The sequence below is a fragment of the Hirundo rustica genome, chromosome 9, assembly GCF_015227805.2.
Source record: "Hirundo rustica isolate bHirRus1 chromosome 9, bHirRus1.pri.v3, whole genome shotgun sequence".
NCBI lineage: Eukaryota > Metazoa > Chordata > Aves > Passeriformes > Hirundinidae > Hirundo > Hirundo rustica.
Genome location: NC_053458.1, coordinates 17,918,676 through 17,990,764, shown reverse-complemented (window position 1 = coordinate 17,990,764; position 72,089 = coordinate 17,918,676). Strand labels below are relative to the sequence as shown.

Here is a 72,089-nt window from a genome sequence, read left to right as displayed (position 1 = left end):
GCTGTCCCATTTATGAGCCTTTTTGCTGATTTTATCAGGCCGACTCCTTTGTAATGAAGTTGTGATATAAAAGCATTTTTCATTTCAAAAATAAATCACACATTATTAATTCTGCATGTTAATTTGATGGTCAGTGTTGATAACTATGCAAATAAATTTTCTAAAAAATAAAAAATGCATTAATCCTTGTTTTCTTCAATTTATTTCTAAATACTTACTGAATCTGACATTTGTAGCTACATACTTACTACCAGTTACTCTTCACTATTGTGTTTATTGATTGAAATGCCATTCATATTTTTGTGCAGCTAAAAGAAATGTCTCAGCCTGTTTATTAAGATGTCGCAAGCAGGAATTTCACTTCATTTAAAAAAGCTCAGAGAATACTTTCCTTGCATTTACTTCATATATACACTGTTTGAAATTCTGAAGAGAATTATTATAGAATGCACTGATTCACCTCTGTAGAGCTTCTGTGAGCATAATGGCTTCTGCAACCCTCTTTGCCAGTAGTTATCCAGTGGTTTACACACTCTACACACGTGCATAAACTGTGATATTAACTTTAAAACACATAAATAAAAGATTAACTGAAGAAAGTTGAAACACGAGGAATTCGGGAAAGTCAGAGAATTGTAGAATGCAGCTCTCAATTCCAAGCAACCCATTAGGATTTCTAACTTGAAACCAATCACAATCTCTTTAATTGCTGTGGCTAAATAGGATTCATTCCCCTCTAGTGATTGAGAGGGAGGATATAAGACTTGTACTGCTACTAGATAACAAAGCAGATTGAAGTTCAGATTGCATGGCTCATACCCACTGATAATATGCAGTCAAGAGATCATTAAAAAAAAAAAAGACGTATTTTAACTGTTATAGCAGAACTTCTCTCAAGAAAAAAAATATCACAGTTAAGACATAATGAAGAATTCTCCTGGAACATCATTAGAGATACAGAGAAAGATGGGTTCAGATATGGTAAGAAAAAGCAAAGGAGCAGAGTGACAAAGATCCCGAAAGCTGAAGACAGAACCTACAACTTGATACTGCAAAAAACCAGAAATATATTAAACCCAGGAAATTATTAGTTCAAACTAATAAGCTTCTGTATTTTTCTACCATGGCAGTATTTCTGTGTACATCAGAATGATCAAAGGAAGGAAGAGGACTGCAGGAGTGGAGGCTGAGGGATGCCCAGTGCCTCATAACCAAGAAGTTGTGAGGCAGCGGGGCTCCAAAGCACTCCCACAGCAGGACCCTCCTGGGCACACACTGACAAAGTGAGCCCCAGAGGGGCACTGAAATCCCCTGGCCAACACCAGGAAACCCTTACTTGAAAAGGAGCACTGATGTATAATGGGATAAATAACACTAAATAAGAACTGTTCAATGCTAATATTGCTTTAACTTCAGAGGATAAAGCAATAGACATAACTGAGTTAGAAATGGATTGTGCTGTTTATTTGTCTATATCCACATCAGCTGTAGTGTACTACTATAGAAGTTTCTTCATAACCTGCTTTCTAACGCTCAAGTTTAACCACAGTGAAGGAGAGAAATGATTGTCAATTCCTGATCCTTTGGAAAGTTATTTAAGTTACCATAAATTCCTTGTGATCCATCAACGATTTATGGGAAGTTTGGAAATGAGAGTTGCACATCTCCTTCCTCCATTTGCTATCTTCTGCCAGCTGTATAAGGACTCAATAAAAGAGTCATCCATCCTCTTTTGTCAACCAATAGTTCTCTAGTCTCAAGCTATAAATGAACAGCGCAATAAATTAAATGTTTGACAGGGAAGATGTATAGCTTCACAATACTCTGATCTATGTTTTTAAGGAGAAAGCATTGAAACCCAGAGTTCCAGTTATGCTATTGATTACTGGAAAAAACGTGTTTAAATAAAGAATAAAAAACATTTCTTTTTCACCCAACCTTGGAAATTATTCTAATTCATAATCAGGAGAACCAATAAGAAAATAGAAGGCAATAACTTAAAATCGGGGCAGCAAATCCAGGTGGTGCTTCACACACAAAGACATTTTTTCATGATTAAAAGGATTGATAGCTGAAACAGAAAAGATACTTCTGGAAAACAGAGCAAAGAATAAAGCTTCCTTTGCCTTGCTATCAAAAGTCACCAAATTAAGTCAGAAAGAGTGGAGAAAAAGAGTTTCCTCCAGAGATGACTTAACCCCCTATCTCTGCCAGAAACCTCTCTTGACACAGGTAGTGTTGAGCTGCTTATCTCTGATGACTAATTTTGAGACTAAGGTAGATGACTGGTTCAGATGAGATGTCTAATTTTTAGGCAGCTAAATTTAGGGGAGATGAATCACACTGAAGAGCTTGCTTAGTTGCTATTAACAATCAATAGCAAGATAAGTTTTATTTGACTGGTGCACTACGAAGGGCAAACTGGCCATTTTACCAACAGCCATGCTACTATCATGCTGTCACATGCTGTACCCAAACCTGCAAGCACTGAGCTGTTTCCATCACTGCAGGATGCCTCTAATCCAGGTTAAGCACAGCTTTCTGTACTTATCATCTGAGATAAATTGCAGCCCAGGGAGGCGCAGATGTGGGCAGTTTGACTGGGTTGTTAGAATGGGCTTCAGACCAGCAAGAAATTTTACGGTTTAGTCATTAAAACCACTAAAGGCATAGAGTCCAACATGCATTTGGAGGAACTTTTGTCCATGGTGGATATATGGACCTGCCCCTGTGAAACTGCTGTACCCAATGCACACAGCGGCTGAGAGAGACGTGTCGACAGCTGGCACTCAGGAATGAGCTACAGTCCCAGGAAATCAGGAAAACCTGTGCACTGCCGTTCTCTGACAGCTTTTAGGGGGATTTCAGCGCTACTGGCAAAAATCCTGCCCTGCATTTCAATGTCTTGAGGAAGACAGGCCCAGAGTGAGGGTAATGTCCTTTCCAGTGAGCATCAGCAAGTCCAAATTAGACCAAGATCACAAGTGCACACAAGATAACTACCCCCAACAGGGCAGCACAGGGATGTCTTTTGTAGATAAAAAAGTCTGTTATTTCCATGTCCATCTTTCCTTGACATATGAACTTTCAGCTTCCAGTGCTGTGTGAAATAACTGCAATTTTCCTTCAAGTACCTATTAACAATGATGAGCTGACAGATGGGAAGCACGTGATCAGCCCACTCAACTTTCCTCATACCTGCCAAAACAATGATGCTACAGAATGAAACCTGCCCTCATCTTTTGATATTTTCTGAGAAGTTGGTGTGAAAACTTTTGGAACATCTGTAAAGTAATAGCAGAATCAGTAGCAAACAATTTGTGTGGTGTCAGCCTGACATTTGTTTCAGATAGTATATAAATAATGGAGATAACAGGAAAGTAGATGTTTTCTGCAATTTAAAGTTTATGCAAAACGTAATTTTGAAGAAACTTTCCCCTACCAACAATTCACTAATCTGTCTGTAGGAGGCAATTTTCAAGTACTTCCCACACACAGACACAAAGATTACAGGGCTATCTCTCTCTATTGCAAACCTTAGGCTCCTTTCTATTGAGCACGTTTTTCTTGTAAAGAGAACTACAAAAGGCTGAGTAATCCTCTGTTTTAAAAACAGCTTTTTAATCAATTTAGTTATCTGACTGGAAGGAGTAACAGAAAAAGAAAACATCTCAGCCTGAGTTACCTTCTCTACCAACCACAATTTTTTCAAAAGTTCTCTCTGAAAACAAGGCTCATACTCCTAACCTGACACTCCAGGAAAACCCTGAACTCCTGCAATCAGCTGGAATTTAGGGGCAGACCTCAGACTGGGTTGCATGGACACAGAAAGGTGTCATGTGAACATTGAAGGTCTTATTTCTTCCTCACACTAAATATGAATTAAAATATCTCAGTTCAAGGGCAATGCAAACCATGCCATCAAGAGGTCATGCCACATTTGCACCGGTGGGATTAGGCCGTGGATACAATTCAGCTGAAGTGGAAATGAGCTCTGAGCAGGGTGTTGTCCTGGGCTAAGCTGCATGTTTCTCTTGCATGTGAAGCAGCCTGGTGAGTGCTCAGATTTCAGATTTAGGGGGAAAGCCCTAAAGCTCACCCCCCTTAAGGTCCACCTGTATCCTTCCTGTTTTCACCTTGTATGACCTAAAGAAATATTGTTTTAGAGTAATTTCAGTCAGAAAACACTGATACACCACCAAGAAAATATATTAATCTTCCAGAGCTGCAGTCTTCTCAATGCCCCAAAAGGGTTTTTCTGGTAATCATTTGGCAACAGGAGACACTCATCTCTGCCTGTTTCTACACTGCCCCACAATTCATGCAGTGTAGTCCTTGTTCTGAGCTCATCAGAGATACAGTAATTTGGCCAAAGGCCCTAACCTCACATAATAAATCCTAGGCCAGATGGACAACATACAGAGCAGGTGCCAATTCTGTGGTGCTTGCATGGCCTCAAATGCATTTGCTGCTCAGTCTTCAGCATCTGGTTCATCTGATGGCCTCAAGACACAAGAGCCTGAAGTTTAGAATGAGGTTTATGCAAAGTCTTCAGACAGTAGCAATTAAAATGCATAAAAAGTGTTCCAGAAAACCTAGTAGCAGTTGCTCCTACATTTGCTATTGGAAATACTGTGGGGTTTTAATCTGGTTATATCTCTAGCTAAACCCTTTCCTGTTATCCTCCTAGGACATGGTGTTCATACCCACATGCTCTTCAGGAGAAGGCAGGACCAGGTGCAAGGTGGCCAGGGATTCATCTGAACAGCATCACTGGGCCTCAGGAGCTTGTTTGGTGGCAAGATGACAAAACAGTTGGTAGGATGTGTGTAACAAGAATGACAACAGTGAGAGCCCTGGAAAAAATACAGAAAACTGGGTGTTTGCTGCAATCCAGAAGTCATTGCAAGCTGCTGGTAGTATCTCTGTCTGCACTAGTGGGGTTAAGAGCCACACAGATGTGCCACATGTGCTGTGTAAAGTTATCATCAGTGTTTCAAGAAGAATTCAGCATTTCTTAAAAGATAAAGTAACCACCATTCACCACCATCTCATGTCCTACAATAGTAACCAAGATATTTTTCCCTGATGCAGAGCCTGGAAACCACAGTAAAAAGAAAAATCACAATTTAGAAATGGACTCCTAAAAGACTGCTCTCTTCAAGAGAGCTCAGTAAACCTCTCTAAATGAGTTTCTGAATAGCTCTAAATTAACTTCTATTCAGGACTAGATTAAGGCAGGCTAGGTTCAAAGATGCCTTATGAGAGAAAACCACCAAATGTTCCTGCAATCATCCCGATAATCCACCTGGGACAGTCAGAATGACTGAAAGTATAGCTCAGGCCCTCCCTCCCTCTCAGGGGCACTGCCCAGGTCTGATCTCTGGTCTGAAGAAGGGAAACCTTCATTACCAAGAAGGGAGATAAGCTCTTGTGGAGACATGGGCGAGGCCGATGGCACTGTGACACTCCCCAGCCTCTCAGTGGTACTTCAAACTGGTGCTGTGACTATGGTAGGCACCATAAATGTGCTGCAGCTTTGGGCTCTGGGGAGGCAGAGGCAGCTCAGTGTCAAACACAGGCTACATTTCTGACATCTGCTTATTTATTGCTTGAGACACAGCAGCACCATATGCCTTTGCACTGGAAGCATATTTAAAAAATATATATTTGCCAGTAATCTGGTAATTCCTGAATAGTTTGTTCAAGATTTCCAGAGCATCAGTGCTATTTTTAAGAACTAGTATCATCTTCATCTGAACTCCCAAATAATTAGATTACATTCACTCCAGAATATTCATTTTATATTGAGCTTCACAATTTTTTTTTGCTGTATCTTGCAGCTCTTATATATGGAGGTGATTGCTACAGTTTGCAATAAAATAGAGAGTTTTGCATACCTTGCCATACCTCTACCCATTATTTGACCCTGTTTTGTCTGTCTTACCCTCCCACAAAATAAACAACCTGCTTCCAATGACTTTTTCCTCCACTGGTGCCAGTTTTGCTGATTCCTGCGCCCCAGGCTGGTATTTCTGACATATTTTCCTAGGCAATCCCAGCCTGATGTGGTATGACTGACAGGGTTACCTGGCTGCTCTTGGCCTTGCCAGACTGTTCCTCAGCAGAGACAGTTTTCAAAGATGAGGCCTGATCCCACTTCCTTGAGTCCTGTAACTTCATTATTCAGAAACAGTGATAAATATATTGAAAAGACATCATAACTGTCAGGTATTTGAAACAAGATTCAGTTTTAAATTGAAATGGTAATTTCAAGTATCTTATCATGTGACTAAGATTTGACTGAAGGAAACTCCACACTGTACATTCTACTTCTGCATAAGAAATGGATACCTCTACTGCACTATTTAAAACACAGAGGACTAACAACTGTGATTAGTGACTAATAGAAAATCTTCAGCCTTAAAAAGGATTAAGGCAATAGCTTCCCCTCACAGAAAACTGCCTTTGCATCCTGACTTGTTACTATTTACACACTGACAGGAAAATTTGGAATTCTAAATATTATAAATGGTCAGAACCTGTAGAAATGCAAACATTTTCATGAATATGTGCTGCAATTCCAGATTATTTTTTTGTCAAGTGCCTTTTACTAAAAGCATTTCCTGTTTTGAGTATGAATCACAGAATATGCTGAGTTGGAAGGGACCCTCAGGATCATCGAGTCCAAGTCCTGGCCCAGCACAGCAGCATCCCCACGAGTCACAGCCTGTGCCTGACAGCATTGTCCAAATGCTTCTTGACCTCTGTCAGGCTGGTGCTGCGACCACTGCCCTGGGGAGCTGTTCCAGTGCCCAAACACCCTCTGGGTGAAAACCTTTTCTGATATCCAACCTAAACCTCCCCTGGCACAGCTTCAAGCCATTCCCTCAGGTCCTGTCTCTGCCACCCCAGAGAAGATATCGGTGTCTGTCCCTTCTCTTCCCCACACAGGGAAGCTCTAACTGCAGAGGTCTCGCCCCCAGTCTCCTCCAGGCTGAACAGACCAAGTGACCTCAGCCATTCCTCATACAGCTTCCCTTGCAGACCCTTCAGCACCCTTGTTACCCGCCTTGGACCCTCTCAACAGCTCAGAGCCAGTTTATGCGGTGGTGCCCAAAGCTGCCCCCAGCACTGGAGGTGAGGCCGCCCCAGGGCAGAGCAGAGCGGGACAATCCCCTCCCTCGCCCGCCCGGCGTTGCTGTCCCCGATGCCCCCCGGGACAGGGTTGGCCCTCCTGGCTGCCGGGGCTGGCTCACGTTCAACTTTCCCTTGACCAGGACCCCAGGTCCCTTTCCGTGGCACTCTCATTCCCCAGTGTGTCTGTATAGCCAGGGTTGGCCCATCCCAGGTGCCAGACCCTGCACTTTTCCCTTGCAGAACTTCCTAGGGTTGGTGATTTCCCAGCCCTCCCTCTGCAGGGCCTCACTGCCTTCAAAGGAGTCAACAGCTCCTCCCGGTTTTGTATCACCTGTGAACAGATCTGTGGTATTCAGTGTCCCTTCCAGTCCTGTGCCCAGGTCATTAATGAAGATGTTGAAGAGCACAGGACTGAGAATGGAGCCCTGAGAAACCCCAAGAACAATGAATAAACCCAAGTTATCTCCCAGCCCCTGACCTGCCTAAAAGTAATGACAATTTTTATACACTCTGGATTTATAGGAACCAATCTTGGACATAAGGAAAGAGTGAATAATTTCTTCCTTTTACATTGAAACCAGCTGTAAATATCTTAAAGCAAAAAAATCACCAAAGGAAAGCATCATGTACTTGGAAACTGTGTTTCTTTCCGGCTTGCACAAAGATCATCTAAGTTTCTGTGAGTTTTCTGCTTTTTCTTGCTCTGAGTTTTTGTTTAATTTTGAACAATTCCTTTTGTGAATCCACACCACTGGTTGATTATTCTTTTCAGATGGTTTCCTTCACTAACATCTTGAGACTTAATTCTTGTTACAGTCCTCTCCCTACCCTAAGGAGCAAATTTCCTATTGACCAATACTCAGCTCAATTCTGATTATAATTGTAAAGGCACTGCACTGAGATTAAACCTCCTACTTCCACATCTCATGCACAGCAATCTGAGAGGGTTATTAAAATAGACTCCCTTCTGATCATCTCTGTAGATGTTTTAATCTTACATTTAGTGTTTTTATATCCAAACCTTGTTCCTTACACACAGGGGGAAGGGAATTAATTGAATTGAGTGGGAGGTTGATTTGGTGGAGTCCATTGGAACTGAGCAAAAGTATCTCTCATCTATTGAAAAGCATTTACCCTGAATTCTAACAAAATAAGCCCATTTTTAAACTGCTCACTTCAAGGGGAAGAGTGGGAATTGTTTGTACTCTGTCTTTCCCCACTAGTGTTTCTATTATTTTTCTTAAAAGCAACACAGGCACCTGGGAAAAGATGATACAGCTGCAATGTATGGAGTGGAGTGTGGTTGGATTTTCTTCCCTGCTAATGTTATTTCTAGTACAGAAATGTGAAAGGCTTTTCAGTGGACTCATGGGATGAAGGAGGCAGTGAGGTAGGCAGCTAACAATACTTCATTTTCTCTCTCTGCCCACTGCATGAAAGCAAATGGCCTAGGCTCACTTGCTGATTTTGTCATGTCTTCTCATTTATATGTGAAGGACAATATATAGCAGTGGTAGGAAAAAGCATCTGCCTAAAGCCTCTACTCAAGATGCTAGCGTACAATGCAAACTGGAGCTTCCCCGCTAGGACTGTGAAACTTTCCATAAACCCCAGCACCTCCCAGAACACAATGTGCTTTAAAGTACAGACTACAGGGTTTGCTTTGGAAGAGACAAGGATCGTGAATTCTAAGCACATGAGGTTTACTCTCATGACTTGTCAGCATGTGTGGAAAGATGTGCTCATCAGGAATGAATCAGGATTTGCATGAATCAAGGAAATGAGGACGCACAGGTGTCTCATACCCTGCACTCACACTGTGCATCTTCAGCAAGAAGGCAGAATATTTGCCATGAAGGTCAGAGACAAGGACCAGCACTAACACTAAACACAGAGATACTCATGTGTCTGACCCCCAAGTCTGCAGCCAAGGCTCAGAAACAGATCTGTTAAATTTCAACATCCTTCTAACTCTTTCAAAAATGTAAATGTGACACAATAGCACAGTACTTTAACATAACATGGACAGCGAGCTCAAAATCTCATCCGCTTTCCTGGGCCATGTTAGGACTAATTAAATACAAGCCTCTAAAGAAAGTCTGGGTGCTTGCAATCTGACTAGAAATCCTGGGAGACAAAACCTTATTTTCTGCTAAGCTTCAGTGGTTGGTTCTGTGTGAACAGCATCAAATGTTGAAGCACAAGAGGCTCCTCGAATCAAAGTTCTCTCTAGCAAGTAACAAGGAGTCACAAGTTCATGAATAACTTCATCAGCAGTTCTGTAACTTCTTGTTCTTCCAAATGTTAAAGTTCCCCTTACTTTTATTCAACCTCCTCACAGTTTTCAATTAATGGCTTTTATTTACCAGATTTTACATTCATTAATCTGATCAATATCAAATTAACCTCACCTTCAAGGTCATTAGAGAACATGCTGAAAAAAACTGTTTTAAGAGAATCCTGAGAGCAGCACGTACATTTTCCCTGCTCAACACTAGCAATCACCCTTTCTCATTACTAGCCCTTCCTTTAGTATAGCAGTAGATTTAGTGATCTAAAAAACCCAAACTAACTAGTAATTCTGCCATAGGTATCCCATAGGTATCTTGTCGAGAAACAGACCCATGCAGATGGGGAAAGGAATGGGTCTGGTTTGACTTTGCACATCAATAAAACTGCAAGCTCTGGCCTGTGTTTAGAAGTGCTGCTACCATCGTTATAACTATCCAGTAAGATTTAAAGTCTGATTTTAACCTATATATACATCCACAGAAATCACATTCTCAAACATTCCCACCCCTCATTTCAGCATTATGACCGTCACCATTACCTGGACATCTTGCTGGTAAATCTTGTGATGTTCTGAACAGACAACAGGTCTTGCTCAAGTCCCCCACTGCAGTCTCTGATGCACTTGTAGCTGAGCTCTCCTGGGCCAGTGCTCCATACACAGGAGTGAAGGATGAAGATTGTCCATCACAAGGCAGGGCTCTCTCTGCTCAGGTTTAGAATCATTAAGTCCTCCCAAGGTCAGCTGTGGCTGGAGAAGACAAGGAACTCCTGAAGCTGCTCCCAAACCCAAAAGCTCCCAGCGTGCTCACACCTGCAGAGGGCCAACAACAGCATTTGGGTGCTGGGTTTGCCACAGCACCATTACACCTCCAGCAAGCAAAGGGAGCCCAAAGCAAAAGCATGGGGATCATTCACAGGGCAAGGGTGGTGCTCAGAGGACAAGGAGGCAGCAGCATCAGGGGAATAAGGTAAAAGGATGCAGTGCTGGATGGAGAACAGATACGGAGAGCAGCTTTCAAAACCAATCAATGTAAACAATGCAAATGCCCAAACTTGGGGTGGATGGTTTGATGACAGGCAGGTGTTAAGACAGAGGAAAAAAACCCCATTACTTTAAGGTTTGGTGTATCTAGGCTGAGATATATGGAAAACGAGACATGACAGAGCAAGGGGGGAAAGAGGTGCAAAATTTTAAAAGAGTAAACCAAGTCTAGCAGACCTTTTACTTTTTTTAATTCAATTTTTAACCCGCTTTGACTTTAAATAACAAAGCTATTAATACACTTCAGAAATTTAGTACAAGAACTAATCCACAGCTACCTTTACAGCATGGAATTAGCTGTTAAGAATGACACTGCTTATCACCTTTACATTGTCATTACATATAAACAGAAATATATCAGTCTATTTCTGAAGAATCTTCCTTATTACAGCTTCTTAAAATATTCCTATAGTACTGAATCAATTTGGTAAAACAGCTTTATTTTTGGCTCACTTTCTATGACATCAAGATCTGTGTTAATATACATGGCAATTATGTTCTAAGTAGAAATGCCACAATATTTTACTGTATTCATTACTACATAAATATGTAGATTTATGTGCATGGCTCATAAGTAGTAAATATTACCATTATCTGTCATCATAAATCAGTAAAACCCTGGCTCATGAAGCACCATTTTTTTGTCTCTCTCCTCTTATACTACAGGGATGGGGCAAAAATTGTAAGTGCTTAGTTGAGAATTCTTAGGGCCTTTACAACATGTCTGACACCTCAAAGTCAAAGAGAAGCTTTGCTTTAAGAAACTTATGGCATAAATGTCAGCCCAATTCCATCATTTAAAAGCAAATGTAATTCTTAGCATGATTAACAAGGAACTAGCACATTGTTTCAAAAGAGTGTGTCTGGAAACAGAATAGGAAAATACAGATAATAACCAGAGACTTCAAAAGAGCTGTGCCTGGTGAATCCTGCTTGGACCTAAAGCAGCAATGCCAGAAACACAACACAAGAGACACGATAGGCAAAAGGTAGGGAGGAAAAGAAGCACAACCCCCCTAAAAACCCCATGCAAAATAAACAGCATCCCAGAGATCATTAATCCATAATCACAAGTATTTTTTTCCTTTTTCACTGAAACATTAAGAAGTTAAATAATGTTTCTTAAGCAAAACATTTCACATAGCCCATGAAGCTGATGTAATCCACTTTTTTGGCAGTGTGTGGCAGACCATTTCATAAGATGTTGTTGCAAAGTCATGTGTTTATTATGTAAATTTATGTCACAACTCTGTGTAATACAGACTATTTTAGTAATTATTAATGTCAAGAAACTAAAGAGATTCATATGGAGTGTTAGGTCAATAAACATCGTGGTGTTATTGGCTCAAGCCCTAGAGTAGCTCAGTATTATTGCCACCTGTAACTAAAATCTGTGACAGGTCAAGCCTTTAGAGCTGGAACAACTGTATCAGCATAAAGTGTTCTAAATATGATATTTTGTTACATTTTAGCTGATATCTGACTTCTGTTGAAGCAGGCATAGTTGTTTCCCCCCCACCTCCCCCCCCAAGAGTATGCTCCGTCTCCTTTCTGTAACCATTCAGTGACCAGGTTCAGTCCACCAAAGGGCAAAAACTAACACCAAAAAGGGGAGAGGGAGAAAACAAGGCAGAAGTTTGACTTTTTTGGTAGGGATGTTGTCAGTTTTAGCAGGTTGAATCATGTGGATGAAGGGCAAGAAGACAGGCATCAGAGCTGGCAGAAGATCCAAGAATGGCAGGAGCAGAACTAATCCCTTGAATAGCAGCAAGCCTTAAGAACAGCCCAACTGTAAAGTGAAAGCACCTTCTGAACGATTCCTGACTACTTTTTGCAGTGCAAGAAGAGCATTTGGAACACCTCCCACCCTCGACAGTCACGTTAACAAAGGGATATGAGAGAGAAATAGGTTACACTATTAGTACCAATATATTTCAAGGTATGTGTTTATTGTGTGTAGCTAAATCTTTCATCGCATCTTTTACAAGGAATCAGGTAGCTATACATTTGACTTTAAAAATCCAGTTGCAATTTTACAAGCATTAAATATCTTAAAACCAAATTTGGACTAAAGCTTTGAAACTTGTAACTGCCCATCTTCCTTACTGTTTGAATTGATTGGAAAAGAAGGCGCTTAAACGCTAACAAGAGTAAGATATTTTGACAATTTACCACTGCTAAAACTGCCAAACACAGAAGAATAAGGAAGTCTATAATAAACCTGATAACTCATAAATCAGCCAGTTTAAAATATCAGCTCTTTATCAGTAGAAGGAGTTGCTAATGTCTCTGAACAATACACTGGTAGCAAACAGACAGAGAAAGGCAATTTGATGTACACATACTTAGTCAACAGGAGGTTTTGTGCTATAGACTAAGGCAGCCCAAAGATCAGAGTGCTATTTGTGACAATTATTAATCTGTAAAAGCGAAGTCTCAGCTACATTCTGTACCTTAAACTATTTCCAGTTTTAAGGGAATCATACCTGGCCTCACACTGACTCACAGCTCATCTGCATAGTGCTGCTTGACAGATTTAAAAAAAACTTAAAACACTGCATCTTAAAAACTTGCAAATTCATTTTTGAAATTGGAAAAGGAAGAAAAAGTCTTATAAAAAGGAGTGCAAGGATATAGGCTGAAACCAAGAGAGAGAGGGTACAACTTCAGGACATGTGCCCTGCAGTAGCCACCTTTCACACGGTATGTGCAGAGGAAGCTTTCGGCTACTTGTCTCATCTCTAGGGAGCTGAAGTTATTATGTAGCAATTCAGTATTTACCGGATTTGTCCTCAGTTTCATTTTCTTTGCATACATCTGGATGAACTTTCTCTTCTCCCTAGGAACATGGTTTTGGCACGGCAGACGTCTGCACAAGAGCATTCACAAGCAGTTGCCTAGTTACCACCTTCTAAGTGCCAGAAGCCTGGACTCGTTTTTTCCAGCACAGAAAACTAATGCCTGTTGTTCCAAGTGGTAATCCTGCAAGTTCACCAACTTCTACACTGACTATTATTAAATTCTACTAACATAAATGTAAGCAACATTTACTACAGAAATACAAAGTAGGGGTCTGAAAAGTGTAACTTTTTAATTACAAAAGCATTATTCAGAACACAATTAAGTTCCAAAATAATGAAGCATGTTAAGAGCTTCTCTCTGAGTGTTACAAGGATGCTGATTACTCAGGATTCAAGCAGGTTGCTAAATCCTAAGTGAAGCTGAAATGAATATAACTTTCAATATCTAATGACTTCTTATGAGGGAACTTTCTCAAACAAGTCTGAAGGATCCCCAGATTTTTCTAGGGCTACTCAGTTTCTTAATCCAAGAGCCTGAAGTGCAGATAGCTCTAATCTCAATCTACAGTACTCACCCCAAAAGTTCTGAAGTCACGGATGCAACCTGCTATTGTTACCTAAGGATCTCAGAAGTGCTAGAGTCCTATAAATAACAGGTGCAGCAGATAATCAGGTTCTGCTTCAAATGTGATGGCTCACTGAGGGCAGTTTAGGGTTTGTCCTACTGTCCAAGTCCACTAAGCACAATGTATCTCCTTTCCAGTAAGTCTGTCTGAAAGCTTACCAAGCTGTTCTAAGCCCAGAAGGCAGGTGAATATCTGCTCCCAGCATAGGAAGATGCTTTGTACCTCTCTTTAGCAATGCAGGAATATGTAATGTATGTTATTTGAAATCACCCTGGAAAAAAGCTGTTTTACAGAATTCCCATCTTTAGAAATTGAGGAAGCTGCTGTGAACTGAAAAAGGATGTGTATGAAAGGGTATATTGTTTCAGCAAAAATCTAAGTATTCAACTGGCTCAAAACCTGGAAAAGCTGGAATTAGAAATGAAATTAAATGTGGAATCCCTTTCCTTAGGGCAACTCATTCAGAAGATCCATGTAAAATTTATAAGATCATAGCTTATACAAACCAACAGTCTACATTCCTGTGAAAAAAGTTCAGATATTACACCTGCGTGCTTTGAAGAGCAATGCACCTTTAAAGATTTCCAGGTATCCTTAAGAAAACTGCAAATGCATGTTAATATCGATCTGTTAGCAAGATCATTTGCGCTCTATAGACTTCAGTTTTGTTGAGCAACTACAGTCACTTGCCAATGCCAATTGGTGGTGATGTGGCAATTCTTCCATTGCCACAACTGACACCACATCCCTTGGTGGACCAAAACTTGCTGCACACATACTCAAACAAGGTATGCCACCTGTATAAAAAAAACCAAACTATTCTGAGGTCACTCACAGCAATGCCGAAGTGCTTGGTGTTACCATTCTCTAATGAAAAGAACAATTGTTTCAGTTGTAACAGGATGGCACTACAAACACCTTTTTATAAGAACTATTTTGAATGAAGAGCCAATAGGAAAAGGTTGTCTAGTATTAACCATATAAATTAATGTAACTATACTTGAAAGAAGATGAAGTTTAGCTCCATCTTCCATCTTAAGAGGAACTTGAAAATGACCACTTCCTAAAAACCAAAGCAGACTTTTAAATTGCTGCAAAAGATTTTAAGGTCAAGATTATTTTTCCCCTGAAGTCTAGGAGTCAGCATGACAAAGCAGTGATACAAACTAAGGAAATTGTGTGACTTCTGCCATCAAAATTTAAACAAGTTAGACACACTTCTCAACAAAACGGTTAAGGTCAACCAAAATTTGCTTAAGAACTGGAAAACGGCAACCTCTAGTTTATTTTCTATAATCAACAGGAAAGTCTCCCTCTCTCTAAAAAGAGAGGAAAAAAGGAAAACTCCCTCATTTTGCAAGATAAATGTTGATCACAAAAAGTTTACTCAAATTATCTAAGTCAATACCTGAAGGTTAACGTTTAAACAGCAAAGCACAGCATGATGAAAGGAGTATTTTGTTGACACAGCACCCGGACTTTCCTCGCTGAGGATTGCCAGTGTCTTTTGCCATTGCCAGTGTTAAAAGTGGAAAGGCCAGTGTCCCATCACATGCAACAAATCACTGGTGCTTGTCAGATGCAGCTGCCAGAAACCTTTCTTGCTTCAGAAAAGAACAGACTAGTCCAGCATGACTTCAGCTGCTCAACTGAGACCTTCAAAGAGTATGATGCTGTCAGAGATAAGCCCTGGGCATTAAGGAACTAGGGGGAATAGGGCTAGCCCAAAGGACACTGGTATACTCTGCCATGGAATACAGTCTGAAATCTTACAGTTTGTCTTTTCCATCAAAAAATGCCAGTCGCTACATGTGTCACTTGATGAATCCTCTAACAAATCTCTTCCTGGATCCCACTAGCTCACTTTATCTAGCTCTTTGGTTAGCCATCAGTGTCAATCATCCTAAACTACCCTGACACATAGCCTAACCCAGGCTAGAGGCTTCAGGCTTTCAGTCTTGCTGGTTTCCAGGGATGATATGTACTCATTCTAGGAAAACCAGCTTCCACAGCAGTCTGCATGGAAGTGCTAAGCTCTGACACCCCGGTACCTGTTGAGTTGAAGTGAAAATACATCACATTTACCCCATAAGCTGGACTACTTTTGTTCAGACTAGATTGTAAAATACGCCTACAGAATTACTCAGCCAACCTTGTCAATAATATTTCACGTCTATTTGTACATGAAACTACTGAAAGCATGCTACTGAAACATCCTCAATGCTTCTCTGCCCAATACCCTGCTCCACCTGCAAAATATCCCTTCGCTTTCACTTCTCATGTCCGGTACCCAGTATCCCCAGGCCCCAACACATTTGCTATCTCAGGCTGCTGCCCATTAAGATGGAGAAAACCACACCCGTCCCTGTTTGAGAACTCCCAGCAAAAGACAAGGCACCAGATCTCCTTCCCTTGCCCACAGGACCGGGATCTAGCAAGCCAACTAATCATGAGGATAGAAACGGAAATGCCTTACTACTGGAGACCTTCATCCCCTCTGCCAGTCAGGACGCCAACCAAAGGGCACAGGAGCGATAAGGAAGAGACAGGGCTTATCTCAGGAACAGCACATTCACACAGAGATAGTGCAATTATACACGCCTCATTTCCTAATGAAACTGAGCTAAAACTCATAAAATATGCAGGACTCTTCAATAATAACGAGTGCTATTTTCAGCTAAGTTTTTTGAGACATTTAAGTCAATCTGATTTTCACATCATTTTTTTCCCTAGGAAGAAAACTTCTTTACTTTTCCTTTGCTGACTGCCTGCAGAACTAATCAAGAAAGAACAGATTTTGAACACTACATGCTGTAAACTTTGAAAGGGAAAAAAACAAGCAATGTAACCCTCCTTCAAATTTAATTTGTTGATCAGAGGAAAATTCACTCACCTCAGAAAACAACAGATAGAGCAAGCTGTAAAATTTTTTTAAGGTGAAGCAGAAACCATCCTCAAGACCAAATACATGCACTGGAGAGGATTTCAAACCTCAAAATACTCAGATTATGTGATACTAAATAAATTCTTAAATTAAAGGAAAAAACCCAAGAAATTCTTTAAAGCTGCATTATTGTGGCCTACACAGCAAGGCAGGATCTTTGTCACTAGCTCTAGCAAGCCAATGCACTAACAGAATAATTAATGATTTATCATTATCTACAGTTACGATTACTGCAGTCTACTGACTTAAAAACTTTACCCATGCCCATTAAGCAGAAAATATCATGCCAAATCCTAAAGTTTCAGAAAAATCATTCTTTCTTCTTATCCTCTGTGGCTGGAATCACACTAGCAGACTGCAGCTGCTCAGCTCCCCATGAAACCAGGAAGGTAAGAAATACTGCAGATGTTGTGTGTGTGTGTATATATATATATACATCCCTTTCAACACACACCAGGACTACAAGACATGAGGTATTCTGCTTAATTATTTAAAAGAAAATTTGTTCACCTCAGTAAAACTAAACTTCAGGTTGTCTCAGCATCTGGAACAGAGCAAGGACTTCAGCCTCATCCTTACCTAATACAATCAAACCTTTTGAGCAGCCTTGCCCGTTATAACACCTTTGATATCAGGAAAATAATTTCTAGAGACAGGACTAGTGGATTTGTATCCCTGTTGGCAGAAAAACCCACAATCCTCTTTTCTACTGTTTTGACAGAAATACATGTTATCTAAGCACAGAATTAAACAAATTATCAGGAGTAAACTAGAGTTTGAAATCACAGTGCCTTAAATCCTGCAGATAGTAGGATCTGATTAATTTTGTCACGCTGTAAGACACTAGAAAACATACGGAAACTTATAATGAATCAAAGAAACTGTTTTAGTAAGATGGCTTATAAAGCTAATTCTGAATGTAAAACTTTAAAAATGGCAAGCTACAAATATTTGCATGAACTGTTATTCCTGCAGGGCAAAGGTGCCATTCCTAACATGTTAAATCACAATATACAGAAATATTTCTAAGTGTATTCACTTAGCTTGAGGTTTCCCCCCAATTTCTAGTTAGAATGCCGTAAGGTTTTGGTTTATTTCATTTACATACTGTATTTGCCACTGGACATTATCTGGATCAAAGAATCATTTTTTGGACTTCTCCAACCAATTTCATTGCTCCACCAGAGAAAAAAATGTAACGGTTCACGAAGAAATAAAAATCAGCAATTGCCCTCTGACAAAATACCAGAATTATTTTAAAAATCTGAAATTGAGTTTGGAGAATCACCATCCCTATGGTAAAAGTTTTACTAGCAATCTGAAAACTCACATTCCATGGAGTGTAAGAAGTTATTCGTGAATCTTATTTTTAGTAAAATTTTAATAAAAGTGATGCTTTTCACATTCTGAAGATCTAAAAATACAGAAACTTATTTACATTTTATAACAACAAAAATGTACAAATTGCTATACAAAATGCAGTACCATGTCATGGAAAACAAGTTTTTGAAAGTTCTAGGAATTAGGACATTACTAAGTCTGAATTTTCTGAAAAGATACCGCTTTAAAGACTAAGTATCCATAATTGAACAGTGATTTTCTTCAGATTAATAAAAAATGCTTTCATGACAATTATGACTGTCATTACTTTTAATTTTGGCTGATACAAATATAACCTCATAATAAAAGCTGCTGGATTTATAACAAGTCAAACCCAATATATACTTTTTCCCTTGAGGTTTTTGCCACAGAAATTTTCAAAATGAGAAAAGTATAGAAACTTCTTTTTAAGGAAATAAGCCTGGCAAGAAGTAAGTCACCCTTTTATAAAACCCTATTATTTGTACACAATCAGACAATGCAGATGTTTACAGTTCTTTCAAAATTACACATATGGCAATCACTGTATGCTATCTGATACATGTTTTAGAGTGGAAATAATTCAGCACAAGCTGAACACACAGAATGGCAAATATCACGTTTCTAGCTGAAACACGCAAGCACATTCTGATACACAAAAGGAAATCTGACACAGTTTTATTTTAGAAAAATATGGGACATCATATTGTACAGATGAAAAACATAACAGATCAGCTCAGTTAGACCCTTAACTACTGCTTAAATAATTGGAAATAGTCACATCTGTGCATTTGTGTGCTTGAGTTGTAAAAAGATGTTGATTCACAAGCTTTGAGTATAGGATGATACCAGCACTTCAGACTGGGTGATCACTGCAATACCTAGAGTATAACTTAAATAATATATTGGGTGTAATTCTGATAAAATACATTTTACTGAATGTATTAAGACTAATGCAAGGCCCTACATTATACCACGACCTTCAAAAGCTGAAGCTATTTACTGATTTCAAAGCCACCCAAAGGAAGACATCAGCTCACAAAGTATTCTGACAGAAATGTATCTACAGTGGTGGTTGTACTGGCAAAGTGACTGAAAATTGCCTTGATTTGAACACCAACAGCTTTTACCAAATGCTCCGGGATCATTCAGTTACTCTTAAATGGCAACTGTGTAAAATCCTGTTTCTAATCAAAAGGGAAAAAAAATCCCACAACAATCAGTTCAAAGTAATATATATGAAGTGCCCAAACTGTTCTAATATTAATTTGAACCTGACTCTGAAAGGTCAAGTATCCTGTTCTCAAATATGTATGGTCCATGGATCTCATCTGAAATCCTTTGTTACTTTCACCCATGAGTGTACTGTATGATTAGTAGAAAATCTTTAGCAGACACAAAAAAAATGAAGGATGAAACTTGCAGCAAGAGAGCATGGCAAACCTGAGAGATCTATTAGTGCATAAATCTGCTTAAAAACTAAAAAGATAGAAAGAGAGAGCTAACAAACTACAATAAAAGTTATGTCTTTAAAGCAGTAAGTTATAACAGGGTGGGAAATGTTTAATTTGCACATATGCCTGAAAAGGGTAACTATCTGAAAATAAAGAGTTGGTATTTTTCACAGCGTCAGATTTACGGTAAAAAGCCATAAATAGTAGTTTTTAATATTACATTTTTCCCACCCTGGCAGAGAATAAACATGAATTTAGAAGCACAGTAGAAGTGAAAAACAAAGAAGAAGAGAGATAGAAAGCAGCAGAGAAAGACAGAAAAGGTGAATACAGAGCTACAGAAGTGTTTATTGAGCATGCTACAGAGGTAAGCAGAGTACACACAAAATGAAATTAAACAACCATCAAACCTCCCAACTTGTTAGAAAATTAATTTTTAATTGTGCCACTTCCAAACTATACTGAATTTTACAATTCTAAAGATGTAAAAACTCAACTAATAGAAAATATACATGACTTTTTTTTTTTTCTACATAGATAACAGAATCTATGAATCTTGAAACTAAGTACATCAATTTCAAAAAGTATTGGTCATTTAAACAGAATCAAGGTAACAGTTCAGACTGTCAGTGAACTGCTTTCAAATTAACTGGATCTGCAGATTCTGAGCCATGTTTATAGTAAAGTCAGATCAATTTCTAAATACAAAATATTTTGAAGAGATTTATTAAAACTGAATATTACAATGCAAGGTAAATTAAGACTAAAGGCACATAAACTTTGGTCCCACCTGGTTGTCAGTTTTAGAAAACTGCCACAAAATTGCCTGCAAGCATTTGCAGCAAACTTTCTTCATCATTGAAAAATACATGCACCATTTCCTGAACTAGCTTGACCAGTCTGTACATGCTCAGAAATCCACAACCATATTCCATATCTTAATTACAAACTAAAGATGGCAATATATATTGAAATGCACGTAAGTCATGTCAACTTCAAAAACATCTACGAAAAATATTCAGCCACAAACAAGACATTACTTAGTGCCGACATTTATATGATACATCCCACAAGAGTGTGTACAAAAAGGTTAAGATTCCACAATGCTTTTCACGTAGGGCTCAAAGTCACAGAAGTCACTTTTTGTCCTTTAAGAAATTAATATTCTGTACCTTGTTAATTTTAACTAATGCCTACATTCATAACTGAATCTAGACCAGAACAATTAAATACAAAAGGCCTTTTTTAAAAAAAGAACACAAAGCAAAAAGTAGCAAAAATCAAATAAAATCATTTTACTCTTTCAGCATAATGCATCTTATCCAATTAAAAAGAAAAATAAGTGACAAGCCAGCAGATAAAGAAATCTATCAAGCAGGAGAAAACAAAAACTTAACCTTTTGACACACCCCTGCCTAAACATATTTAAATTATCATGTAACAATGTGCCCCAGACAACCAAATTTGCTTTTTACTAGTTATGCAATTCCAGCAGTACTAATTTTCCTTTTTAAGGCACGTACGTCAACTAAGTTGAAAAAATGTGGTATTAACTTGAAATCTTTTAAACAAAACAATGGTTTATCTAAACAACAGTTGAACAGTTGAATAGCAGTTAATATCACTGCCTTTTTAAATTTTTTTTTTAAACAATTGAGGAATGATAACAGCATGAAAAAAATTAAAAAAAACAGAAGACAAACTCTGGTCCCCACTTTCCTGAACAGTCAAAAGGTGACAACACCAAACAATGCAATACACCTTCCTTCTCTATCTGCCTTTTTAAATAGTTGACTTAGAGAAAGAAACTCTCAGATGGTGACTTTCTCCCAGATTGTAATTGTGGAGATCAATCAAAGCCTGAATAGCTTCTTCTACTGTTGACATCTGAAGAAGTGCCATCTTGTGATCTCTTCTGAAACAAAATAATGGAATTAGGAACTTGAACACTACAGGGGGTGCTCCTACTGTTTGCTATCTGATATGTACTTTTTCTCAAGATATGCTGCAAAACTCTTTTTGGAGCTATGTGCAGAAAAGCTACTTACTGAAAAAATTTAAATGCTTTCACAGTGCCTCCAGTGTTAGCAAACAATGTGCGTAGATCCTCTTCTGCTACCGATGGTCTACAGACAGGAAGAAAATAAGCGTAAGCAGGAAATCATTAATCAGTTCAGTGTGCTGCAATTCACATAAATATTATCAGCTTACTAACAGCGAACACTTACGGAATATTGGACAGGTGAAGTGTTGCAGAAGGAGGGAATATATTTTGAAAGTTTTTTGAACCAGGTTTCTTGAAGCGATGCAAAGGTGAATTACCAAAATCTTTAGTCAGCCCTTGGTCATCAAGTCCCTCTCGAGGTAGTTGTACTGTCTGATGTTTAGAAAGGGTGACCCGAATAATCTTTCCATACATTTTTTGTCCATTAAGATGGCTCATGGCTGAAAAAGACAAGTTTACTCAATTGAGTGCTACTTTTCAATTGCTCGTGGTACATCACACAAGCAAAGAAGAAAAATACTCAAGCAAATCCAAGGGTCAAGTGTGCTAAAGGACTGGAATCAAGAACTAGGTCTGCACACTCTTTGTCAGTATTAAATTTTATTTAGGGATCATCGTATTTGATTCAGCTGTTAAATTCCTCTAGGGTATTCATTCAGGTGCAGACCTTCTGGAACACAAGCGCATGCAAAAGGTTTTGGATCTGGTGGATAACCAGGATAAGGGACAGACTGACAAATATAAACACAATTAGTTCACCTGATCTTACACAGCCTAAGTATTTAGACTAATGGGAATATAAACAGAAAACTAATCTTACCCAGCTGTGACTGGTTTCCATCGGCCATCTGTATAAGGGCACTATCTTTCTTATTGTATAAAATCTTCACACGCTGCACATCACCATAAACACCTTTTCAAAGTCAAAAGTAACCCAAAAGAAGAAGTTCATTTTAAAGCCAGCCACCTAAGTAATATATTTTGACATATCAATGGAACATTCAGACAGCAACAAGATCACTCACTCCAACTCAACACACTCACAAATGAATAAAGGAGATAAAGATTTTGAATAGTGAATTTTGAAAAGAATAATTTCTGATAAACCCTCAAAGCCATGTGAATGATATAAAATTAAAGACCATGCAAAATATATTAGCATGCATTAAAAGAAAATCTGTGTCTATGGAGAGATTTAAACAGCAAAAGAAAAATAGCAAAAGATTTACTATTCAACTTTAAGCCAAAGTGCTAGCTACAAATAAGAATTAAGGTGAAACAAAAATAAAACCAACCAAACAAAAACCATAAAAAACAAAATCAAATCAATAATAAAAGTATAGTGCTAACAATAACATACCGAAGAGGGTAAACAGACTTTGGGGCGTAACCATCTTTAGAAGGAGAGAAGAGCAAGCAGCGTAAGACAAGAAGAGAGAAGAGTCGAGGAAGAGCGGAGATGAACAGATCATCCATAACGAAGGGTGGTTCCCGCAGAATGGTGAGGTGGTCATGGATCATGGTTTCAAGGCGGTTAATTGGGGCAAGTTGGTCCGAGGAACATTTTGTTCAAGCACAGAAGCATGAACATAGGGAATGAAGACAGGGAACGTAGACAAAGACGAGGAGAGGGTAAGACAGGGAAGGGCATGGGAATTTGGGTAAAGACAAGGAAAGGGAAGTTGAACACACAGGGAAAAGGATGAAATGGGGGAGGGAATACAGCAATGCAGAAGAAAAAAAAAATAAGGAAGTGGGGAACAAAAAAAAAATAAAATATAGGTCAGTACATAGGAAATGCAGGAATTTGGTCAGAAAATGGTTGGTTTATGTACTGTACAAGAAAAACTGAGTAAAATGTAGTCACCCAAGACAAATATGGGTAAAGTACATTCATATCAAGAGTAAACTACAGCATTTCATCTCAACATGAAAACAAACTAAAAAAAGCATGCAATAGAAATTTTAAAATTTAAACTTTAATTGCGTAAGCATGGCTGGTTATGAAATGCAGGCAAAATATCTTTCAAAATGGCACTCTGATCTAAGACATTTTAACATGCAAGACTGTGGATGACAAAACAGTACTAGATGATTAAAAAAAGCTTAATGATTTACAGTGACAGAGGCCAGTTAAAAATGGAACAGCTAGACTGATACAAACTTCCCACATTTCATACCAGCTTTCACAGCCATCAAAATAAATGTAAAGGACAGTAAAAATGCAAAACTAAATTAATCCCTTCAGATTTCAGAGTTAGAAAGAAAGATACAGTTAAGGTGAAAATGCTTTGCCACCACTTTTTTTTTTTTTTAAGACAAATGAGTAACTGCAAAAAAAAAAAATTACTAAGAGAGACTGGAAGAGTGCCTCGTCAAGATCTTTGGGAGAACCTTCAAAGAAAAATGTGTTAGAGTAGTTCACATAAATTAAGACTCAAAAATGTGAGATACAAGCATGAAATGAAACAGCAAACAATTAGAAACAAAACAGAAATTCTAGTTCACATGATTACAGTTATAAAAGAAAGAATAGCTGGTATTCAAACATGTAGTAGTTACCAAATTTTTTCTTAGAAAATATAGGTAGCTGACTGTCAAGGGATATTTTAAGTTGTTAGCTACCTTGGAAAAAGAGTGTATTTAACAATGGCTTTAAAATAAGCTATATGGATTATTAAAAAACAGCAAAAATACTTTGAGCTTAAAATCGAAATGTAAGAGGCCAAATGCAAAGAAATTATAAAATACTGACAAATGAAGTGTGACTAAAGAGCGAGGGGAAAAAAAAAAGTTAAATTGTTTCACTTACCTCTTCATTTAAATTGCTAACCAGGAGGACTGTATTGCCACCAGCTGAAACCCCAGGCATTCCCACACGGCCAGCAGCAGCAGCTGCAGCTGCAGCAGCAGCATTTGGAATAGCCAAAGGACTCAGAGCTCCTGGAACAGCTGCAACAGGAAGCCCTAATTTTAAAATAAAGCATATTTTACGAAACACACACAAGTCGTTTAAAAAAACAAGTTTCTAGATCAGTACTAGTGCTGCATACACCCCTCTACATAGCAGACAATCCCACTGTAAAGTCATCCAAAGGGTTGTGAAATGTGTTGGTAAATTAATGTAAGAGAAACGCAGAAATTTTTTTTCAGATCAAGTCTGCAAAGTTATGAGGTGTAAAAAGTACTTTCTATTCAAATAACCATTATTGTGCAGCAAAACTCTCTCCTCTGCACTGCAAAATGTTACAAGCTTCAGTTGCACTTTTACATTTTCTTCTTCAAGGAAACTTGGACCCTGCAGAGAAACACTGATTTTGGCTGCTCAAGTCACTGGAGTATGAGTTGAGTGTGCTACTCCCAGGATTCAAGAAAGGTTCTTGTGATATATATGCACTACACAGTTTATATAGGAACAGCTTTATCCTATTTCATCAACATTGATTTAGCACATCACGCGAGGTTCAGTAAAAGAGCACAGATGCATCAAAATACTCTTCTAGGACAGTACAGCATGACAGATCCCCACCTGAAGGAAATACAACTTAGTTTATACTAGGTCAATAGCAATCACTTAAGTTTTAGAAAATGTCAAGCTACCAGGTCTTAATAGAGCACATCCAATCTTCTAGTATATCTAGATATCCCTCCTTACACTTTAGAAACTTCAAGTCAGTCCAGCATTTTTAGGAATAAAGGAGTCTAAAGAAGACTAGGGAAGTTTTTACAGTTCCTTCCACAGCTGGGCACAGCACAGCCAAGTAACCCATACTTTAAAAGGCAAAATTCTACATAGCATCAGACTATCCCAAGGACATTCTTTGGTCCCACTGAACATGATCAAACACCATTCCTATAAAAGTGTTTTCAATTATTATCCTTCAAAATTGTCAGCAAGAATCTCATAAAGGGGCATAAGCGGAAAGTGCTAACAAAGAATGCCAGCAATGACAGCAAGGGATAAAGCTGTAAACAAGCTGTAAGCACAACAATGTACTGCCAGCTGTAGTATTAAACAAATATCGAAACTGGGAGTAATGTATATCAGTATTTGCTATTTTAAGTAGTTCTTAGATAAAATATTTTGTTTGTTGCGGTTCAGTATAATACAGCTGTTGTTTTACTGTGACATATGTAACCTTATTTTTGGAGGGGGGGAGAGGGAAGAGGAGAGAGACTATGTGTATTGTTTCATATGTGAGGTAAAAAACAGAAGAAAAAATTGCCTCTGATAATTCATCTGAAACAAGCTCATTTTGTCCACTAGTAATTTTCTCCTTCTTTCAAAAAACATTAACATTTCATTGAATGTTGTCCAGCTTACAGTCTCAAAGATTTCCAAAACCTTATTTTATCACAGGTGAGGATGTAGTAGATGAATGAGGGATGATGCATGCAGGCTAGATCATCTGTTTGATTGATATGTTTTTAGCTCGTTACTTAGTACACACAGATCTCATTTCTTGAAAAGGTCACACAAATTACAAAGCCACAGCAAATAGCTGTGGAACAGAATTCTTGGTCTGCAGTCTCCACTGTACTTTGATTTGCCATTCTGATTTATGCAATTAAAAGTTTTTTAATAAATAAAAATAAGAAGAGTTTCTATTATGAATAAGTTACCACGGAACACACTGTTTAGGACTTGTATGAAACTACTTAGAAACGTTAATTACTTTGACAACATCATCAACTAGTGTTTCAGAAATGTTTGTCACTATCGTTATTTTAGTTTCCAACAACTACAGATAACAGGTTTTTGTGTCTTTTAAGGATATAAATGAAAACCTACAAATATTATTTGCCTTCTTTCTAGCCTTTTGAAGCCTTTTCCTCAATGAAGCTAAAATACATGTCACATTATTTACTCCCTCCCAGCTTATCCTTTTGTGACTTCTGAAATGCAAATTGCTAATGCCATTTTCATAGCAGGCAAATTGAAGCTATACTAAAAATATATTACGAACTTCCATGAAAACCACAGGCACTAGTAATTATCTTAATGCAGGTAAGCAAAACTGACCAAGAACTGGGTTTATGAACCTGTTATGAACCCTTTTCATGGCTCCATGTCAAGTAATCACCATTGCTTGTACTGAGTGGCTCCTGTCCTGCTTCCTACAGCTTTGGGGGAGACAGCAGTTCAATATCTCTGCGTAACAGCTTACAAAGCTACAAGAGTTACCTCATACATCATTACACTTTTACTGAAGTGGAGCCTTAACTTCATCCAGAAGGAAACAAAGGTATGTTTGGTTTAGAATGAGTGCAGATTAAACACCAAAATTAACAAGACTTACACCCTGTCACTAAAACTCAAACCACAAAACCTAAATCTCACTTCTGACATACGGATTACAGTGTTATTTTAAAAAGCCAACAACAAAAAGTTGCACCCAAGTTTTGTACAAGTTTGTAGCATACGGAAGTGTAACATAAGCAAAAGGAAGAAGTGAGTCCTTACTGCATTTTCCATCGGCAATATCATGATATACATATAAAAGATCAGCTACAGCAATTTTTACAAGAATGCCACAGGTCTGTCTCACGGTATTCTTTTTAAGCACACAAAAGAACCTGAAGAACAGCACACTAAACCCAAAATGGAGCTCCACTCTTTCATGGGGAAATATGCCCTCTGAGAATCACGCGAATAAAGCACAGCAGACACTCAGCATATGCTGCAGACATCTTTATCAATAATACAGAAAGAAATTTTGCGTCAAACAGAAGGAAATAAACATCAAGATTGAAAAAATTTGGAGGGAGGTTGCTGTTATCATTCTGCCATACTTAACATATCAGAGTTTCCCAACCTCCATGACTCTCTGAACCTTTAAGTCTTCCCACTCTCCTTCTTTTGAGTATCTGAATAAATGCAGTTATTTAATTGTATGCACAAGCATCACTCTGGGTTTTGATATTTTTCTATCCTTTGTCCTCTTATTTACATCACTTACATTTAGTGCCTTTTTACACTGTAAGCAGCCCAGAATGAGAATTCTGCTCTTCCATATTCAAACAAGCACCATTACCATTTTGACAATTATCCAACAACTTAGGTACCAACAATACTACGGAGTCTTTTTGTAAAATTTTTCAGCTGTAGAACTCAAATTCTGTAAAAATGGCAAAAAGTCAACTAGAAAAAAATATTGTGGCTCTCATTAATCAGCCGCTTTACTTTGCTTTTGTCTACTTACTACTCATACTGCAGCCCCATGTCTGTGTTCTGGTCATTACAGGCTGACAAAAGAATGACTAATTGCCTCAGTTCCTACAGCACTCATCTCTATCATGTCAAACTTCTACATGAACACACTTCACCTTCCCAATCGAAGCATGAAATGAGAGATTTCAATTTTTAAATTATGGGAAGTTAAAGGAGAAAAAAGAAAAACTTTAGTTAATTTTTTTATGAGACTCTAGGTTCTTACAATATTTTTTACGTCCCGAAACTTTTGCTGTAGCTGCAAGTGATACTGGAAATGTAAAGTCAAACACTCTGGAATCTGGGGGAATTGTCTTTGTGTGTACTTTACAATTAGATTTGAAATGTATCCTTCAAGTAACCTGATTTCAGAGAAGGGGCAAATACAGTGCAACATTCAGTAGCCCTAGGTACAATATTTATCTCTTCCTGGGCTCACATAATTCACTAAGTGCCTCGTATCTTTTGTAACAGAGAGCAGAGCACCTTCATTAACTCAAACTCATTTCAGTTTGGCCGAGACTGTACAAAACCCCATGTTTTTGTAAATCTATGTTGTTCTTATGTTTTCTTCAGAAAAAAATGGGTAATTATGAAAGAAAAAATGTAAGAAAAGACTAAGTGGAGAAAAACAATCATCATAACATAATAAATCAGCTTTTATAAAAGTAATGATTCTATATCTGAGTGCTATTACATTTTTAAGAGCGAAAGGTGTTCTCACCAGAAACCAATTTGACAGGAGTAGGAGTATGCATTGATTATTTTGGTATTAGGCACAAGACAGATATATCTGTACTTTTCTCAGAGCATTTCACCAACTTCTGATGAACTCAAAGGCTGACAGGATATATAGAACTCATAAAGCACTAGAAGTGCAACAACTGATTTTTTCTCTTTTATTCATAGAAACTACAGGCAGCACCATGGGGGCTTGGGTATTTTAAGCAAAGAGCATCATCTTTCCTCTTTGAAGGAAACCAGCAAAATGTCAGTTTCATAATCTGGTATTACAAATAACCATTAGCATGAAGAAATCATGCAAATCATGTGAAGTGTCTCTTACAAACTTGGTGGGAAGGTGGGCAAGGTGGCCACAGGCAGGAACATAGGAAAGCAGGAAGAACAGATTTTGGGATACAAGCTGAACTAACCTGACATTTTCTAACGCTTCATGCATTTGTCATTTTGTCATGCAAGTTCTCGTTCATTTTTTGCAGTACTTTTAAAGACAATATAATTATGTTACAATTCAGATCACAATATAGACTGAACCCTGAATGGGCCTTTGGACACTATTTAAGTTGTTAGAAGGTTTAATGAATATTTTCATGAAGTGGCTTTGCAATATAGAAGAAGAATGTCAACGTCATACCTAGAAGAGAGGTCTCCTTTGCAAATGCTGCAGCAATAGCTGGGTCCAGCGTTGGCTGTCCATCACCAGATGGAAGGTCAGGACGAGTGTAGTCTCTGCTTTTATCGTTGTTGTACTTGACATTCAAGTTCACCAATTTGGAAAAATCAATTCGTAGGGTACAGCAAGCATTATAAATATTTTGACCATCTAAGGCCTGAAAAAAAGATCACAATTTATTCAAAAGATACACAATAGCACTTGGTTGGACAAGGTTGGGGTCTTGGTTTTTCTTTAATGTTAAACAAGGTCAGTGTATAGATATTTATCTTCTGTCTTACTGTCTAGCTTAAAACCAATTAGAATGCACTAACCTCTCAACATGATTCCAAGAAGCTCAATGTTCCCTTCTTACCTAAAATTGGTTTTAAGCACCAAAGTGGCAAGGGACATCTTAACACTGTCAAACTGAAATTTTGTCTGTTGAATATAGCTAAATAACCTGCATTCCATAGTTTTCATAGCACCGCTTGAATTCAAACATAATGCCAAATCAGTTTCTCAAAGGAAAAAAAAAAAAAAAAAAATCAAGAATGTTACACAGAAAACTGACTGAGAAAAAAATAAATTGCTACTTAACTACCATGTTAGACAGCCATCTGTAAAGGCGTAATATATACATTATTCCTGCATGTTTTCCTTCTCCCCTTAAAGGTAATTAGTGATGAGAGAACACTGAGAGAAAACCAACTTTAACTGCTAACCTGATGTTGCCAATACTCTTTTTCAGAAATCCCATTTTCACAATTAATTGGTACTTTTGAAAGAATGCCTATTAACATGACACATAGTATTCTATGAAAACACTTTTTAAAAAATCCAACATTACATACATACATATACACACACATATATTTATATGTATAAATATGTATGTTTCCTCCATCTCCATTATCCACCAGTCAAGTTGATACCTGGATTTGAGTCCATTTTGGGCATAGCTTCCTTTCATTAAAAGAACTACCCATTAAATATGAGAGACTTAAAACTATGGAAACTTTTGTAATGAAGTCAGTTTAATTCTCAGGGAATGCTAGGAAGTGAAGATACAGCTCATCTTAAAAATTAGTATCCAATCAAGTCATTATGTTAATTATAAAGCTACCATATATATATACATATGCACTGCAAAAAACATATAAAGCAAATTTTCAAATACACACACCAGATCTTTTATTTCAATGTCTGGACTGAAATGTTAGACTAAAATTTACCACTTCTGGACCTGATCTAGCTCTTGCAGTTGGCTGGGTTACATCTGCAGTGTACTTGCCAACACACTCAGGTTCTGGTAGAGCTTACTATTTTGAGCTAAGCACTGCACAAACCTTTTATGCCTGCTATTTTCATACAGTGATGCATCTGGAAACTGAACATCTTGCAGACACCCCTCTGCTAGGTGTGGGTCAGCAAGGCTGCCCTCACAAAACATACTACCACACCTGACATCTCCAGAGCTCGTGAAACCACTTAAAAGAACTACCACCATTAGCAGCTGGTATAAAAGATTATGTAAGTCAATATAATTATTTTGCCATAGCTTTGAAGTTCTACAACAAGTTCTGTTTTGTATCAACAAGTAGCAATTAAAGACAAACTCCTATGCTTGAAATTCAGCTTAAAATGGTGTATGTATTGTTGGGGTGCTGGTGGGCACCACCCATTACAGCATACACCATTTGCTAGCTCTTTAATACATGACGACAAAGCAGAATGCAAGACTCCTGTTGATATCTGCAAAAAGATTATCACTTGAATACTTACACCTAAAAAAGTTTATACTGAAAACCTGCCATCACTTTTAGAAGACTTTCTACCTTCTGAAATCCACTAAGATATGGATTAGAGGAAGGTCCAAATTATCCAGCCATTGTTTACTTACTGTCAAATACAATGCCAGTGCCCAGCAAGAGAACAGCCATTCCCATAATGAAGAAAACAGGTGTGAACAAGACTGAAAGGCTGTATTTTATAGCTTTGTCCAAATCACAGGACCCAAGATCCACACTTGACCTCTGTGTGGAGGCTGTAGAAATACTGACTTGTGGCTTGCAGAAAGCTGCTAAGTTGATGGAAATATTTTAGACTTAAAAAGAAGCAAACCAAGATATATCTGTGTTTGTAGTTTCTAGAGTAGTCAATGTTTAAAGGGAGCTATATAAAAGTAACTAAAACTTCTACTGAAACAAAAAACTCCTCTTTCTGCCAAAATCAAAGTGACCAAAAGTACATCTAAAAGGTACTGCTCAAGAGAAATCCCTTGTAGTTGGGACACAGATGGACTGAAAGAACATCCTGAATCAGAAAGGAATGAGACGCACTCTTAATAAGCACTGTAGTCAAACTCTAGGAAAGGATTCAAGTACCAGAACAAAAAAAAACCCCTCACCCCAACCATCTCTACCAGCAGCATCATACACCTCTAACAATGCAAGAAAGATTCTCACCAACCAGCATTTTTTTCAAGATTAATTGTTCACATCTAAAGTCACAAATGTGAATGTGTGTCCTGAGCTCTTACTTGCAGAGCAAATGAACATTCAACACGCCCACAAACACTGTTCCCCTCAGACATCCTGAAAAAAATGACACCAGCCATTCACAGCTAGTGAATGTACATACAAACATCAACTTCAAGAACTCTAGTTACTGCTAAGAAACTACTCTTTTGAGCATTTATTTCAAATCTGATACCATATCACACCACACATGAGCCAAACCAAGGAGATCAGGAATCATGAGACGTTCTACAAATATGAGTACCATTCTTCACCTTGCCTGTGTCAGAGAACCCAAAAAACTAAACCCAAGATCTTTAGAAGGGTATAATAGCCAAAGGCTTAAAAATAGCCCAAACCCAAGGAAGCAGCACCTACAAAACATACTCCAGCTCAAGTAAGTACCTTAAAGTAACTGAAGGTCGTATGCTAAGTATCTCTTGGGAGAGCATGTCCCAAGATGTGTCCTACAGACATGCATCTGAATGAAAGTAAATTCTTTTGGGACAAGTGTTTCAGATAAAAGTTTCTGTGGCTAAAAAGTGTATGTAAATCCATTCCAGTCTCAAAAATTGACAAATTTCATGGGCAAAGGACCTGCTGCTACACTTCCTGGACTTTCTGACACAATGCAATCCAGCACTCTCTTATTTACCTGAACACTACGTATCACTTCTGAGCATAAATTGTGCTCCTCAGAACTAAAGATGTCCAAAAAAAGACTAATACAATAATAGAGGATAATAGCCCTACAGCTCAGTATCCTATCTGGAGATGTCCTTTCTTCCATTCTGCAGTGACCACATGAAGGTCCTATTACATATTTTAGAGCAATGCAGATTAGCAGAGATCTTTTGCAGACTGCTACCAGTACAGAGCTACCCTGAAGTTGTGAGTTGAAACAACTGGAAAGATGACATGTGCAGTCCAACCTCACTGGAATCTCTGAATCACCCGTGGCACAAGGAAGGATCAATTGGCCAGCCCCTACCAGAACCTCTAGTGATATTTTTAACCCATGCTGGGTCAAGATGACCGGCATGCACTACATATGAGCCTCAGTGAATTGTCTGCAGATGAATCATTAATAACTTAATATTCATGACTTGGCAAGAATACTTCCAGTACATTTGCATGATGGCAACACTCTGAATCAGCCAGCTTCCCAGACAGAAACACTGGCACTCTCATCTCACCACAGTATACCAAACTACAGGTGTTCAAATATTTAAGTCTGCTGCTTATGCTAAGAGTACTCATCATTTACAATGAAAATGGGCTATTTTTAATGCTTAGAATATCTCCATATGCATACAGACATCTCCAGACAAAGATTTCTTAATTAGCAGAAGCATGGCAGTTCAATGTGCTCTATCATTGCCCATTCTTAGTTACATTCTCCACCCCCGGCTACACTGCTGCATTATACAGAATCTGGAGTTCCCAGCTCTCTCCCAAGGAACCTATAATGATCCAACCTGAGGGTGGTGATGAAACAAGTATCTGCAGAGCCACTATCTACTTTTACAGGAAATTATATTCTGACAAAACAAGTGGAGCAGGAATGAGGTTTTTCACTACTGCTCATTCAAATACCAAAAGAGATCCCACAGGGCTAGAGGCTTCATATTGCACATTCTTGTCAGTGTCACTGTTTTCTCAGAACCTTCAAATGCATTGCGTCTCACCTTGGTACTAACATTACTCGGGTTTTTCAAACTGCTCTTTAATTTCCTTAATAAGTCTTCAATTTCTATTAAGGCAACATTCTGACTTCCTATGAAGAAGGCTGCCGGAAAATTAAACTTCCCCATTATCTTCTACAGTAACTTAGATAGAAAACAAATTGAAAACTTTACTCTTCTACCATGTGTTTGATCTTGAACTCCATGCAACTTAATTGTAGCCACCACACCATCTTGCTTCTACTTCCAGATATATTTAAACTGAAGGGGCTTTTTTCCTATCACCTGACTGCTTCCTTCCTCCAGGTATTTTTTTCTGGTTGCACTTCATGTTTTATCACAGTGGCTTAACCATAAGAACTGTATTTTACTCTATTCAGTTTGTGAGGATAGTGGGGAAATCAAACTTCCCTTCCAATTCAGCTTCCTTTAATAAATGCAGTTAGTACTCCTCTTAACATTTTGTACATTTACACATAGATTGGTTAAAATGTGAGACTATAAACCTAAGAGCATTTCAATTTGACAATAAGGCCCCAACATCACTCTGACAATGACTGTACATACAGGAGTCACTTATTCAATGAAGTCTAGGCATTCACACACAAGCTATTACAAGTGAACAGGTACCCTAAACAAAACACGCAAAACTGGAGAAACAAGAACAAGCTGGGGTTTAAGACCAATAGGGTCCAACAAGCTAGTATCAGTTTGTCTGAAGTCAACAACTGCAAGAGATTATTAGATTCCTTTCACACTTTTACATACCTCATCTTTTCATCTGTAACTTCTTTATAATATATTCCTAGAATTACACTTATAATTTTCATATCACTACAGTCCATTTTGCAGACATCATTTTTCCATTAAATTTCCTGATAATATATATGACTCAAAAAATGAAGTCAAAAGATCACTTTTGTGACAGACTTTGCATCAGAAAAGCACTTTAAAAGCAGCAGTAACATTGATTACTGAAAAATGGCTTTCCAAACACAAGTCAAGCCTGAATTGCAACCTTCTGTAACAAACACATTTAGCATCCAACTATTTATTAAATATTTTAAATATAGATCTAAATGTCTACAATTGATTTCTGCAGAACTTGTTAAGATCTAGTTTCTGTGCCACTATTTTAAATCTGTAAGGTCCATCCCATCCATAGAAATTCTTATGCAGTACAGTGATATATCTGCATCTCTCTCTATTTTGAGGCATAAGCTAATATTTGATATTCTTCAATTCTGAAAAGGACATCCCTAATTTAAACTGTGTTCCAGGTCTACAAGTATTCCGATACTGCTTTTCAGGACTAGATTATTTTACAGGGCCACTTAAATCAAACCACAAATCATCTCTTCTCTCGTTTTCCTCAATAGCATGAAAACTTATACTTTTTTGAAAACATGTTGAATTTTTCGTGATTCCCTGTCTTGACTATCTCACAGCTCTTTACTCAATGCCCAGTATTTCATTTGGTGATAGGGACAAAAATGATCACTTGGCACCACTTAAAAAAGTCTTTATTTCAATATAGTCCTCATTCTTTACAACAGAAAATTAAGCTTATTTTTGTCTTTCCTCTGCTAAGAGGAAAATTTGCCAACTTAGCCTGAGGTGTGAGCTTTTTACTTCTGTGAAGTTCTCAGATAGTCTGTCATCTACAGGCAATAAGCACTTTTTATGCTGCCAAGCAACACTTAACCAGCGCATCAATTTTAATCAGACTCAGACTGCATGCAAAGGTTTGAAAATATAAATTAATTCCATTTATCTCTTGAAAATTATAATAATAATAATGAAAATCTCACCTTCCCCTTTGGTTCAACTTTCCTACTGCCACAAATGTGAACATATCCCATTCAATTAATTCAAACCATCTGGTCTAGATGACATGCTGTTGATCTTTGCCATAATTTATCCACAGGCTCTCTGCTGCTACAATGAATAAAACCATCTACCTGTTCTTGCCTCTCCTACTCAGGATAAGAGAGTTTCCTATAAAACATAAGCAAGATCCTGCTGACCCAACACTGCTGCAAAGCTTCTTCACAGTCTGGCAGTCTGGTCACATGAGGAAATTGCACTCTCTCGTCTGAGCATTTATGGTTATAAATAAATTTAGACTTTTTTTTTTTTTAAAAAAGGATACTATAACTAAATGCTTTCACAAATCTGTAACTAATCCACAAATCAATCACATCTTTGTATGGATGCTTAAAAGTACCTGCCAACAACAATCCAACAGGGTTACTAAATTTGATGTTTATGGTGAATTAATTATGCATTACCACGACATCCTACATTCTTACTTCCGGCTGACATTTTTACTATTGCAGTCTTGCATATTACTTCATCTCTGTGCAGTCATACTATAATATTTGTTCATACCAATGCCTAAAATAGTTTAGACACAGGATCCATCAACATACTATCAGTAAACACTGATTTCACATGGTATAACAACATATTTTGTATTAATTTCCACTTTTTTTTTTAATATTAAAAAATTCACATGTGTGGTGGAGGAGTATGACACATTGTCATGGCAGTACTCTGTTAGATCAACATTTTACAAATGTTGAGAGTACAGGAAGATCTCTAGCCTTAAAAGAGAACTATACTTACTTGTTTTGCTTGCTGTGCGTTTACTGGATCACCAAACTGCAGTAAAGCTTGAAACTGGTTATTCTTTGTGAATGTGATTATCTTCAATACAGCACCAAATTTAGAGAATATCTGCCAAAAACATTGTACAGTTTTACACATCTGTTTCTCCCAAACATAGCTCAAGCTAAAGTGAAATTTGACTTACCTGATGAAGAACATCCAGGGTTACTGGATAGTACATGTTGTCAATAATTATTCTAAGTACTGGACTCTGAGCTGGAGTCACTGCACTCTCACTAACAGTGGTCCCACTGATGGGAGCGTTTGATGCCTGCACAGCCGTCACTGCCTGAAGAACAGCTTGGGCCCGCTTCAAAAAAATATGACAGAAGAGAGTTCTTCTTAGTATTTCAAGAAATTAATTAGAAATATTAATATAGTTAACTCCAGAAACAAAAAATTGTCCACTTATTTAAACCTCAGAGCTACAGACATAACGTAACATTAAGTGCAATGCAGTCTGACTCTCTGAGAAGAGCCAACAAAAATATCAATGAATCCTTATGTCACAACCAACGGTACCAATATCAGTCTTTCTAGTAGGAAGCTTATTGTTCTACTAGTAAGGATAAAGAAAGTGAGGATTTTGAAGGTTTCAAGATTCTTGCCTTTACAGCAAATAAAACTAAACAAACTCACATACCAACAAAGGAAAAACCCCAACCCTACAGAAAGCAGAGGTACTTAAGGTAAGTTCAAAAGATTGTATCTCAGCTAACACTTCACTGCCATTTTAATTATGTAGAAGGCTCTAATAGGAAGGGAAAATTCTAAACTAACTTCAATCTTCTCATTTTTAACACAATGAAATAATACTAGACTAACAAATACAAGACTAACAAATGTCAGAAAGTAGTATCCAGAGAGGTAAACAAACTGGTGTCTGTTATCCAATCTCTTTTGTAAAAAGAAAAACAAAATTTGGGGTTTTTTGTTTGTTTTTAAACACAAGCAGAATTTTAAAAATTCAAAGGTAACCACATGATACCACAAAACCACACATCTATGTAACTACTTCCACTGCCAAAACTGACAGTAGCAGAAAGATTAGATGTCTTTTTCTGAGAAAGAAAAAGCACAGAAAAAAGGGGTTCCATTTAATACTTTCATTACATTTGCCTCATGAAGCAAAACAACACAAAACAAGAGAGACAAGCGAGCATGCCAGGTAAAAATAATAACCAACATATTAATGCATACTGCATATTTTAAAGGTATTAGAGATACTACACAACTTCATGTCTCACAACTTACATGAGACTCCTCATACTGAAACTAATCAATGAATAAGGAAAGGGGGGGCGAGGGGGGGGAGAGACAAATTGGGAAAACAAAATTTATCTCTACATTTAACATCAATTACTGTAACTGTGTAAAAATGTCTTTTGATTACAGTTCTTTTCCCTAATGTATGAAACACAACTTTCAAGATGTCAGATACTTGGATGAGTTACATAATTAATTCCTACTCTCTCTATGAGGACCTATCAATTAAACATCAGTGACTGGAAAAGTTTAAACTGTATAACCAAACAAACTACAACTTGAGAAGTCAATTTTAACATATGACCCTTGCCAGCACTATTTATACTTATACATATTTAATTCCATTAAAATTAATGTGTGTACAGGACTAAACAGTGGTAAATATTAAAATTCTTTTAAGTATTTTGTCAAGTACAAAATAACATCTAGCATCATATATAAGTAGCCAATTCAAATACATTTAAGTAGTATGTAACACTTTTCTTATTTAAGTAGTATGTAACACTTTTTTCTTATTTTTGAAAAATTGGAACTAAGATCAAGAGATCAGATACACCACCTAAAGTACATTTATTTCTAAATGTTGCAGTGTCTGCGCAGAAGGATTAAACCCATGCATTTATGACAGACTAATGATTAAAAAGCAGCACAGTTAGAGGTCATTCTATTCTCAATTCTCCTGCATCTTGGTAATGCTCTAAGAGATACTTGTTGTATATCAGGGTTTAAATGCTCCTCTCCATGTTCTGATGCTCATAGAAAAAGCACCAGCCATTACCACTAGGGGAATCCAAATCGGCATTGCAATCTCAGATGTAAGAACAAGAAAGGCAATTCTACCATCCTACAGTCTATAAACTAAGACAAAAACTTAAAAGAACTTTTAAGTAACTATTAAAAACACACTTCAGAACCTTTGCCTTTTGACATTAAGGAAACATTAAGCAAATTTATCATAATGGAAGGATCACATAGAAAATCCCTTTGGGAGTCACAAAATGGAATGAACATAGGTATGACTGCAGGAGTGCTGGAATGTGGACAAAACCAAATGATTCAAATATACGGCACAGGAGCCAAGAACTCATGCCATGCCTCATCTTCTACTACCTGTATTTGTAATATTTGTAAATACAGAACAGTAAATATACCTGGTTAAGTGTGTTATCAGTCTTTAGTTCTTTATGATTGGAATACTGGATATAAATGGGTTGGTTACGAAGATGAGGTGTCACAGCAGAGTAGTAATTAACCATAGTGATAGCTGCTTCTTCTGTGGCAAGTTCCAAAAATGCCTGTAATTAAAAGAGGTCATCTTCAGTATTTACAAAGCAGGTAATCTTCATAATACATAAAAAAACCCAAAGGCTTTGATAACACATTTTAACAAATACCACTCTTCAGAAAATGTCATTCCAACTTTATTTGCTAAGCTACTTCATCTCCAAAAATTAACCTGTGAAGCTGCAAGAATAAATATTTATCTTCCAGCTAATTATTTGCTTCATGTAGCTGCCAACCATCCTGTTTCCCCAAAAAATTTACTAAAAGATGGCATAAATTCATAAAAACAAATAAAGGAACAAAAGCTCTTTTTTTTTTTTTTTTTAATACTTACTGCTTTATGACTTACTTCAATAGCCATTTTAACAGTGTATTTTGAAATCAGACAGTAAGCATATTAAAAATGGAAAGCAACAAATTACCTGGTTTTTCCCTTTCAGCATCAGGATGTTGGTTACTTTACCAAAAGGTAAACCTAAAGCAATAACTTCTGTTTCTGTCACTTCCCCAGGCAATTTCCTGATATGAAGAACACGAGAAGGAGCCCCATCCATTTTATCATCACCTTTGAATTTCTTGTTGTCATTACCATTGGCTGAAAGACATATTCAGACTTCATTCGAAAAGTTTACTGATATTATTAATGCTTTATTTAAAATGCTTTTAATTATAAACTTGAAATTATTTCAAGTGAGCCATCACCTCATTTGGTTTAAGTTAAATTCAAGGGCTCAGAACAAGTTCTGCAGAGACAAAAGCTAGTTTCATGAAAGGCAGACTGTTCAAGACTTAGTACTCTGACAAAGACTACAGCTAATCCTTTACAGCTCAAAGCATCTCATATACTAACATGGAATAACTTGCTAATTATTCTAACAAGGGCTCACATAAGAACTCCAACATGCATTAAAATAAAAAACAGTTAGTGGCTATCCAGAAGTCCTTTGAAAGAAATAAAATAGTGGTGAACCATTAATAAACCACAAGGTTTCTTTAAGAACTGCTTGCACCGTGGAACTGGACACAAAAAGTAGAAAAGCACCATTAATGCTGGGAAAGATCAGAGCAGAGAAAGGGGATGACCCAGAGAACTGCAATCACAAATGGTTGATGAAACCACCAATTTAAGGACAAAGTAGAAAAATGTCCATTACGAACTATGAGCTCACTCACAGAAAAGGAAAAACCAACTAATAAACACGATGTAGCCAGCACAGACGCAGGTGGGGGAAGATGCAGACAAATTTCCCTAATAGAATCAGGGAAGCATTAGCATCTATGCACAAAACACCAGAAAGACTATTTCGAATATTCTCCAGAATTCTTGTGAAGAATTACAGCAAAATTCCAACTTGAGTTCCCTTTGCTTGAGCTAACCAGTTGGATGGAAGAAATCTTGCTTTTTAAAGAAGGCCAGGAAAAATTTATTTACTTTGGTTAAAAATACGACAGTGGAGTTTACATCAGAGTCAAGAGCTAAAGAACAACACTGTCCTAAGATACTACATTAATGAATTAATCAGTGCTGGAAATCAGCATGCATCTATATATTAGTGAAACAAGTGATAAGACTTCCCTTTCTTCTACCAAAAAAGCAAGATATTTAGACTTATCTAAATATAAAATTTGAAATATCCTATTAGTTAAAACCTGTATGCCTTAGAGGCATGTTGTGCAGTAACTCTATACCCACACCCTGTACACTACCACCAACCCTCCTCTAAAAAAATTTCCATGACTAATCTTTAAAAAAGTTCTTGCACTGAAGAACACGAAGTGTTTTCCACCTCACTACATCAGACAAAACAACAAAAACCTAACAACATTCAAGATTAGTCAAAATTCAGCTATCAGTATCTCCAACTGTCATTACTAGAATCCCTGAAACAACAGGTATTTTATTTTGGTCCGCTGCAGAGAAAAGACAAATTTTGGTGGAACACAGAAGAGCAAAATTTGAAAAAATACACACTGAACTAGGATCTGAACTCTACATAGGACTCTAACCTGTACCATTTTGGCAAACATGGTGGGACTGAGCTTCCAGGTAGCCAGATTGCACCAGTTCAAAATTATACATTATAAAACTATCTCAAAGATACAGCAAAAGTTTGTGAAAAAATACTTTATTTTTAACCTGAAGCTCATCACACAATAGTCTTCCCTAGTTCTCAATTTAAATCTCTACAAAAATAAAAAACAGAAGAAACAAGGTGAAGTGTGATCGGCTGGACATTACACACAAAACATTAACAAGCTTGCAAAGGATAAAAGAATTATGGTGATACTGAAACTACATGTCCAATGCCCTTCATTCTTCCGTTTTCTGAGTAATTTCAATTCATTACAAGTTTCAAAAAGTATGAAACATTACCAGTCAGAAATGAGAATGTGAAAAAGTTTTCAAATGAAAGGATTTTCTGAAATTAAGAAACCCCCCATTTTTTTAATACCAAGAGAAAAATATCCACCATGACTGCTCAGATCAGTACTGACAGAGATGTTTTGTCTTTTCTGTGGTTTTCAACAGACAACTTTGACATATTAACCTTTCAACAGCATACTGTCCAAGAATTTATTTTTTGTTGCACTAAAGCTCTTATTTACATTAGGCTTTAGGTAATCCCAACATTTCTAGTAAAAGAATCACAGGCCAGTATATAATCACTCACATATATGTATATTAAATGTTGCTTTAATAATTACTTAAGACAATAATTTAGTAATTACTGTATTACCCAATTTTCCTAGTCAATCATAAATTGACTTTATGATGCTTGTATCCCCAACTGTCTGTTCTGTTAGTGCTGTATATTGAGTTCTGTGAGTTTAAGACTGGTTCTGGGAGCAAAGGGGAGCAAGAAGAAGCATGGAGTTTGTTTTGGGAAAACTGTCTGACTCCTCCACGTTCTTCTCCAGAGCGCATGTTTGGCTGAGGCTTGGAGAGACTGCAGGACAGAGATCTTCTTGCTTTTAGTCAGTTTCAGCTAGCAAGGCAGAGAAGTTCCGTAAAATGTTTTTTTTTACTTTTTCTTGGGACTGTTTAAACCTGCCCTGGACTGAAAAAACCCAGGAGCACTGGTGGATTGGGTTTGCACCTGTGGCCCACCGGGGCCTGGACCTCAGCATTTTCCAGCAGCGCCGGAGGGACTGGGACTGAGGAGAGACTGAGAGAGAGCTGAGCTCCACCCACAGCAAGAACTTTCTCAATTTGCCATCTCACTCCAGAATGAGAGGTTTTATTGTTTCATATTATTCTTTGTACTCATGAACACTTTGTTTGTTAAGTAAAAAAGTTTTTTCCACTTTTCTCCAAGGAAGCTCTTTCACAGATCAGTTGGGGGGTTTGCTCCCCAGAGGGATCCCATTCAGGGATTTTCTCCCACATCTGCCCTAAGCCAGGACACCAATTGATTTTGCACCTATTAGCATTGCTACCTAATACTGGCATTTTACCGTTTTTCAACTTTTGCTGCAGTAAGTTTAAAGAACAAGCTTAAAAGTAGTATTTTGCTGTACTAATTGTATGTATCTTTTCCTATAAAGCAATTAAGAGCTTTAGCTTAATTCAGGTATACACACAATTTTATTTTTTACACTGTCTTAAACCTCAACTATGCTATACTTTAAATTTTTTTTACTTACTGTAAAAAAAACCTATGTAGACAAGTGTCTGTGCAAAAACATTTATGTAAAAAAGCAGATAAATGCATTACAATAATACATACAAAAAATACAGAATTAGGTGTGAAAGAAGATAGGGCAATCAGAAAACAGGAGGCAGGAGGGACAGGAAAGGGGGATTGGCAACAAGAATTCTCAAGGCTATGGAATTGCACAAAAGGAATTTTTAGCAGTAGGGCAATTAACAATGACAAAAGCTGTTTGGAACTTACAGGCAAAGGCATCTCTTGTTCAATGAAAGCCAAACTGGTACTAATCAATAAAAAATGAAGCCCATCTTCCTAAAGTAAAAACTATGCCGAAAGATTTAACAATGGATTTTGGAAGACAGAAAAAATGAACACATCAGCTGCTGAATGCAAAGAGAATATGTACTTTTTCTACTTCTGGTTATCCATTCAGCATCACCTAACAGTAATTTCCTATTTGAGTAACGAAGTGTGTATCATAAACTAAATATGCAAGCACATACACAAGTGAACTTTTCATGACATTTGTGGAACAAATGAAATTTAGCTTTTAGGAGAGTTATTGAGAGATTCTGGCACTATATGAAACCCCTCTAACTGTAGTCTCTTATTTGTCATTATAAATGGTACTTCTCAGCTGAAGACGCATCATTAAATTGCACTTGGGAATAGAAAACCACATTTACAACACAAGAACACAACTTGTTCAGAGCCATTGAAAGGTGAATTTAACTACTGTTAAAACAACAACCTCATTCTCTAACAAGTTTTATTAGCAGAATCAGTGTTCATAAAGCTTAAAAGCTAAGTCAAGGGGAGCAAGGTACCAGAGGAATAACATGATCTTTTGGTAGAAATAGAATCTACACCTAAGTAACAACAACCTGAAAGAGCCTTCCTCATACAGCATTTCAAACAAAATTTGGGGGGGTTTTTTTGCTGAAAACTGGCGGGGGGTGAGCGGGAGGCCAAGGGATGTTGGAGGAGATCTCATAAGCTGACTAAAAACTACTGCTGAAACTGCCGTTAAACTGAAGACTTACTGGCAAGTAGCTGTTTCATGAGGTAGTTTGGATTTCACTGCACTTGAAAATTCTGAAGCAATTCAAATGCCTTGCAGCTAACACTTTAACAAATATAAATATGCACTGAAAACAGCAGGCTATAATATTTAAATTGGCGGGAAAAGTTTTAAAAAGCACTGGCAGAATGACTAAAAGACAGTGTTAGCTCATTTATCAAGTTATAGATGCAAATATATAGTTTAAAAAATATATAAATCCCAAGAAATAGAAACCTAGCCCTGAATCATAGACACATTTAGGTTGGAGAAGACCTTTAAGATTGAGTCCAACCACTAAACCTGCACTGCCAAGTTCCACTGAACACAGGAATGGTTATATTCAATTCAGACTACTGTAAAACCCCACATTCTGTAACAACCATAGCACTCATCTAAGTCCTGTGCATGTCTCCACCAAGGACATGAAAAATTCAGTTTCCATGTGACATCAGGCAACTACTTCTAAATAAGATCTCACCTTTACTAATGCTATTCAAAGCATTATTCTCACATCCAAGTAGTATACTACAATTTAAATACATAAGGCCTGTTGCACATAGTTCCTTCAATTCAGCATAAAACAACTTGTTCAAATTGAATGCTTACAGGTTGACAAAGCCTTTAAATGGTCATAATCTGAGCAACAGGTTCTGACATTTTCAGTTAGAAACTCCTATTTTATTAAAGTAAAAAATAGGAACCTATATAAAAAAAGCAACAAAATGAACTGCAGTATATACAAGGTATACTGCAAATCCAAGTTATTCAATCTTTCAAGCTATGAATATTCAATGCAACCAAGCAGTTTTTGCAGAACAACTGTTCAAGTTCAGCATAACTCCTAGTAAAGAATGAATAGCTTACTTCCTGATAATAATTGTTTTTGAAAACATATTTTAATAAAATCTGATCCTAGAGGAGCTTTTCTCTGCAGTTTTTCTTTTTTTTTTTTGAGAAATATATAAATCTGACCTAAGAGTTCGGAGACCTTTATATAAGATGCATAGTTTTTCTGCACAATAAACTTTTTTCATAAGCACACAATCTCCTAATACAGAAATGTAACTAAGTGGGCACAGATAAAAAATTTTGGATACAATATAAAGTTGCTTTCACCCATTAGTTCCTGGAAAAAATGTAAAAATGAGTACAAGACACTGGCTATAAATCCCTGTGTATCTGCAGTAGTGAAATAATGTATGAATAAACATCCTTTCTGCAGAAATCACTGTTTCACAACTGCCAGTACACACCAATCAATTTAAAAAAAAAAAGGAACTTTCGGCTCATACACACTAAAGACAAGAAGCTTAATAGCAGTAGTATTCAGTTCTGTTCTATGCAGAAAGCACTTCCTGTTTTACCTTGGCTAAATATATGTAATTTAATATTATAGGACATATACCCCAGACAGGAAATAAGTGACTAAGAAAAGGGCAATGCAATTGAAGATATCTAGTTTACAGTCGTGGATTATGACCAGACAGAAATATTAAAATGTTGCACTGGCTATTGAACACGATCATCTGCCTCAACCAACCAGCAACAAATTGCAGACAATCACGAATTGTGTAACAGAGACCACTGTGGTTTCATTTCTGGAAAGCTCTTTTCTTAAAGAAAGTTTTCCTATATGCACCCTACTCTGAAGTAAGTGATGAAATGTAGGAAGAGAGCTGTTGTCTGATCCAGTGACCTCTCCCATGCTCTCCAAAGCAAATAAACAGGACCTTTGCTTTAGTATGTAGATCTTCAAAAGCTCAACTTAAGCATAAAATCTGGAATTCAAAATGTTTGAAAGAACAAGAAAAGGAGATACTACACTCAAAAATACAATAAAAACACACAGAATATGGAGTTATCTGAAGTCCACATTTGTTAACCTTGAAGGTTAGGTTACATGGTCAGTGTTAATTACACTTTTGTTATTAGGGATTTTTTGCTGTTTATCACAGACGCAGGCCACGTGCATATGAAATTCTTGACCAACCAATATTAAAACTACCTCACACTACAAAGACCATTGCTTAAGAGGAGTTTGAGCTTAAATAAGTAAACATAGTGAAACAGAAAAGACTACAGCTATTAACTGGCACATCTGCACATAGACTGCACCTATTTCAAAATGCACTGAAGGCTGAGTTTTCTAAGCAAGTATGATAACATTTACAGTATAGTGGCTGTTAAATGTTGCACTCTAAAACTGATGCACTTCAATTTAGTCCTTAAAAATATGTAAAAATACCACACGCTAGAGTGAAATCCAACTGAAGCAGAACAACAAGTTACCACGGCATAGCAATGCACACAGAAATTACCTAAATTAATAATAAAAATAGCCACATTTTATTTCTCCCATCCTAAGACTTTTTTATATTTCTAAGTTTCTAAATCTGCATATCTCTAGAAATACGTAAAGTATACAGTATTATTAAATTACTATACTTTCCAATCCCATGTAATGTACTTCTTAAAATCTTTCCAATCACATGTAACGTACTTCTTAAAATCTTTCCAATTATTATTAATTGTAATCAATTTGCAAACTTCAGAAGTAAGTCACCTATGTTTAAGCATCATTAATTTTAACTAATAACCAATTTTACTTAATGTGCTAGCAAAAATGACACATCTATGGCACATCTATGTTTACAGCCCAAGTTAAATACACCACTTGAAATATTATTACCTTGTATGCCTCAGTGCTAAGTACTCTGTTAATATTACCTACCAAAGTCACTCCTAACATTCCCTGCTAATTAAATAAATTAAATAAAAACAAGATCAACAGTATCATTCAAAGCTCCAGGATGAGCTCAGCTGCAAAATGATTTTGGAATGTTTCTGCTGATCTTTAACACACAAATGTGAACAACGAAATTGAGGGCAGCTGTAACAAGAAAACCTGCCAATTCTTCTCAACTTCGACAAGCCAATTTTCATATAACTTCAACCAATATCTTTCACTTTTTACCTACATCCCTTAAAAATTTTACTTTTTTCGTGTGTGGATTTCATCAATGGAGTTCATGGCACGAGCATCTTCATACAGAGAACTCATCCTACAACTTCCATTAAGCAATCCTCCATCTTGAACAACAAAAGCCTCACAAGAAGTTCAGCATAAAAGTAACCCCTTTACAGAGGAACCACCTTTTCCAGTTTTTAAGGTAATTTTTCTTGCATTCAAAATCTGCAGAATAAAAAACTGCAGCTATGTCTTTACTGAACTGAAAGGTAAAAAAATCATTTATGTACAATCATTTGCAATCTGCCTTACTAATATTTTCAAAATCATTAGGAATGTCAGAATCAGCAATATTTAAAGATCCTGGTTTCAGCTCTGGTTTCTACGAATCCTGTTACCAAATCATATTTTAGTTTACCTAAAGAACCTTTCTAGTCATTGTGCACCAACACAAAAAAAAACAAAACTCACAGATATTTATGAGAAGATTATGCTCTCCAAAGAAAGCAGAATCATGGCAGAAAATAAGAATAGACTTTGACAGTATTTTCAAAAAGCTGAAGGAAAACTAGCAGTAGTTTAAGCAGTAGTAAAAGGCCTGTGGTTCTGACAATACAACTTTAATATACTCATATCAGCTGGTGTTAAAAACGTCAGAAACTTACATGTGAAACATAAAAAAAGAACTTCTTAAAAAAGCTTAGATATTTGCTGATCTTGTACTTTACAAGCTGTTCTCCCTTGCTACAAATTCTAATCTAGTGGATGGGATCCTTCCCTTAATGTTCACAGAATAATGTTCTGCCATACTGTTCAACCTAGTTCAGGAACAAAATTCAACCTTGTATATTTATATATAAATGCTTACCTGAAATGAAATTCCTCAACAATGACAGTAACTGAATTTTCCCAAAACTGGGTTCAGAATTAAGAGGTAAAAGTCATCTTAATCCAAGTCCAGATTTCTGTTAAGACTGGTCTTTTACAAAAGACACTGAAAGTACCTAAAACAATAACTTCACCTGTACTTAATATAACACACTGTCGCCTACACAGTCTGGAGGATGGATACAGATGACAAAACTGTTTAGAAAATGCCCAAGGATCAGGCTTTGTATTTTGAGCCATGTCCAACATGCTAGCCTTTTTTAGAAAATTACTAGCGATTCAAACTATCAGTAAGAATGCAAATCAAACATTTGTTCACCAATTTCACAAGTTTCTTTCACAAAAAAATGGAAAGGATTCATCTGCAAGACTCCCTATAGGGCAGAAAAACCACTTCTCTTTCATGCCTTTGACTAGGAGAGAAGATTAGAGAAAGAGTATTCATAAAAGCATTAAAGTACTACAGTAGCCTCACTGAATGGCAGCTGAATACAAAAAACCCCACACTAACGGAACTGTTCCCATGATAAAAAGGTAGGATGTTCATTTTTAAAAAATCATCTTCGGTCTCACCCATAATGACACAGCCCTCAGTTCCACCAAATCCCCTTCCATCCAAGAAAAGGCAGGTTTTTTGACAACTTAGGTGTTTTGGGTTAGGTTAATATTTCTACAGCAGAGAAAGAAATAAGGCTATGATTGACAAGATTTTGTTCAAAGTTTAGGCCTGCTAAGGCACTGCTATTGACAACTGCTTTTTTGACTGCATACACTTTCACCTATAAAAGGCTCAGAGGATTACAAGGACAAACCAACTCTTTCTTCTGTTCTCCTAGCTATCTACTTAGAAAAATATCACAGGATCAGATATTGGAAACATTATAGTCAAAAGCAGAATAGGTTTCTATATTCTCCAGAAAACAATGGCCAAGTCTCATAATATCATGACTTCCCAACTCTAAGAATGAAAGGGCAAGAACAAGTATTTTTTTTACATGAGCAGATACCTACAACATGTCTCATTTACAAGAGACTTAATAAATGATCACAGGTTCCCTGAAGCCCTAGAAAATTTGGGAAAGATTCATCACTACTGCACTATGGTTACAGAAAAAAAAAATTGTTTAATTTACTGAAGTTTTAAACTCTTCTGAAGAGAAAAAGTAATAGCAGAACCGAAGCAAAAGGAGGACATCAATTGAGACAGAAAGAATACTTGAACTCATTTGGCTTCAGGTTATGGTTACAGAAAAATCAACACACAAGTTTCCATTCCACATGCACCTACTTCTGAGTTTACAATCTGAAATTTTAAACTGTGTAAGTCTGGAAAAAGTACTTCCTGATCCACAGTAAACAAGACAGCTAAGAGAGGATATATTCAGAAGCTGAACAGTGGATTTATCCTTCTCTACAGGGGGTTTCGTGCTACTCAAAAGCAGGCAGAATGAAATTTGAGTACAATACCAAGAAAAAGTTGAAAAAATAGAAAACTCAAACAAACTAGACCTCTTTTCACTGACTGCTATAGAGAATGACTTGAATTACAGCACTGCATTCAGATCATGGGTTTTTGTTTGTTTGGGATTACTTTTCCACCAACCTTATTTACATATTAACAGAATTTATGTGAAGCTTTTAATAGCAGGCATCTGATACTACAGGAGTCAGACCAGCCACACTACTCTAACCTCTGGTGCTAATGAGATAGTTTCTTGAGTAGCCATTTATGGTTATGGATGCCAAAGAAACCCAAACAAAAAGCCAAAAAACCGCTCACACACACCAAAGAAACTCCCAAAATTAAAATCCAAACCCTTAGTCAGCTTAAAGAGGGTGGAAATAAAAACAAAATGGGAAGCAACATCTCTATTAAATACATGAAACTTCCATTCCATACATCAACCTAATGAGATCAAAACACGCTTTTCCATTTCAGAAGTTTTCAAGAAGAATTTCTATGTAAGGGCTGCTTAGACAAGCTTGCGTATTTCTTCTTCTGAAACCTCAACATTATAATTCTTATTTCATTTTTTTTTCCTTTACTTCTTTTTTTCTTTGATGGATTAACTTGCATTTAATATCCTGGAACTAAAGTTTTATCTATATATCCTCCAAAAATATACAGAAAATCGGGTAACATTTAGGACCTGGTCCTTAATGCTCACTGCCGACACCCAAACCCACACGCACACAACTCCTTTCCGTAGTAGTTTCTTGTTTAAGGAAAGCAAACTAATGAAGCACTAATTAATATGCAGGACTGGAGAAGACATCAAGAAAATGAAAACAAGAGGGACATCTTTCACAACCAGAAGGAAGTAAGAAAAACAGGGAAGAGAAACTAATGTTCTGGGGTTCCAGAATGGCTATGAATGCACTACACTGCACTTCTGACTTATTCCAAAGTACGACCATCTCTTCACCTTCAGTTAGAGAACTGCCAGTGGAAGTGGTTTTCCTCTGCTGCCACATTCCTCCACTCAACACTGCACTGTGTCTGCAACTGTGCAAACCCATGACTGATCAGTAAGCAGCTTCAAGGATAAACTACTTTATTTTGTTAAAATAGTTCAAAGATGCATTAACTTACTCTGCAAGTGAATCAGCACTTCAACAGAAGAGAGTGTAGCAGAAACATGTGGATTTGGAGTTTTTCTGCTTGTGCTAAAGATATAGGATGAGAAAGCACAGGGCTACCCATTCTGGCAAGAGCTGTCACCACAGCACCCTCATTGTGACATGAAATTGCACCCTGAATCCCAATCTCTTACTAATAAATTAAAACGGAAAGAGTCTACTATTAACATCAGTGATTATACTGCTGACCCCATGAATACAGAGAATCAGGCACAGTAGAACAGTGAACCAGGCAACTGACTGGAAAGTGCAGCAACCCTCTGATGCCATGAATCAACTCCTCAACATCTCTAAGGTGGGGAAAAAAGAAAAAAAAAAGAGAGAAAGAGAGAGAAAACCCCCAAAAATTGTATGGTAGAAAAGAAAAAAGAGAAAAAGCAAGACCTCTGAAATGAGCCTTCCAAGGGAACTGAATGCACACTCAACATTAGCATCAACTGCAATAGAAGGCATTTTAGTGTGAGCCACTTTCTATCTAGCATCACCAGAAAACTGATTCAAGAACAGCCACCGTCACTTTGCACTGATATTCTGAGATTCTATCACTGCAATCTCAAACTGAAGGAGCAAAGTGAAGCTTCCTGCTTCAGCAGCGAACCAGAACTCTCTTTTCCTGAATCCACACTGTATTGTGAAACTGGGACAGTGGTCTTCCCTGTAATGCCCAGACTTGCGGATGTCCATGTGCAAAGAAGCTGACGTCACACAGGAATAGTTGGGCTGTTTACCTTTGCCTAGAGGTGGAGATTTCTTACTTTAAAGGTAGCTGTACAAGAAAACTGTTAATTTTTCATCCCATCACCCACCCACAATTTAGTGCGCAGACATCTGAAAGTTGCCTGTTCTGTGGGATTATTCTCCTCAGACACCCAAGGTTTGTAGGAAATACAAAGTCACTACATTCTAATACAAGCCAACAGTTTATCCCTCTATAGCATAACGGATTCTTGTTTTGGTGTTCTCCCCTTGTAAACAGGAAATGAGTCCAAGTATAAAGTATAGATTTCTCCTTTGAAAGGGCATCACTTACCAGTAACTACCATGCTGCTCATGTTAGAGTTCGGGCTACTGAGTACACTGCCTGAAAGAAGTTCGTCAGATCCTCTCTAAAAAGAAAGAGACAGTAAGAGATTTTTTTTCCTCTATTTTGTGATTTTTAAAGATGATACTTCCTCTTTTCAGATAAGTGCAACAATTTGAAGTCTAAGTAAAGCGGAATATTTACATGGCAATCTGAGATGAGAGCAGCTTAAGCACAGTTGTTTAACCCACCACTGAAATGAAGCCATCTCTGGACACAATAAGAACTGCTGAACAATCATTTTGTCCAGCATTTCAAATTAAAATATAATTAAATATATTTATTCTACTTCAATAACATTTAAGTTTTAATATTTTTATACACATATATCAAACTATTATATCTAGCTGAAACTACAAGGGAAATCTATGCAAATAGAAATATGGAGTTTAGCAATATTTTAACACCCCTATTTAAAAAAAAAAATATTTAATGTTCACAGGAAATTATATCAGTTTTCATTTTGGGGACATTCACTTGTTTTGCAAAACACAATTTAGGGCAGAGAGTTGCATCTTCATTTGTAGTTCTTAAAAAAAGACAAATATCAATTATTGAATGACTTAAAAGTGGGCTGCAAGAATCAGAGGGAGGTTTATATTGAACCCATACAAGATAACCCTGTCCACAAATTGTTTGTAAGATGGGCATTTGACACAGCTGAAGAGGCACTTCTTTTCACACCTTGTTGTTTTTTTCTTTTATGCCCCAACCCTCTTTACCCTCAAGATTTCATCTCTCAAAAAGCCTACAAAATCTTTATGTGCTCTTTCAATAAACAGAACATTTAAACCATCCTTTGAATATTATCTTTGACTTCTTATACATTGTTTCCCACTTCAAAAGTATTTCTGCAGCATTCTTAAGACTAATCCAGGTCACTGCTAAAATGGTAATGACAAAAAAAAAAAAAAAACACAACAAACCCACAAACAGTTTCTACTAAAATAAATGGGTTTAATTCTGCTGCGGACACTACAAGAGCATCAAGAATAGTTAATGAATATGTTTTACAGGGCACTCCAGTACTTCATACATATTCATCTGAGACTATTACCCACATAGACAGCACAACTGAAAGACTTACAAAAACCAAACCCTTACCTTTCCCTCATACTGCACTATATTTGTGTCCACACAGAGAATAGCATGTTAAAGTTTATGTATGTACACATAGAGCCATTAAAGTTTACTTGGTTTTCAACATCAGCTCTGAAGAATCTCTATGGAGTTTATTGAATGTTCTAACCTTGTAAGGGTACATAGCAAGCAACAAAGCTGTGCCTATCAAATCAGCAAGAGTTCCCTTAGATTGCATCATGCCGAATACCAAGATCAGGTAGAACCACGAGAAGCACCATGTCTTATGCTTTTCAATGTAAGGATGCATTTCTAATCAGATACAACTAAGAAAACTTTAGCTAGATAGAACTGAGAAACAACACAGGTTAGTTACAGAAACTCTCTGTTATTCTAACTACCTTGCTTTCTACTACTGATGTAATACGCAGGTACTCGGTATAAGTTGAAACATAAACATTCTTTCTTTTTCATGTTCTGTTTTTTCTACCATAATATTGACAAGGGTAGAATGCTGCAAAGTTGAAGATTACTACCAGCATTAGGTTATTCACTGGTAAGTGAAGTTTTTTCTGCTTGCAGTACCCATCTAGGCAGTCCCTGTCTGCAGCTTGGCCAGATCAGCTGAACAGGCAGAAGTAGCAGCAGACACTGAATCTGTTCATAGTTCGGCTGATTAAGATAATTCAGCAGCATTTTTTCCCCCTTAATATGACAGGCATTAATTTGCAACGGTACAGCAATTACTAAATAAATAGCTGAAGCAACCCCAGTACCAAATGAATGCCCTTCCCAAAACCTGCAGGAACTTTACAATCCTGAAATACCTCAAATCTGACTTGCCTTCAGCTTCAGAAAGTTACTTACAACAGCAACTGCTGAATGAAAGAATGCAAGAATGATTATATAAACTTCTGGTTTCTAGTAAATCAGGCTTTCAAAAAAGCTGTCAATTTCTTAATCCACACCAGAAAAATCCAAAAGGAGCACAAATTACTCAACAGAGCGGGCATTCAGTTCCTGTGTTTGTGTTTGATGAACAGTTCTCTCTTCATTTTACAAATGTATCATTTTACATTTCATGAATACCTTCACAGTCAGCCACAAGATTCTGTCATTACACTTGAAAGCTTTAACTTTTTTGCTTCAGAAGAACAATTAAATGTGAATTTCTTGCACTGGGCCTGTATCATAAAGTCTACACTTGACTTATCTGCATAAATTAGTGTTCAAAAGTCTGATTCACAGATGCACAGGTTCATATATGGAATGTTCTTCCGATTCCCCCATGAAATCCCAAATGTATAGCAGACCTCTACTAACTCATTCCTGTACATATTTCCCAAGCTTTTGGTCAAAAACAAAGATCTCTATTACCATATAAGTAATTATCTTATTAGAGACACACGGATGTTTCTCCTAACTGGTTCTTAAGCAGCCAAGACCCTTCTGTACTTCAATTCCATATGTAACTTTAAAACCAGCTTTACCACAAAACACATGATGGACTTGGACAGAAAGTAGTTAAATTACAAAATCAAAAGCAGTACCTGCCTGGTTATTGTGATTTACTCCAAAAGGGTTATCTAAAGATCTTGGCTGTCCAGTAAAGCATCTCAACTAAGCCAATGTGTGCTCTAAGACTGGCACTACTGTGTAACACAATCCCTCCCGATTTACAAAGACATAAGTACTTATTTTACTTACATTTATTCAACAGAGTTAAGGCTTTACTTGATTTGTGGTTTGGGGTGCTTGGTTTTGGCTTTATGTGAATCTTCTTTGAGAGGGTGCTAAGCCAAAAAGGACTGACACCATGCTCCACGAGCAAAGCTTTCCATCACTCTGCTAAGTCACACATGAATTTCAGAAACATAACCAATTTTCCAAGCATCTTGAATATTTAACTCATTTCAAGCACAGAACTTCTTCTAGTCAAATGGTACAAATCTTTAAACTAAATTAGGTAATTCTATTGAGTGTTTCAGAGCTAAGGAAACCAAACTGTGATCTTTGAAGAACACAGAGAATGAGACTCAAAGAAGGAAGATTCAAGAGCAACGTTCACTTAACTCTTTTCGCTGTCTGTGCAAAGTGCCATTCTAAAGAATCAAAGCAAGTTTGAGATTGCATAACAATATTGAAAACCACAAATACAGAGATGACAAAAATGTTCACATCTAAGTTAAAATAACAAACAAATAAAAAACCACCGCAATTATTATATTTCACCATAAACTGCAAAGGAAAGTTACTGTAATAGCAACACGCTAGAGACTAATTGAATATCCATTTTAGCATAAGGCAAAGAGATTATTAAGAACAAAATAAGTACAAACTGCTACTATACTACTAGGTTATCTTCTGACATCTAGTCCTCAACAGCCCAAGTTTTCGATAGTATTTCTACTCCTATCAATGTCAAGATTAATCTACACTAATCTTCCACAAAAACTAACAACTGCTCAGATCAGAGCTATCTAGACCATTTCTTTGTGAAACCAGCATCTACCAAAATATAGTGCAGTGAGTGAATCCTGAATTTGTCACAGCATCAATCCCGCCCTTTCACTGAAGCCCATTGTTTTCACCCCCAAGACCCCATGAGAGCATTTCCATGCATGGTGGGAAAACAGCATGTTTAATGCATGGCCTCAATCAATGGATTTTGGTAAAACTGACATGTAGGACCACTTTCAAAAAAGACAAAAAATATACCAAGTCAGACTTTTAGTGTATATTTAAGTGAAAATTCAAAATTATAGATATAAAAATTATTTTACATACTGTAAAGACTTTTTTTTGATATTTTGGCTAATTTCCTTAAGTGAATGCTTATTTCATATACTTCTACAACATACATACGTATCAATGCTACAATTTACAAAATCAATTAAAGAGAAAGAAGAAGCCCCTATCTCAGCAAATGAATGTCCTAGGTCCTCGCTTGAAGTTATAGCTAACTCAGAATCCCTCATTATACACGCTGGACTTACATAGCAAAATTTCAGATTTTTCCCCCCATAGAAGACTACTGTAAAGCTTTATGCTATCCCAGGTTATATAATGTAGCTATGTGATTTTAGGAAGTCATTACAGCCATACTATGGTTCCAGGCTAATCAAAACTACACTATTTAGAAGTCTTTGCCAACTATTTTCCTCACATTTCAGATCAGGCCTTAAATACTACACATATTTCCCAGATTTTATTACATCCAAGGGTTTACTCTTATGCATCAAAATACTTTTTGACAACTGTTTACATCAGAGACATATTGGCTTTTTTCTCCTCAATAATCCAGGGCTATGGAGACTCTAATCAGAAGTTATGGCTAAACCTAACCTAACAGTGTAGTACAACTTACTAGAAGCATGTGCAGGAGCACTACAATACTCCTAGAAACAGTAAACAAGTGACTCCTAGAAACAGTTATCTTTTGTTAAAAGTCAACAGTATCATCTAAAAAAAAATTCTTAAATTCCCACTACAAAATACAAAGACGACACTCAAAAGATATTTAAAAAAACCCCATTTTTTACAAATACTCTCATTTGTAGTATTTTTATTTGCTGATATTACAAGCCTTTTTCAAAACCAGAATGCTTCTGCCCTTCCCTTTTCCCTCTCTCTTCCCTTCCCCTCAAATGAAAGATAAGTAAGAACTTGAGCAGCACTGCACATTTACCACAGTCACTCTCAGCCTACAGGCATGAATTTCCCAAGGGGTATGACAAGCCAGGAGACAGATCTTGTGATTTAAGGAAATCCAACAGCACTGTAAAACACTTTATTTCTAACAATATCTGGGAACAATTTAAAAGAAAGAGCCAGAAACCTGATTGTATGGGAGAGGAATAAGCACATGACAGTTTGAACCCAGACATTAAAACATTATCCTCTAACAGTTACACATTGTAAACACACCGCTTCAATACCTGAAGTAACTTCGGGGACTGGAACAACACACTTCAAACCCCCCAAAACAACATTTATAAACTTTGCTCAGTTTATAAGTGATGGAATAGAATTCAAAGGATGCTTCATTTTTAACATGATAACGTTTTATATGAAACACTGCATAAATATACCCTCATATAATCTTTTGTGAGGAAAAAAACATTTGATCTGCCTTATGCTTTGATTACACATACAACTGTCAAAACATAATCCAAACTACCCTAAGGAATTTGTTACACCTCTCATGTGTACAGGATCACAGAAGGTCCATTCAGCTCAGGACAAGCCAAGTCTATATAGTCAAAAGAACCTCCATGCATGTTCGTAAGTATTTTACAAAGCATACAGCTTAATTATAAGCTTGTCAGAACCTTACACGCATGGAGTACACCTACTTGAATTGTTTTAAAGAATACACCATGTAACTATGTTGGCATCAAATCAGGTATGGTCGTGAACTCCATGGGTGCTTAACAACTCACTTATAACACCACTCGCTTTCCATTCAGTACTAACTGTATACAATATACCTTTACATACTTATTCTCTCTATATGTTCTTTTTTACCCTAATTCAATTATTTTCATATTCTCCCCAGTCAAGCATATATTGTTTATATAGCCTAACAACTATGTCATTTCAACACGCTCAATTTCTCAGTAAGAAAGGAGCTAGGAGAAAATTAATAAAGCATTAATAAAAACACAAATTCTGTAGAAATTGAGAGTGAGCAATCAAGGGAATTTGAAAGGTCTAAGACTGACAGAATACAAAACTCAATTTCCTTGAAAAATCTCCAGGTTTCCAAAACATAATGTTGAAAGAAACAAATTTCTCAATGCACCAGAAGATCAAGATGGACTATTAAACCAAAAAGCCAAAGAGTAAAGAATTAAATCTCAACTTACACCATGTCACACAGCCTCATTTGGAAACTTCCAAACTTTCAATTGCAATGAAAGACTGCAAGCAAGAATCTCTTCTAATATAAGTCAGTACTTCAAATATCCAAGAGAAGTACCAACAAAATAATTTATTCCAGCATTTCAGACTTTCAATTCCACTTTTACTAGAAAAGAAAGTACTCCTCTCAAACATTACTGGTAGGAAATTAGAATAGGTGAGAACAACTCACTAGAGCTACCACCTGGATGCCTCCTTTTTATTCCAGACAGACAACCACGGCACCTGGATGTACAGATCTGGTCCTTCAGTAGCAGTTTCTACACCTCAAAACATGATCCACATGGAAGGTATTTTCTACTCAATTACCTCCTATTTTTCACTAGTAAATTAAAAGTAGTAGTGCTATTTTGTCTATAGTTCAATACTCATGTTATGCATTCACAGAAAAACTGATTTTATGAAAAGCTAAACATGGACACATGTACTTGCAGCTCTAAAAAATACCCAAACCCCTAAATCTAACATCACAGTCCCATCAACAGCTTGTGAAACCACAACCTCATTTGAATCAACTACCACCAAAAGCAAGAATCCTACCTTCTCCCTGACCCCAACAACTTGTTCCTACTCTGTCCTCCTAATTCTGTATTGTTACAAGCACTTATGCAACCACATGCTTTGGTACAAGTCTGAGTGAAAAGATGTAGCTCATTGTTGTGTCAGCTTAGCTTTATCCTGGTTAAGTTCCCAAGAAAGGTTTGTGAATTGGCTACCTTAACATCTGTTGCACAAGTATTACAGTGACAGAAAAACAGAATGCAACTTGATTTGCTTGAGAAAACATGGCCTGAAGCACCAGGAAACAGAAAGCTTACTTCCATACTGGTATTAGTACATGTTTCAGAGATCATGCAGGTGATTGCATTTCTCTTTGTACAAGCCCTCAGTTAAGGTAAAAACCTAAGTGTTCTGCTACAAATGAAAACTGTGTGATCCCAAATTAGTTAAAGATATCAAAACTTATCTAAGAGGTATACTAAAGCTTCCTTACATTGCTGCTTACTTACTACAAAGAACAAACTAAGTTTCAACATATTCCTTTCTTTCCATTTTCAGCTTTCCTTATTTTTTCACATATGTTACAGTGGCAGAATGAGTATTACAAAAAACCCCCAAAAGTACAAAGAAAAAAAAGAACTGGAGTCAGCTGTTCGGAGAATAAATATGAAAACCATTTCAAACAGGGTCAATTTACTGAAGTTACTGTAATCAGATATCTTTACTGTTAACAGGTTATCTTTCATTGTAAGTTTGTCACTATGGACATGTTCCCTAAACCACTAATCCAGTCAACTCCAGATGTCAGTTCTAAACTTTAGAACACGGTCAGACTTCAGCCTTACTTCACTGCTATAATGCTCCACACATCTTTTATCTGCTAATTCCTGCTGCAACTAAGTATTATTGAACACAAAGGTTGTCTAAAAACATTATCACAGCTAATGAAAGATTAAAACCCCTCTAATTCACAAACAACCCATTTTTCTTATATCACTGTGTCTTCGTCTAATCTACTAGCAATTATATTAGACATGCAAGGTTAGCTCAGAACCCTAACATTTTAATACAACGTGGCATTTGTCTGTACGAATAAATCCATTTTTTATCCTACCAGTTCCTACCCTTCTTTTGAAGTAGCCAAAATTACAACAGCGAAGGCAAGAAAAGTGAGAGAGTAAAAAACTGAAAGGACAAGCTTGTGAAATAAGTTTAGACTAAATTTTACAAGTGGAAAAATTTATCTTCTGACTGCTAGAATATGACTTTCAATCCTATTTTCATTATACAGTTGAAACAAAAAGTCATAGCACATCTATAGTATTTACTTGTTTCCACCATGAAAAAATTCTCAATTACTAGCAAAAAAGTTTCAGAGTTGGTCAAAAAACCAAAGTGGACAATGCTTCAAGAGTACTTACAGACTCTCTCCCCTTTCTCAACGAATTCCTGCCTCTGTCAGTTTTTAGCTACTGTCCTTCCCCCACACTACTATATTCCTCCTTGTTTAGTTCCAGCAACCAGGGGGGCTAGGTGACACTTTCCTGTTTGGAAAACTTAGAAAGTACTAGGACAGTGTTTCTTAGCATCTTCTACACATCCCAAACATAAACAACTAAACATACACCACCAATTCCCTCTTAAGTGCACTGCAAAGGCCAAAGCCCTGACTTTGGGGGGAAGAAGGCCATCCCACATTTTTAAACACTATAAAACTGTTTATAGGAATGAGTTCTCCCTCCTAGATATACCTGGGGCTGTCCATGCTTGCCAGCTAAAGTTTGGTTTTTGGCCAGTATCCAAAACATCATCAAGAAGGTCAAAAATTTCCCAGATGCTGTGTACCAAATAACGCATCCAGGAAGAAATGACTGGTTCTTTTCTCCTGTCAGATAGAACACCTCAGCCACTGTGAAACATGCAGTGCACATACACAAAATGAGTCACTCAATTGCTCAAGCCCCATTTACTGCACAGCTACCCATCCCACCCAGGAGAAAGATCATCCATTAGACTGAAGTGGCACACACTGAAACACAGCAAGAGAGATTACCCTCAATATGCACCCAAAGTTCACCTAAGTTATTCCCTCCACCTGTGTGACATGTATTCCTTATGCCATGTTTTAGATACCTCCAAATATTCTTTTAATTACTCCAGAGGAAAGATACATCATATATTTCATACATCCAATGGCTGAAAAAGGCTCTACCACATCAAGCGCCAAATCAGTTATCAAGATTAAAGCGCTGTAATGTAAAGAGAACACAAGAGAGCAATTCAAAGTGAAGTTATTAGATGCTGATGCTCAAAACTACGTAACCAGAGAGCAACTAAGCACCTGATGTAATAAGAACAGAGCAACTCCAATGTACTTTTTTTAAAAAAAGCAAGCATTTTATATAATATGATAATTTTTTGAAACTATGTATAAAGAAATTTATAAAATGTATAGAATTTCTCCAAGGAACTGAATTTTACTTTTTAAATTGATGAGCTATGTAAATATTACCATTACTGTAATCCTTAACTCTCCTTTATTCAACTATACTTTGCACAAACCGCTTATATACAACGCAAGTTCACAAATCAGCATCTGACAGAGAGCTGAAGCTCATCCCTTTCTGCACTATTTTGCAAAATGTAATGTAAGGGGTGAACTGTGTGCAGTGACATTTCCCTGCCTCTGTGAATTCTAGGTATGCAAAACAAGACATTACAGACCAAATCAAGTATAAGTTATTTCATTTGTACTTAAAAGATGACTGAGTTGTGACATGTTCTAATGCTTTCAGAAATTAAAGCATGCTGCTCCTCAGATTTAAGCTAGGAAGCATGTTCCCACTGCGTATTTTGAGTTGTACAAATCCCCACATTTACTGCTTGTAAACCAAGTTATCAAGCTGCATTCATCATTTTTTCCACCTCCATTTTAAGTTTTATGTTTTGTGTTGGTTTCTGGTGACTCAACATGTAAATCAAATGATGACTGAACATCAGATGAACAAAAAATGTTTTAAATCAAGTATACAACACAAATAAACGGTAATAGTTTAAAGTTTAACCCTCATTTGTAGATAACTCCAATTATAAAACTTTTAATAAAGCATTATAAGGAAGCACTCCTTTTACTTTATACTTGCCTTGACCACATGCAGTCCCCAAAGCTAAAAAGCCCTCCTTTAATGGAAAGACAATACTCAGACTACAGTAATAAACTTCTCTTATTCTTTTATGAATGGGTTTAAAAATATAACATGTTCATTTTTCTGTTTAAGAGAACAACCAGCCAGACAACAGTTAACACAACTTTTAAATTTGTACTGACGTGACTGACAATGAGAAAATAAAGCAAATTTTCCTAACAGAGGAGTCATATGTCACCATCCATTTCTCTAAGTATAACTGAATATATCACAAACATGTTTTGCAAGAGATCAACATATACACTGTGAAAAATCTCAAAAAAGTGAAAAAGTGAAAAATCTCAGAAAGCATCAAGTAAAAAAAATATGACGGATAAGGTGACTTCCCACATCCTATGACTATCCAGTCTCAATAAAAGCAGTGTTGGAAGAGCATTAAAATCGCTAATGCAACTCCTTGAATTCAAAACTTACTCCTTACACATTCCCACAGCACCCCATGAAAAAGAAAACTTCCAAAGGAAGGCCAAATGACCAATCCCAATTGTTTATATACACTTGACAGGCAAAGCGTTCCTCAACTTTAAAACACCAGTCCATCAAGAGCAATGGATAGGCACCATAAGGACAAATGTTTCACATGTTCCTCCACAAAACACAAGTGAAGCTGGCATTACATCACTATGCACACTCTATAGCTCAATTAGACAGAAATCCCATTTCCCATTCTTACCAGTACCTTGAGATAATTAAAGAAACTCCAGAATACAATCCAGCTTATTCCTCCCTTATTTATCAGCTTTTTTCAGGATATCATCATCCTCATTTATTTGCACTACTTCCATGCACAGACTGCTTTCTTTTAAAAACCAGACAGCAAGCCCATTTTTACAAGCAAAGAACAAAACTTTTTGATACTTCTGAGCCTTTCCCTGTATTTTTTAATAACTGCCTCCTTTCTTATAATATAACTTCTACAATCAACAGAAGAAAGCAGTTACATCATCTGAAACATCTTTATTTCATTGTCTGGCTAGTATCTTAAAATTTGGTTCCAAAACTGCACTACCCACTTAGGACATAACTCGTAACTCTCAAATTCTCATAGACTGAAGCTGCTCACAGTAAAGAGTGAAAGGGATCCTGAACCCATTTACTTCTCCTGAAGTGAGAAATGTCAGAATTTAAGATCCAAGTAATACATGGTCTACCTGAAACTACTTCGTCACTAGAAAGAAGAAAAATTACTAAGGGTAATTTATAACTTTGTATTTTTGTACTGAAGCTGTGCACATGGAGCACAGTTTGCTGCTGAAAGACTTGGAATGTCCTCAGGTATCCCTCCAAACTACTCAATACATTGCTATGTTTTAAGAGCTAACACTGTCCTCCCAGGCAACAGAGAAATAATCATGTCAGTTCATATTTCTATTGGAATTAGCTCCCACGGAAGTACCTTATTAACTACACTTTACTCATGATTCAGAGAATGATTTTAAGCTTGTCTCCAACACTGCATGAACACATGGAGCTAGACAGGTCCACAACCTATGTAACTGACTTCTCTCTCACAGCTCTTCCTAGAAGCAAGCTTAGCCAGAAACATTATACAGGTACATCTGAGAGAACAGCTGCTGTATCTACAGGCTGGCTGCATTATATAAGAACTAGTCCAAATCCAGCAGGACCAATACTGAATCTGAGCAACTGGGCCTTACTAGACAAAGCTGGGCTTAGCAAGCAGTTAACACTGATCAGCTCCAGGTGAAAAGGCAGGTATGCAGCTACAAAGTCCCTGAACAAATGTAAAGAGTTAACTGTATGCACTAGAAAACTTCTGTTTCTCCCACTGAAATAGAACTGCTCCCATGCATTCATTAAAGTTCTCCTGTCCCATATCCCTTTGCATTACCATTATTTCTCTGCTACTATGGAGTACTGATCTAATTCCTGTGACAGCTTTCAATAAAAAATGCAAAATAAATAGCAAATTAACAGCTCTTTGGAAGCCCTTTCCTGCTATAAAAATATGATAAATTCATAACAACCTGAGAAGTAAAAAGTACAGCAAAGCAAACACCCACTTCTGTGTCTACATAACAAATTCTAACTCCCATTTTTTTGTCCTGTTACAGATAGTCACTTCTTTTTTAACTTGAGTGGAAACTGTTTTGAAAAGAGGAGGGGGAGGGACAAAAGAAAAAATGACTTTTACAGGCCCCATGCAACAATGCGGGAGTGTTGTTTCAAAAGAAGTATGATAAATCAAGTTTTAAAATAAGAAGCTGACACTACTATGTTAATCCAGAACCACCGTTTACAGTTCAGTGCCTAGAAAAGTCTTTTGTGTAGAGGCTCTAATCTACCTCTAGGGATTGTTGTTTAATAAAGCATATACGGCTGACTAGGTATCAGCTCACAATGACCAGTTAAAATCTTCCAACGTGCAATTACTGATGCTCAAAGTAGTTCATTTTGTATCAGCACTCTACCCCCTTATTTGTTAAGTGTACATCCTACCTTCACACCAACTGCAACATCAGTGACAATGCTGTAAAAAAAGAAAAAAAAAAACAAGAACATAAGTTAACCAATTAATCCACATAAACCAAACTTTTCAATGTATTGCAAGGACAAAATAATGAGGAAACAAAGAGGCAACAATTTCCCTGAGCAAGAAACTATATTCAGAGAACATATCGATCTGAAATACAAAAGAAACTTTAAAAAGCCACGGAGCTCCCAGAGCATACAGGCCTTTCTTAAGAGTACAAAGTTTCAAGAAAATGTTACTCCAATGCAGCACTGCCAGGAAATTTGTTTAGGAAACTTATTTAGGGTTTCTGGACTACATGAGATAGACAGGGTGGAAATAGAGGAATTTAAAAGTAAGTACAAAACTTCTCACACACCTCTATTAACAACCAGTTCAGCAACATAGCTAAACCTTTGTCTGTCCTACTAGTTAAACAGCAGAAAGCAATATTTATTTTTTTTAATTAGCTTGGAAAAATCCCCAACACATTGGTAGCTATACCTATATGAAATTTAATGAGGTACACCTATGAGAAACGCTGCAACAGGTATGTCAAGGAACATCCTTTCCTTAGAGGTTGTGACATCATCACTCACAGTGTATACCATCATCCTAAAAGAAACCTTAGTCCACAGACACACACACACAAAAGAATATGGGAGAGCATTCCACAGTGTAGTACTCATTAGTGACAGTAGTTCTCAGACAGGATTTGTAACTCCCACCATTATAATCACAACCATAAAAAGCCTTTGCAACTCTCGCAGTTGAAAGGTTATATGCTTAAAGCATGCCAAAGAGACGGCTTCTCTGTTTGAAACAGAGCGAACAACCCAATAGGAGATGTGGAAGCTGAAACTGTTGTATTTACACTGACAAAGGCTTCAGCCAGCAGCCCCATTTTCCAGATTCAACAAAAAGCAGGCCTGGCGTGTAGTGCCTGCCTATCCCAACCCTTACTGTCCCATATGGCAGATTCTTTCCAACCTTCCCTTCTTTGGTTTTTACAGCCAGTCAACTGTATATACAAAGGCATCTTTCCACCTGGGGAGGGGGGGAAGCTGAAAGGGCTTATTAGGCAGTTTCTGAAAACAAAAGAGCTCGACATCTGGCTCCTGCTGGCATCGCTCCTCCCCTCCAGCCAGCTCCAAAACAAACCCGAGCCCTGCAGCGTGCCCCTCCTCACCCCTGGCAAGGGGATAGATGCCCAAGGCGGGGGAGATGGAGAGAGAGAGAGGCTCTGGGGGGCAAAGATGAATGTAGATCGCGCTCCTTCTTCTTACATCGAGACGCGGCGTCTCGGGCACTACACTCAAGGAGGGGACGGCCCAAGGCCCTCAGCGATTTGAACGGATTACCCTACAGAGGGGCCCGCCTTACGGAGAAACTGAGCCCCTCCTGCCCCGCTCCCAGCCTGTGTGGGGCCTCAGGTTTCAGCTGTCCCGCGGCGGGAAGCTCATCGCTCCCCACACCCTCGGAGACACCCGGCACCGGGACAGGTCCCACCACCGACCGGCAGCACAAAGCACGGCAGTGCGCTCGCTCCCAGCGCTCCGGCGCCCACTCACCCGTCCATCGCCGAGCAGGACAGAGCGCGGGCAGCGGGACAGGAGCCGCGCACGGGGACGCTGAGAGAAAATGGCGGCCTGGCCTGCACGGATACCGCCGAGCGTTGCCGAGTGCCGGGCTCCGCTCCGCGTCCCCCTCCGCTACCGCGCAGGCGCCGGCAGGATGCGCATGCGCCATGCGCACCGCTGAAGCTTTTGCCCTCAGCTGCCGGGCCCGAGCCGGCCCTGGAGGCGGTGCCAGCCTGCCCCGCCTGGGGCGGGGGGCGGCAGCGGCGGCGGCGGCGGCGTGTGCCCCGCCCGGGCCCGCCTCTCCTGCCTGCCCTGCTCCCGCGCCGCTTCGGGAGTGCGCGGAGGGCCTCGTAGGGCGGCGCGGAGGTGGCTGCGGGCGGCCGGGGTTCCTCAGTCTGTAGGCGCTCTCAGCCGCCCCGCTCGGGCTGCGGCTGTGCCGCCGGACCCCACTTGTTGAAGTGAGAGAGTTTCCGCACTTGCTCCCAGCGCTTCCCAGCGCCGGGAACCCGGCCCTTCCCCTCTGGGAAAAGGTTCAGTGGGGCCCCTGCGCACCCTGCTCTCCGCGGAGGTCCAGCCCCGGCAGGGAGCCTTGTCCCCATCGCTCGCTGCCCTCGACTACGCAGTCACTTTCCAGAAAACAACCTGTTGACTATACAACTATAACACTACATAAAAATAATAAAGGGGGACGTACAAAGGAACTACTGCAGTGAATTGGGTTGTTTCTTCGCAGAAATCGGTGTTTCCGTGGTTCCTTGTGAAACGTCACGTCAGGGTACTACATAGGTGGCTATTAGGCATTTTCTCCTCATTATTGTTTGCCAGATCCCAGTATTTCATCACAGATCTTCAAATGTTTGGTACAGATTTTCTAGAAGACTCAGCTGTGCATGAGAAATCCCTGGACTGCATTCAAACAAAAAACCCGAAAATTTTATACCTATGAAAGAAAACTTGAAATTGCGATCCAAATGTTCCTGTAAGTTCTCAAACCCAGAAGAATGTTTAAAAGTATTCAAAGCATCTTCTGTGATTTCTGTATTTTGATCTAGCAAAAATATGTTGAAGGTAGCCCATTATTTGATTGCGCTTTAATTTTTTTCAGGTTAGTATAAATTCCTTGGTGTCTGTCATCAAAACTATTGCAATGAAGCCCAATAAAGAATTTAGGAACCAGAACACTATAAAACTACACATATGTCCAAAACTAGAAAATTTTCAGTATGCTTTAATACTTCAGTATCCTTCTCCTCTAACTGACACCACGTGTAGCTCAGTAACTGGATTAACAATTAGGGGTGCGTACAAATTCTCATTCTACTCTGCAACTTTTTGTTGTTCTGATTTGGAAAAGTCACTCTGATTCTCTGAAGCAGTTTACTGCTAATGCTTCTCCTAAATCCCATTATAACTTGGATATCTGCATCTACTTCCTCTTTCAGAAATTGTCTTCAGCACCCATCACTGACCACTAGACTAAATTACTTATTTAGAAAATAAGAAACTTTCTTAGAAAATCCCTTTTAAATATTTGATTTGCTTAGATTTTATATAAAGCTCATCATACCAGCTGCTATGCTTTTAGGATTTTGCCTTCTACATTGTTATGTTTTGTTTGCTTTTTTTAAAAGTCTGTGGTTGTAGCATTCTTTACTGATTACGTGTAATAAAGTACTATGATCGTGATTGAGAGTAACACTGAAGACATCAGAAACATAGAAGTGCATGTAACAACCACCATAAATCCAGGGCACATTTATATATTTACTCTCTCTCTCTCTCTCTCTGTATAATCCCTGTATATTCTGGCATACTTAGTAAGCTTTGCACAACTGGAGGTTGGGTTTGTAGTTGGTTTCTCCTACTTTCCATTGCTTTCAGTCCTGTTTGTTGCCACATTGTTCTGGGAATTTTTTTGTCTTTTTTCCCCCTTACAAATCTAAATACATCTTATGCATTTTTGCATTGGTAGAAGGACTAATACTTCCACTTCTCAGCAATTAGTAGAAAATCTGATTTCCATCTCATTCCTCTAACTGCCTAATTTGCTCACCTTCTTTGCCTTTATAGTAATGCCATCTTCAAACCTCTTTTTCTCTTCTGCAAAATTTCTTTTTTCTCCTTCTTTCATGACACCTACCAAAATCTATCTAAGTAAGTGAGCTAATACTCATTCAGTTTATCCTCTGAGTTAGAAGCTCTTCCATATAAAGGGGGCTGAGATGTACGTACTGAATATAGCAGAAAAGACACTGGAACCGAGTCTGCAAATCCAGTTGAAATAATGGATGTGACTTTGTACAGCAAAACTCTGATCCCCCACAAAGCATCAATAAAAGTGATAATCAATCAGGATTTCACCTAGAGCATTTAATTTTAGAAAGGATAAAAAAGTTACAAGCATTCAGTGCATTTCTGATAAAATGCCATAGCACCCTCTTGATCAGTTGTTCATGCAATGTGGTATTCCACTTTCCTGTTAATATAGCTTTGACTTTTTATACTATTTAGATCATTTTTAGTGCACTTCTGAATGCCTTATGAAATGTCTGCCATATTTGGAACACAGTGATAGCATCATCTGTTTATCTGGTCATCTGTTTTCTCTGTTGCTCGAGTTTGTTTTTGCTTGGTCTTTCTCATTTTTCAGAAAGTCAGAAAAAAAAAATCTGTTGCCAAAAACACTCTCCTGTCCTTAGGAACTGTCAGTTTTCTGCTGAAATCCTGCATCAGATGTTTCAGAAGGCAGCTGAAGTGTCCAGTAAGAGGCAAGCATAAGGTAAAATACTGTGAGCAAAGCCCTCCACATTCAGTTGTTACATTACAAAGCACACAGGCTTGTATCCTCTATCCATTTTATTCTAACTAAAATTTAAGTGCAGATACTGTTATCAGCTGTTCAAAAGTACCGTACTCTTAAAATCACAGTAATCTTACTGCTGCAGCAATATTTTGTTTTCCTAAATAATTTCCTTTGATCATTGATACACTTAGGTGTTTCACTTTGACTGTTTGTTTACATTTTATTTCAAGAACAGCTAATGAATAACCATCTGTGTAGTTCAGTAGCAGTATGAGTAGTTAATAACATTTGCTTTGTGGAAGACTTTAGGAATTAGCACACAAAGATAGTTGCTGCTGTACATTGTCCCAGACTGAGTCTCTGGAGTTGCTGGGGATAAAACAGCATCTGCACTCTCAGAAAACATCTTGTCCAAGAATTTGCCTGAGTACTTTTTGACATCTGCAGCATTCTAGGGGAACAAGTCTTGTGATTTAGGAAATAACTTGGAGATTTTTTTTTTTTTTGGTTGTGTCAAGCCCACTGCCTGATAATTTCCTTTGATGTCCACTAGGTGGTTTTTTTTTGTTTGCTTTGTTGTTTTTTTGGGTTTTGTTTTTTGTTTTTAGTAGATGGATGGTTTTTCCTGTGTGCCGATACTTGCTGTTCTTGAATGTATATGCCTCCATCATACTGTCTTCAGTTCTCTTTCCGGAGTTCCAGTAAATTTCATGTTTCCTCTATTAGAAGCAATTTCCTGTTTTCAATGATTTGTTTTGGGTTTTTTTAATACCTTTCATAATCCTATTCTAGAAGAACAGAATGGTTCTCATTATTCAAGTTATACACTCAATGGCTTTATATAGGTGCATAATAAATGCTTTCTAGTTTTATATGATTTTTCTTTCTTATAATACCAATCTCATTTGCATATTTGAATCCTACTGAGCCATGAGCTGGTGTTTTCACAGAACCCCCCACAACTCAAGCACTCTTTGCTGTGTGAAAGCCATTTATTTAGATTCCAGGATTTTGCATGTATATTTTGGCTTGTTTTCTCTCACATATTACTTCCATTTTTCAGCACAGAATTTAACTTTCCATTTTATCATTCAGTCACACAGTATCATGAGAGCTTTCCACAATTCTTCACAGTCAGCTTTTGTTTTTATTACCATGAATAATTCAGCATCATCAGCAAACTTGGTCGCCTCGATAATCACTCTTTTTTCCAGATCATTTAAGAATATGCTGAACAACACAGGTCCCTGTGGTACACTACCAATGACCTCTCTGTACTGTAACAAAATAGAGCGTTTTTCTTGTCCTTCATTTAATATCTTTTATTAATCTAGTATCGATAACTAATAATTAACGATTTATTAATATATCAAAGCATGTACCTGTTAATCTTGTGTCAGCTTAGTTTCTCTGAAGAGCTTTGGGCAGAGGATTTCAACAAATTCTTTTTTTAAGAAAATGTTATCAGACTATGCTAAAACTCCTTCAAAGGATATGATGCTTATTGCTATTAGAGGCACTTACACAGTAACAACTCTTCGTTTGTCCTTATCTCCAAACAGCCCCGTCCTTCAGTTTCCCCAAATCGTTAATGGTAGTGTCATTAAATAGTGTTGCTTAGAACAACAGATCCTCAGGGTATTATGGGAATGGTTGATCATTTAGTTTACCAGTCTTTGTTATATTAAACTCCATTATTCTGTCTTAAGCCAGTCCTTATCATCTTCATAAATTCCCCAGATGCCTTTGAGCGAAGTCCCAACATTTATTAGTAGCTATTCATCTTTTTGTGCTCCTGTAAACAATGTCCTTAATCAACATTTCTTCCCAGCAGTCTATGTTGATTTACTTTGTTTTCTTAAACTAAGTTTTGAAGCTATTGTGTAGCTCTTACAAGCACAGTGCCCTAAATAAATTTCTCTTTTTCGAGTTCAGGTCAGAACTTGTCTTGCTGGCCTGAATCCCACAGGCCGCTCTCCAGCATCTTATTTCTAGCATCCTTGCTAGAAAGACAGCTTACCTTGGGCAGGCTGGCAGTGTTGCTGTTCTCTACCATTTCAAACACTGAAACATGTGACATAACTCATCCCGTACTTCACTGAACGTGGGTCCAAAGGTCTGCTCATGACAACCAAATTATCTGTCTGCCCACTCTCCTCTCTTGCTTCTAGTATAGCCACCTGGAAATTTATTTTCCACAGCAAATTCACCTTTCTCTATCACTATGATTAAAAACATGTACATTTACTTTCTTCAGGACTGGAAATCAGTTTTACTTTTTATTGCAAACAATATATGCCAGCGGTGATTGCAAACATCTTTCATTTCATAGGGCTCTCTTGGTTTTGTCTCGTAGAGATAGTGGAGTAAGATCATGTTGTGGGTCATGTACAGCCGTGGCTGCAGCTGTTTTCTCTCAGGGGAGAGAAATAAAATGAATTTTTCTTTTTATTTTTCTTTTTCTCATGTGTTGATGTTATAAAATAAAGGGTCGAGCTTCTCTGCTTCTTGATCTAAAAAAATGTAACAATCTTTATTGTCACGAGCAGCTGTCTAAGTGTTGGCCTGACCCTCTACAAGACACAGGTGAAATATTCTGACACCAAAACTGTGATTGTTCTCCAAGTACATTAGTAATTTAGTCGATGGGCAGTGAAACCTAGTTTTTCCCTGACTGCAAGGTGGCTGGCGAGTTCTGATGAGGACTGCTCCCTTAATGACGGTGCTTTTACCAGCCTAAATCTTTACATTGCAGACAGCGGGGCTGTCCCACCTGCCAGGCAGTCACAAACCCAGGAAAAAAATCTCTAAGCACTTCACTTTCAAAATCAATATTTAATGCTTATTTTCATGAGTGGGTTACATGAAAGACCCACAATTTAAAAAATCCTGGCTTTAGTTCTTAGCGAGTCCTTCATTACTACGATAGCTTTTGCCAATCAGTATTCAGGTAACAAAGGTTCTTGATATTTGAGGATCAGACAAGGAATAAATTTAGGGACTTCAAGATGATTTTTATTTTTGTTCTGAAGAGAAGCTGCCTAAATTTTGGTTATTAATACACATATAAGGGTATGACTTACTTAACAGAGTTGAAGCATTTAGTCCAGTGATGCACTGGAATCTGTTGCTTTGTGCAAATGGGAGCCTGTCCCAATAAATATGTAGTGAGTGGTGTTTGAGTGGTGGCAAACACTAAGCCCTCATCCCATAAGCCTGCTTTGCCAGGGGGACTTTCCTCTGTTCCTTTGCTAAATCAAGGAGATCCACTGCTGCAGGTGATCTAAACTCTTCTGGTCTGACTTTACACTGAAGAGATCTAGACAGACTCAGAGTCATTTTTGTCAGAGGAGACCCCCCAAGACCTCAGCCCTCCTGCCTCCAGCTGCTCATCTGCAGTCCAGGAGCCTTTCCTGCTCTATGCCCTGCAGACAGGAGCAAACCCAGGGCAGAGGTTTCAGCCACAGCCTGAGCAAATATCCCCAAACTAGGCTTAGATGCAAACTTAAGGTTGCATTAAGGTGAATTTTGACTTGCCCTCTATCTAACTCGCAGACCAACATCGGACAGAAGACTTCATGTAATATACACAATGAGCTCAGTTTTGTACAAGCTCTGAGGTTGCCTAGTTTTGCAGGTATAATAATTATGATTACTAAAATGGTGACCAAAAAAGTAATGGAGAGCACATTTTTTTAAAAATTCAACACCAGCAAGGAAAAGATGGCAAATCTCCAATAATATAGTAGTAAATTAAAGCAATACATTCTCAAACAAAGAACAAAAACTCATAGCAGTTTCAAAGAATATTCTTTGCACAGCTGGACTGAAATGGGACTTTTGCTATTGATTTCAAGAATACCAGAACTTGAACTCTGAACTCAAATAATTTAAAAGGAGTAAAAAGTGTCTCACAGTAATTTTTTAAAGGCCGTATAAGTGACAGATGAGCTCACCTTTACGCGTTACTCTTTGATGTTAGAAAATGGAATTATTTTTGTACAATTTTTCGAAAACTGTGCTCTCATACTATCCTATCCTAAGTTCTTCCACATACTTTTGCACCTTATGTAGGAACAGCCTTATGTTTCCTGGGCTTTTTTGATAGGGATTATTTTATGGACTCCTACAAGACTGTATAAATTATCAAAAAGAATATCACAGAGGAAAAATATTTTCAAGTGGATGCTGTCTGTGAAAGCAAAAGATATTTAAAATGGAAACCTTTTAAGTGATACAGAAAATGTCTTCAAAGAGGACACCCCAGAAATGTGACTATTTTTTAAGAAATGAAAATCTTCAAAGCAGACAGCTCTTTCTGTGAGGAAATCCTCAAAGGGGCATTCCTCCAGAGTGAGAATCTTTGAAAATGAAATCTCTTAAATGATCTGAAAACTTTGAAAGCAATAAACCATTCCTAAAACTGAAAGCAGTATTTCCTTGGGAGAGTATAGGGTGTTCCTAAAGAGAGAGATAACTGTACCATTGTTAACTATAGAGGTGATCAATGCTTCTTCTCATACAAGAGGAATAAGTATT

At 37.6% G+C, this 72,089-nt stretch overlaps 1 protein-coding gene across 9 annotated transcripts; it reads right to left on the bottom strand.

Moving 5' to 3' along the window:
• Window positions 1–20,076: 20,076 nt before the first annotated feature.
• Window positions 20,077–64,901, bottom strand: PTBP2 (polypyrimidine tract binding protein 2). Of its 9 annotated transcripts, none has more exons than XM_040072740.1 (14): window positions 64,739–64,901; window positions 63,155–63,185; window positions 50,934–51,009; window positions 39,114–39,286; window positions 38,559–38,702; window positions 36,287–36,451; window positions 36,100–36,210; window positions 29,250–29,445; window positions 24,476–24,630; window positions 23,024–23,057; window positions 22,484–22,576; window positions 21,887–22,103; window positions 21,707–21,784; window positions 20,077–21,570 (listed from the first exon to the last, which is right to left on the bottom strand). In XM_040072740.1, exons 1-14 carry the CDS (start codon window positions 64,744–64,746, stop codon window positions 21,441–21,443), a joined length of 1,611 nt encoding a protein of 536 aa, XP_039928674.1. In that variant the 5' UTR covers window positions 64,747–64,901; the 3' UTR covers window positions 20,077–21,440. The 9 variants fall into 9 exon arrangements, with proteins under 9 accessions (XP_039928674.1, XP_039928676.1, XP_039928675.1 ...); XM_040072742.1 differs by having other exon boundaries at window positions 24,476–24,615; XM_040072741.1 differs by having other exon boundaries at window positions 20,077–21,573; window positions 24,476–24,615; window positions 64,739–64,892.
• Window positions 64,902–72,089: the final 7,188 nt, after the last annotated feature.

Bases quoted from the DNA above. Each gene is read 5' to 3' on its own strand.
- PTBP2 (XM_040072739.1), bottom strand. The intron at 22,104-22,483 runs GTAAGATTAGTT...TGTCTTTTTCAG, and splicing joins TGGAAACCAGTCACAGCTGG to CCATGAGCCATCTTAATGGA. The intron at 21,785-21,886 runs GTAAGTGTTCGC...TCCTGTCTGTAG, and splicing joins CTTCACCTGTCCAATATTCC to ACCATCGGTAGCAGAAGAGG.